Below are 72,089 nucleotides of genomic sequence, written 5' to 3'. Positions count from 1 at the left end.
GTCGGGTAATAGAGCCCCTAGGTTATAATAGACGGCACCCCGACGCCCGTGACGAGTAATTTGTGACAAAGCCGCGTCACCCTTCGTCAAAAATCAGTATTCATCTGGAAAATTAAATATGCATTACTGGTGTTGTGTAATGGTGCATAAATAATCGTTATACCTATACGAGGGAAAAGATAAAATACACGGGAGAAAAACACATATACATGTAGTACATACACGCGTGTATAAAATACTTCCTGTGATTTTTAGATTTTTGAACATTTCATATTTCACCATATAATTTTTTTTTAAAAAAATTGTAGAGATATGTCAATAAAATATGAAGTGCCTAATTTTCAAACAAAAAATGTGTAGATTGCACACCAAAAATCAGCTCAGTATTTGCAAGCTATAGTGTTAAAAAACAGAAAGGCTGTAGAAAAATTTTGAAACTGTCAAATGTTTTAAGTCGGAAAATAGCTCCCATTTTATTAAAAAACATTTTAATTTGCTCTTTATACCGAAAAATAGTCTAGTTTGCTTCTTTTGAATAATCCTTCAACAGCACTTACTCGAAAATCATACAGTTACTTCTGTGAAATTGTTCTTTTAAGTTTTAATTAGCACGGAACAATGATGGACGCCTTTGGGTGTTCATGCAGCAAATGTTTATTCTTTTATTGAAAAAAAAAAATCCCGATACGAGTGTTTAAAAAGTTAGCAACAGCAGTACCACCCCTCCCTCCTCCGCAAAACTATTTACTTCTGTAAAATGAAAAAAAATCAAATCCAGACCTACCGTGCTGCAGTATATTCCGAAACCTATGTAAATCAAACTCTGATTCTGAAAAAATCAAGGGATTTTTTTTAATTGTAATAGTTGTTTTTTAATTTCCTCCAAAGTAAATAGCATAAAAAATTGTGATTTTTCAAACTCTATGAAACCCCTCCTCGAGATACATGTACATAGGATATCAGTATTATTCTCATCGGTAGGTAACAGCCCAATTACAATTGTCTTTAGAGGTAACGTATTCAAATAGTCTAGAATTTCCATGTGAACACATTTTGCACCTTCATTGACGAGCTGTCTTTATGAAAAATTCTAACAAAGTGGAATATCTTTTCAAAACTTGTACATGAAAATTGGCACATTTGATTAAATCGATCGTTCTATTCGGAATTTTTCATTCACATACATGCATGTACTTGAAGTCACCCATATTGCTGTACTTGACGTCACCTACTTGTTTGAGAACGGAAAACACTAAATATCTTAGCAGATCGGTACCACAGGCACCTGACGTTACTTATTTTTCTTTTGATTAAAAAAAAATATATATACACATACCTAATAATGAAAGTTTATTATTAGGTATGTGTATATTTTTTTATTAAAAGAAAAATAAGTAACGTCAGGTGCCTGTGATCGGTACAGAGGTTTCATGAAAGGTGTGACTAGTCGACAGAGGTGTTACTCCTCTTCGTTAGAGGACCATGCACTACTGGTGTCTCCATGCCGCGGTTTTTCATTAATTTTGTCATTCTTTCGACTTGATTGAAAAATTAATATTGGATCACTGTTTGTAATCTTCACCACTCTACCCCCTCCCCCCAAATTTTTGCATGAATTTAAATGATTCTATATAGAAATTCCAACAGGTGTAATCAAATGAAAGGAGGAGGGGACTTTCCCGAGTATCATTTCATGAAACATCTGTACCGATCTGCTAAGATAAAAGTGCTTTCCGTTGTCAAATAGCATGAATAACTGTATCTATTGATCTTACATCCATTACAGCCCTATACAGGGACGTAGCATCCGGGGGGGCCAGGGGGGGCCTGGCCCCCCCACTTTTTTCCCCAACATAACCTTTACTATAGTAAATGTTCATTGACAGGATGTGTGGCCCCTCCACTTGAAAACCATAGTATAGTGATAGCAAAGATTGTAAGAAAAAAATTGGAAGTGAAAGTAAGTTGGCTTTAAAAAAGTTGGCCACATTTCCCCGACTTTTAATTTAGTGCATGCACATTAATAAAATATGGCGAAAGAGTATGCTCATTGAACTCTTTTACTTAGACTTTGTATACTACATGTTTACGTATATGTACAGATGGATCAGGGACGTAGCATCCGGGGGGGGGGGGCAGGGGGGGGGGGCCTGGCCCCCCCACTTTTTTCCCCAACATAACCTTTACTATAGTAAATGTTCATTGACAGGATGGGTGGCCCCTCCACTTGAAAACCATAGTAAAGTGATAGCAAAGATTGTAAGAAAAAAATTGGAAGTGAAAGTAAGTTGGCTTTAAAAAAGTTGGCCACTACCCCCCCCCCCCTCCCCCGCGAAATAGGATTTTCGAGTTTGGGCAACTTAAAATTTTCTTTTTTTTTTTTTTTTTTGCTTGTCAACTTTTTCAGGTAAGTAAAAAAAAATTTTCTCAGGTTGGCCCCCCCACTTTCAAAAACGATGCTACGTGCCTGCTATACTAGCTACGGTCGTAAATGTCACCTAACGTAAAATTACAAAACTATGACTTATTATACCCCCCGCTTGAAAAGTGGGAGGGTATATAGTAATCGGTATTTCCGTCCGTCTGTCCGTCCGTCCGTCCGTCTGTACGTCCGTCCGTCCGTCTGTTACGCTTTGGGGTAACCATCTCTTATCCGCAACTCCTCTCATACCACTGAAGGAAATTTAATGAAACTTTCACAGAATCTTTATTACATATTGCCATTGTGCACCTCCTATTTTACTTTTTGATCTGACATATATTTTTGATTTTCCAGAGCAAAACATGGACACTGCCATTATATTCATATGGGAGGCGGGGGGTATCATTTAGTGAGCTCATTGCTCACAGTACCTCTAGTTTGCATACTCATTTCACTAACAGCTAGCTCCCTGTTTGATAACTCTTGTTAATTTCTGATATTGAATGCTTTCACAAGAATTAATGAAATTATGAGAGTATTTTTAAATATTAATTCATGTTCTTTGTATAGTGTTATCACTTACCTTAATCCGGATTTGTAACATTTTCCGCATCCGTTTTTATATTTAGTTCATGTCTTAATGTTTCCGGTTTTGATTTTTCAGAAGACAAAAAATACTTTGGCACTGACTGACTGATTGAGCACCCCTCCCATGATTCCTCCTTCTTCTTTGTAGCGTAATTAATTTTTGGGTGTAGTTTAGACTTTTTTAAATTCATCTAATGACATGGGACAGGCGGCGTCTAGACAGGAAGCGTTCTGGGAAGCCTGTGGTTTTGGTCACACAGACAGAGTGAGGAAATTCCTGGAGGAGGGAGATATCGACGTCAACTGGGTGTCCTACACTGTAAGTCACAGATCAATAGAGCATTTAATTTTAAAGAAATGTTTTGAATTTTGTTATTTTACACCTCACACTTTTTTTGGTAAGTTAATTAGTATGCAGCACTTTTTGTTTCTCTATTGTGTTCACGTAGAATTCATTTACTCAATACAGCATTGAACAGATTTTAGCATGTGTTATGGAATATTTACTGCATAATAGAATTAATTGAACAGAATCTTTGCTTCATCTCTTTCATCACCTGTTGTAATCCAAGATTCGTCTGCTGTCACTCTTACCACAGCTTTTGTGTTGTGACATATACAGGGGATTATCTCAGCGAGATGTGGTAGGGACTAAAAGTTTTGGTCTGGTGCAGATTAATGTCACACAAAGTGATTAGGGCTTTTTTGCCCCAACTTCGACCGCTTGTTTCAATCAATATGAGGGCTGAAATGAATTAGCTGCCTGCCTCAACTTTTTCCTTTGGACCTCCCTTTAAGTATCACTATAAAACATTCCATTACGTTTAAATCCAACAAAATATAAAGTTGTTCAATGTTGATTTTTTATTTGAAGTATCCCATTTATTTTAACCTCCGATGCTGAAGAGTTCCGCATTAGTCTGCTTTGAATACTTCGTTCTACGACTATTTTCTATAGGGAATGAACTATTGTACGAAGCCCTGATCACTTTGTGTGAGATGTCGAGTTATAGCAGACCAAAAATTTTTTTTTACCTACGACATCTCACTGAGATTGGTACAGGGAGAGTCAAATAGCACAATTATACTATAGCTGTATTGAAAAATGGAAATTCGGCTGATATTACAACTCTGCCACTCTCTGTTGCAACTTTTATTTCTCAGATCTAACTTCAGAATAATTCTTTAATCATCACTTATATGATGCAATTGCAATTAATGCATTTTTTTAATTGTGAAAAGTGGCATTCAAGTTTAAGAGTGAAAGTTCTAGTTGTCTCTAAATTCTGTAGTTTGCAAGTAAAATTTTTCAGTGACATTAATTTCTTGAAAGCTGTTTAAATTATTGTTTTAGCATGATTGCTGTCCAATTCATGTGGCCTCTCAGGGAAAGCCTGATATTGTAAGAATGCTTCTGGAGAAAGGGGCAAAGGTCAATGTCAAGGATGTGGTAAGTTACCATGGTTACCCAGTCAAATTTTGATCAAACCTTTTGATATTAATCTTCTCTATAATGATAATTAACAAAAGCAGAACAAGATCAGGACAATAAGTTTGTACTAAAGAGTGATATATTCAATTCACAGAGGGATAATCTTCCAATTCACCATGCGGCCATGAAAGGTCATACAGAGGTCGTACAGATATTGATAGATGCTGGATCAGAAATCAACACACAAGACAAGGTCAGTGTTTTTTTTTCCACAGACAAATAATTATTTAAACTGAAAGCAAGATATTCTACATAGATGCACTGAAATTGTCAACATTTTAAAAAGGGAGTTCTTTAAAAAAAAAAAAAAACCAACATCCAAAGGGACATTTGAGAGTCTACTTAAACATGACTTTTGGCTCTTTGAAGAATTGTGTCCGATCAAAACTGTAGCATGGTTTTTGTACCTGTAATAAATAGTTACTATTTAACTGGAAATGAGAAGACTGTGATTTCAGAATGGCTGGACGGCTCTACATTGTGCTGCTTTATGATTTCAGAATGGCTGGACTGCTCTACATTGTGCTGCTTACTGGAACAAGCCTGATGTCGTCAAATGTCTACTGAAGAATGGAGCAGATGTCAACATTGAGAATAAGGTCAGCCAAGTGTTTGTACTAATGTAACAGAAAGGTCAGCCAAGTGTTTGTACTAATGTGAACTGTGTAATTTTCTTCTATGTCTCTTGAGAGAGAAATGTCAATAAGTGTCAGACCTGAAGAAGATTAATTATATATATGTTAACCTAGCCATATAATTTGTGAAGGATAAAAGATCAGCCCTCCATGAAACAGCTCGTTCACAGGAGAAGGGCGACTTTGAGCTTGGAGAAATCGCACAGAGACTTATGGAGGCAGGAAGTGACGTCAACGCTAAAAGCAGTGACCTTGGAGAGGTCAGATTCTGAATATTCAAGTGTTCTTTATTAAACATGTACATGTATGAAAATATTTGCTTTATCTTTGTACAAAGCGTTTCACTGTTCTAAAAGACCCAACTTTAATTTTACAGGCAGATTTCACTGGTCTGATGTTTGCCAGTTATCATAACCACCCAGAAGTTGCCAGCGCTCTTATCAGTGCTGGGTGTGAAATCAATGCATTTGGAACAGTGAGTTTAACCAAATTTTAGGAGAAAAAATACAGATTAAATTAATTCTGCATGACTTCTGTATTTTTTCTCAAATTATAAACTAAGTAAACAATTATTTCTAACAGTTCATGTAAAACAGGATGAACCTCGCCTTTGTATACTGTAAAATCAAATGTTTTCGTGGGGTCAAATTTTCCAGGTTCGAGAAAGAAATTTTTTGTTTGTGGAGATTTGATTTCATGGTTTTAGAAGTGTTGAGTAGTAATGCATATAGAATTTTTACATTTTGTGGTGGTCAAGAATTTGAGGGTCTCTCATTACCTCAAAAACAATGAAAATTAAACCCCCACAAAAATTGATTTCACAGTAAATACTTGTAAAATATTGACTCCTTCTCCGCTGTTTGTAGAATCGCTGGACTGCTTTACACTGGGCCTGTGACAGAGGTAATGATGAGATGGTATTCCTTCTATTGGAGGCAGGCATTGACCCTACCATCAGGGGCTGGGTAAGAGTAATTACTGATTCCGTAGAGTCAAGTCTACTAGAGGCAGGCATTGACCCCACCATCAGGGGCTGGGTAAGAGTAATTACTGATTCCGTAGAGTCAAGTCTACCAGAGGCAGGCATTGACCCCACCATCAGGGGCTGGGTAAGAGTAATTACTGATTTTGTAGATTCAAATCTCATACTGGAGGCTGAAATTTGATCCTACCATAATGAGATGGGTGAGATAACTTTAATGAAAAATCATGGGATACTGGTGCCATAAAATATAATTGTGCTGTTGATTTAACTGAATGTGTTTTTTTTTAATAGAAAGAGTCAGTCACACATATAGCTTAACACACACCTTTTGATGTGTAAAAATATTAGGGAAGGTTTTTTTTCCTTAAAACTACGTAATTTATTAATAAAACATAACTTGGTGAACGTTTCTGAAGCACTTTTTTTTTCTAACCACAGAGAAACGAGCTCGCCTCAGACCGTTGTCAAGACAATGGGATAAAGGAAATGGTGATGAATGCTGTAAACATGTTTGACGAGTTGTCTCTCTTAGATCGCAAGGTTTGTATTCAGAAGCTTTTGAGGGACAGTCTTTATGTTGTTTTTTAACAGACTTAAATACGAGGGTCATTCAAAAAGTTCGTAGACTTTTGTCCTAACTTTTTCATTTAACGTCATATTATATCCAAAGGACTATATGCGGTATATTGCATATGTTTGCCCCCACAAAAGTCAAATTTTGAAAACTTCCTGAAATGTGCTGAATTCAATAAATTGTACGAGAAATATAAGTTAACAGAAAATATTATAGTTCCAGAGCAGTGTATTCACAATTTCTGTTTTTATGACGTCACAAACTAGTCCGATTTTATATCCTTTTTCAGAAAGAGGACAAAATGGACAAAATTTCAACAATTTAAGCTTTAGAATTTATAGAGCGCATGTGTGTTCAGGAACAATATTGACATATTTCATTGATATTATCATTCTACACGTTATATCAAAATATTAATCCTGAACACACATGCGCTCGGTGACTTTCATTTAAAATATCGACGAAATATGTACATTTTTCTGCAAAATTCATAAAAAACTGAAATTTACGTCATATTTGTGACGTCATTACGTACATATGACGTCATTACTTATGAAATTATTCAGTGCTTTGAAGTCAGCATATACTCCCCTGTTTAAGGACTTAATTAAATATTACTCCATCAAAGTTTGATTTTGGGGGGCAAATGTTGGTTAATACTGCATATACATGTAGTTCTTTGGTACAAATATTTTAACAACAGATTCAAATAATTTGAGTAAAAAAATTTGTATGTATCTTCATATTTATTAAAATTACCAAGGATTTAGAATAGCAAAAATGGGGTCACGGAGCATCGTCAAAATTGAGTAATTTACTAATTTTCACTTTAGAGTATTTACAGCCATACCTCTAATAAATGGCACTGAAACGAAATAAAATTTACCTTTTTAAATAAAGTATTGCTGTATTAATTAAAATGAAATCAGGTTATGTAATATGTTGCTTCATTTAAAAGATATAAGTTTCTAAATACATACGAACTTGATTAAAAATGGCAAAAAACCATGACGTTTGAGGATGTCACGGAGCAGCAAGTAGCAATAAAACTGTACTTTACATTCGGGAAACCTCTTCTACAACCTCAAAAAATCCGTATAAACCAGGATCTGTATGAAAAATAATCTGTGTATTTGTATTAAATGGAAAATACAATTTTTGAGTGGTAGCGAGTTTGAATCGGACAATGGATTGTCTGCAAAGAAACAGGTTAAAGTTACAATGATTGTCAAATGCTTTAAGAACGTCATTGAACGTGATGTGTGCTTCACTGTTGCAGAATTAATAGAGTTACGTGGTAAATTAAAGAATTTGAAAACAATGACATTCTAATTCAAGCTATATTTGTACAATTGTTGGCAAACTGTGTGTGTTAACTGTGTGTTAAGTGTTATGGATATGTTTTTTTTGAATGGAGAAGAAGCAACATACCGTGTTTGAAATTAAGAAATTGGTATAAAACTTGATAAACTTTCTCAACGTTGTTTTTGAGTTACAATGTTGGTTAGCCGTGCTCCGTGGTAACATAACATGTTGCTTTAAATTTTGGCTAACATGCGTTCTATTTAATCAAATGGAATGAAACTTCACACTAAGACAAAATAAATGATTATGTTTACTAAAATGTGTTGAACTATAATCTTGTAGTAATCATATGATGATGAGAAGCATTGTCTACGTATTTTTTGAATGACCCTCGTATTATGCATTTTTTTATATATCAAAAAAGTTATTAAATTATAGGTAAACTGCTTGACCATTAAAGATTTCGCTTTTTAGCTCTACTGGTCAGAGACCAGAAGAGCTTATGCGATAGTAATGCGTCCGGCGTCCGTCCGTCTGTCTGTCTGTCTGTCTGTCTGTCCGTCTGTCTGTCCGTCTGTCTGTAAACAATTTTTCAAAACGCTACTCCTCCTACAATTTTAGTCTGATTTCAATATAACTTGGAACACAAGTAGACTACACTAAGATACATAGAATAGTGCATCGGTTTTTAATTTCGATGAACGGTGTTGCCATGGTTACTAAAAATAGAATTTTCTGTGAAATTCCTTTAAAACGCTACTCCTTCTACAGTTTTGGTCTGATTTCAATATAACTTGGCACACAAGTAGACTACACTAAGATACATAGAATAGTGCATCGGTTTTTGATTTCGATGAACGGTGTTGCCATGGTTACTAAAAATAGAATTTTCTGTGAAATTCCTTAAAAACGCTACTCCTTCTACAGTTTTGGTCTGATTTCAATATAACTTGGCACACAAGTAGGCTACACTAAGATACATAGAATAGTGCATCAGTTTTTAATTTCGTTGAACGGTGTTGCCATGGTTACTATAAATAGAATTTTCTGTGAAATTCCTTAAAAACGCTACTCCTTCTACAGTTTTGGTCTGATTTCAATATAACTTGGCACACAAGTATACTACACTAAGATACATAGAATAGTGCATCGGTTTTTAATTTCAATGAACGGTGTTACCATGGTTACTAAAAATAGAATTTTCTGTGAAATTCCTTAAAAACGCTACTCCTTCTACAGTTTTGGTCTGATTTCAATATAACTTGGCACACAAGTAGGCTACACTAAGATACATAGAATAGTGCATCAGTTTTTAATTTCGTTGAACGGTGTTGCCATGGTTACTATAAATAGAATTTTCTGTGAAATTCCTTAAAAACGCTACTCCTTCTACAGTTTTGGTCTGATTTCAATATAACTTGGCACACAAGTAGACTACACTAAGATACATAGAATAGTGCATCGGTTTTTAATTTCAATGAACGGTGTTACCATGGTTACTAAAAATAGAATTTTCTGTGAAATTCCTTAAAAACGCTACTCCTTCTACAGTTTTGGTCTGATTTCAATATAAATGGCACACAAGTAGACTACACTAAGATACATAGAAAAGTGCATCGGTTTTTAATTTCGATGAACGATGTTGCCATGGTTACTAAAAATAGAATTTTCTGTGAAATTCTTTAAAAACGCTACTCCTTCTACAGTTTTGGTCTGATTTCAATATAACTTGGCACACAAGTAGACTACACTAAGATACATAGAATAGTGCATCGGTTTCTGATTTCGATGAACGGTGTTACCATGGTTACTAAAAATAGAATTTTCTGTGAAATTCCGTAAAAACGCTACTCCTTCTACAGTTCTAGTTTGATTTCAAAATAAGTTGGCACACAAGTAGACTACACAAAGATACATAAAATAGTGCAATGGTTTTTGATAAGTACATACCAGTAGAGCTACAGTCTCGACAGAGACTTCTGGTTCTTTTATTCCTTAATTTTTGATTACAGGTTTCCCTTGGTGACAAAAGTGAAGATGTTTCCAAAACAAGTATGGAAACCAGCCAAGAGAAACAAAGCACTGGTAATATCTCAACAGAGAGAGCTGTAGGACGGGGTGCCAGTCAAAAAGCTCTTAAAAATGACACAGCTAATAAATCATGCAATATATCTCCTGATTCAGAAAGCAAGGACACAGTTACAGACAATGTCAAGTTAAAAGGCAACCCACAGTCAGAAGATAAAGATACAGTTATCATTAAATCTGAAAGTGAAACGTGTGTGAAGCAGCTGGAGGGAGTTAGCTCCCCTGGAGAGGATGACAGTGAACAGGAAAAGATGGATGAAGTTAAACAGATAGAGACACAGACTACCTGTGACAAAAGTCCAGAAGATACCAGCTGATGGGTAGCTAATACAATGTTATTGTCAGGCTCAATCTGTGTGTGTCAGGCTCAATTATCTCATTTCTACAACCCTGTGTGGTCAACACAACCCCTGTGTGGTCAACACAGCCCTTTGGTGCCATTTGTCGCAGAAAAAAACCCTCTCATTTTAATTACCTGTATATGACTAATTGACGTTGTCCAAGAAAATGTTAACTGTCCTTGTATTAATCTTTTGCTCTTTCTTCAATAAGGCTTCCATCTATTCAGTAAGGCTTTGGTATTTATCAGCCTTATAATTTAAGCTGTATGGTGTGCAAGTGTCAAGTATTATTAGTTACATAGTCTTTTAGTGACAGGGTATGGGATGATACCTAGCTGGTTAGTAAATTTCATACCTGGCGAGGCAGAGCCGAGTCAGGTATGAAATTTACTAACCAGGTATCATCCCATACCCTGTCACTAAAAGACTATGTAACGAATTTACCCCACCAATGAAATATTTATGTTTTATCTGTAGTTTATAAATGGTTTTCTCTGCTAAATGCTTCATCACGCTTATACTGTGCCTATTATGACGTCACGTTTGTGTTTGTGACGTAATGCATCGACCGGGTATTGATTTACAACTGACCGGGTATAAGTAATCCACTGCCTTCACGTGACAGACTTCAACCAATCGTAAGCCAGGATTTCCCGGAAAAATCGACAGAGGTGGGGTAATTTTTTATTCATGGATATTATTGACTAGGTATGTTTATTATTCTTGTACTTACCTTGTGCTTAAAGAAATACTACTTTGCTTATGAACAACAATTCATGAATATTCATAAAGATCTTTTGAGAAAGATCCCGCGGTGAGACAAAATTTGTTCATGTTTACTAAGTAGAGTTTTTACTCCATACCATCAAGAATTTTTTTCATCAAAAAATGATTGAGTCTGTTTGATTGCCTCTCTTCTGGTTTCCTGATTTGGTCAAATTAACCAGTTTTCCATTACATAATAATATGCACTCATAAAATCTCATGAATACTATTGAAGCGTTACTGTACATCGTGTGCATGCATTATCACCATTTAATCAAGTGTGAAATTTTGGAAAGAGAGAACTTTTTACAATGTAAATGAATAATGGGTGGTAAATCATAATTTTCTGAAAAAAAATGGATCAGCTTTAAGCCTTTTTTTTTAATTCATCTGGTTAATATTACTTTCTACATAATTTATATAAAACTTTTTATGTAAAATCTCTTAAATTACTGTATTCTGTGGCTACATATAGTTTTTGAAACATAGAAATACATGCAACTTTTTTCTGTCTGTCAACATTGTGATATCAACCGATTCATACTTTTTGTTATCTCAACACAAAATTATTTTTAGTGTAATTTTTATAAAAAGTTAGTTGATTGAATACTGTTTAAACAAAATACATATTATGTAAGGGAAAATAACTCAAATTTCTTTTCCCACTTGTGAAAACAAAAACATTTGCATGTTGATGATAATTTTGTGAACACATTTGAATATGGAGTTATTTCTCCTTTTCTAAATGATCAATTCTGTAATGTTTGACCTGATGCGATGGTCGGTCCTGAGAAATATGGACTAATTTTTATGGACAAGGAGCATATTTATTGAAGATTCTTTGACATTTAAAAGAGCAATTTATTCTGTTAAGTATTTTATAAGATATGACTTAGTACTTGTATTTTGTGCAATATTAAAAGACTTCCCATTAAGGTATTGCTATTTCTTTTAATTATTAAAAACAATGCAAAGACTCTGTTTCATTAACTATTCAACGTAATATGTCACCCAATGGTGCAGTGGTTAGAGTGCCTGCTCTAGAGTTATGGAGTAAGGACTTCTTCCTTAAATCGCAGGGTCGAATCCCACGGTGGGACGTGGAGACAGGTCTTTCAGGAGAGAGCATATAAACCAAGGTCCCGTGTCTCAGTAGGTGCTGGCACGAAAAAGATCCTTCACTACTCAATGGCCCTGAGTGACGAGTATAGATCTGTATAATGTGCAGCCCCTCATCAAAAAAATCTCGATTGAGACATTAAACTTTAATGAGTGATTAAACATCAAACAATTTAACAGAATAAGATTAGTTACCAACACCTCCTACAGATATTTTATAAATCTGGTCAAAGGTTAAGATGCTTTAAAGTACTTTAATCTTTTTTTTTTTTAATGAAAAATGTCTTTCTCTACATAGATATTAAAAAGATCAAATAATAGAGAAAAGGTCTAAACTATAGACATGGTAGTGTTGAACAGTTCATGATAAATTTTGAATTTGGTACTTTCAAACCTAAACATAAGTCCTCAAGAATTTTGTCATTTATTCAAAATAAAATGGATTATACATTTTTGTACATAAAAAAAATGGTAGTAAAATATTCAAAAAATGTCAAGGATCTAGAAGTAAACAAAATTTAAATTTAATACAAGTTACAGAATTACCGTATAAAAAAAAATGACAAATACACACTTCATTGTTCTAGTTAGGATTTAAAATATATTGCCTAAAATCTAAATATGGAATACATCCATAAAATTAATGTTTTAAATAGAGCAAAAATATTTTAAAAATCCATTTCATCACAATATTTTTCTTTAAGAAATGAGTAAAATTGGCCCTTCTATCTCTGAATCAGCACTTCCATATATTAAAAATATTTTGTATGGCAATATATAATGTATATATACATTTTCTAAAAATGTTAAATTAAAATGACATTAAACATGTTATAAAACAAAATAGTTATCCTAAATAGAAATATTAATTTTATATGTACCGGGTACATTCTTATACATTGTAGTTGATCAATGTTTACAACACTTGTTAAAGTATACAATCATTTTTACACTCCTGTATATGTATCATGTACAATGTACAGAAAATTCATACATGTGTATTAATGTAATTTACATTCGAACAAATGTACAGTATTTAATACATTAACTTTGTACAATATACAGTATTGTAAATTCATTCATTTATAAACTTAACAACATATTAATTTACAGTCAAACAAATGTACAGTATTTAATTTACAATTGCAAAAACATATTTTAAAGCAATGTCTAACAACAAATCTTCAATTTCTGCATCAATTCTGCCAACACCACAACAATATGTACACATATATGTACAAATAAAGGTAAATGTTATTCATCAATCTCTTTGTCATATGATAACACCATTACTTTTTCAAACTTCCCCCCAACCCAGATTCGACTGCTGGAGTCGAGGCCCATACAGAGAGGGTACCTCAGGCCCCCCTCGTACGAAGCAATGACCTTGAAAAGGTCGTAATTGGGCTGGAATATAATTATTTTATTATTCGTGTAATCACAAACCAACAAACGATGTCTGTAATCACACGCCACGTCCCGCGGGTCAAAGTGACGTTCAAAAATATCCCTGTGTCCGTCAAACGTCTTAATAACAACACCATCCTTGTTGAAAAATTGTAAGCGACCTTCGTTTTTTAGGATTTTATCCACCACAATAATGTCCCCATTTCTATTTTCAGTCACTCGACGCGGTACAATAAAAAATCGCTCGGTTTTTTCTTGGTTGTAGAATTCAATTTCCATCAAGTGTTCCCCTGTATCTGACACTCGGGCCACAAATCTTCGTTTGTCAAACGGAACATTGTAATCGTAGTACGCTTCACTTAACGTTACCAGAATGTTTCCTTCACGTGAACAGCAGATCCCAAGTGGCATATACTTCTCAAATTTGTGAGTAGTAGTGATAGTGTCAATGTTTGTTACCTTCATCACTCTTTTATTGAGTGGGTCTGTTGCTAGGAGCTCACGTTCCTTATTCATAGTCAAGCACTCCACACTGGTTTGGAAGTCCAATTCACGAACTACTTTTCCCCCAACAGTGACAAGCATATTGCTTTCTGACCCGATTTTGTGCATCCAGGTCAGAGCTGGTGAAATCGGGCAGATCGAATAAATATCCAGAGGACAATTTTTGGGGCCATAAGGATCTATTTCTTGTCGTTCAATAAACGGATAAATATCTGAACCCAGTTCCACCATCTTCATCAAATCGTCCACCTGTGTAATGATCACTTTGGCTTTTGAAGCCTCTTGCTCTTTTTTCACCTCTTCTATAAATTCACTGTCTGTTTTGATTTTCTCCGTGCCGTCCGGATTTCCCCAGTTCTTGGGGAGGTGTTTTTCTTTCTCCTGCTTCACCAGCAGCCTCTTCAGTAGTTTATGGTTCAGTTGTGTGTTGAGAACCTTTCTTAAGATGCTTGCATTAGGGAGCTCAGCTGAGACGGGGCTGGCCTGGACAAAATTAAGAGCTGCTTCAACTTCTTCATTCAGAAAAAATGGCTCCTCCCCATGAATTTCTGGATTATAATTTGTAATTGAATGGATGATGTCTTCCCCTATTTTCTCTACTTTAGTGTGAATAATATCAACAATAGTTGTCCCTCCACGATGAATGACGATACGCTTATATATTTTCTGAAATCTAGTTTTTAGCTGTGCAATGCCAGATAAAATTTTCTCACATGTCCTTTCCAATTCAGCAGCTTTTTCATCCACTTCAAATTCAGGATTTTCTTTTAAGAATTCAGCATCTGCTTTGTTTTTATTACTGAAATCTGTGTCAATGTCCACCAAGTCTCGTTTTTCTACCAGAAATATTGCCTGATCAATGAATTTTTTGCGCTCGGTAGGAGCAAGCCGATGAAGGATGCTGGTGGCAGACGTTTTGGTCAGCGCCACCCAGGCCTCTTCTATAGAATTCAGGCGGGTCGGTGGTGGAAGCTTTAACCACTCGCGGACGGCCTCCGTGAAGCCTTGATCCGATTCAAACTCATCTGATAACGCTTCGAATTCCTCCTCACTATCATACTCATCTTCCTCAACGTCGTCCACAAACTCGCCGAGTCTGAGATCAGCATACTTACTGATCTCATTGGGCTCGTTGCTATGGATATCAAAATCGTTTTCTTTGAGGTAGAGGATGGCCTCTGGGTCGAGGTCCTCTTTGAATATCTGCCATCTCTTACACTCCCCCTCACAGTGTTCACACTCGGTCTCGATGTCCTCCACCCGGAGCTTCTCGATGCTCTCCATCCTCTGAGTGTGTTCCGCGTAACTCCTCATCCTCTCCAAAATCATCTCCTCCTCCCAGAATAATTTTCTAAAATCACCTTTATTTATTATTTTCATTTTCTCCATAAGTGGATCCTCTCGTGCAATATCCCTCAGTGTTTCCTCGTTAGCAAAAGTAAACGACATTTGTGGCGGACGCGTTAAAATGTCATCTGGATCCTGATCCTGAAAACTCTTTTTCTTTCTCTTTTTCTTTTTTCTGGTTTTTTGTTCTTCCTCAGTATTTGTAGTCTTAGAACTATCACTGTCGTCACTAGACTTGGAATCGTCCACGGCTAACAATGCGTCATTAAACCGACTGGAATCAATCGGAACTAAACGCTTTAAGCTTTTGGGGTCATGTTTATGACTCCCATGACAACAAGTACATGATTCCTTTTTCCGAGTTGTTCCAAGTCTACGCGTACTCACATATCCCCCAGGCAAACGTCTTTTTCCTCGAATATTGACGGGAGTAAGTTCCTCCTCGTGTTCTACGTTTGTACATTCAGAGTCTGAAGGTTCATAAGGCATTAACTCGCACCAGCGATGCTGTTCCCCATGATGATTCATTCGTAAACAGGGTTCGCAACAAATCACACGACATGTTGTACACATAAACTGGTGCTCTTCCTTGTTCGCCATGTGAGGGCAGTTTGCGACCTGTTGTTTTTCTTTTTGAGTTTTGTCCGACACTTGCTGATTTGCCTTGATGAGCTCATCTAAATCAATTTCATCCAGAACATCCTTCTTTTTGCCTTTCTTTCCTTTTTTATTTCGACCTTTTGGTTCCACATTTTCTGAGTTTTCATCCTTCTTTGTCAAGATGTTATTTTTTGGCATATTGATGTTGTTAAATGGAGGTTCTTGTAAACTTAAATGCAGAGAATCTTTCCTGGAAAAGAAAATTAGATTTTAGTTAAAAAAAAATTAATGAAATCTTCAAAAATAATCATCTTAATGTGTACAAGGAAAGAAGAAATGAATTAAGAAAATGTATGGCTGCACTGGGAATCAAACCTGGGACCCCTGAATCAGTAATCAGGTGTTCTTCCACTGAGCTACCCAGGCCGACATACACAGTTCATATACCGGTTGTCCAAACTTTAGAAATCTACATTCCACCTTCTTCAACAGTCTTTTTACTCAAATATGTAAGTTTAGGATCCTTATCCTGAAGGACTTACAAAACAACAAGGACCAAGACCACCCACACTGATCAACAACGAAATAGCAGAATACTGTGAAATGACACTAATTTTCGTGGAGGTTTAATTTTCATGGTTTTCAAGGTATGAAGAAACCCACAAATTTATGTCCACCACAAAATGCAATTTTTCACCTATATAATTACTGAACAATTCTTCAACCACGAAATCCCAATGAACCAATTATTTTCCTCAATCCATGAAAATTTGACCACTTGAAAATATGTGATTTAGAATAGGAATGTTGTAGTAAGAAAATATATGGCTGGACCTCCAACAGAACCCAGGACCCCCTTCAGCACGACTTACTAATCAAGTGTTCTACTGATCTGAGCGATGTAGACCAACCATATCCACAATCCATATTCCCCAACTTTACATTATGAAAACACAATTAAATCACAAGCAGTATCATTATGTTGACTGTCTAAAAATTTTCTGCCTCTTGAAGATCTTAATCTTTTGATAATCTACATGAAATTTTCAATTTTGAATTAGTTCCAAATAAATCACCTTAAATCTGTCATGGCTTACACAGTAAGATACATAAGTATAATAATTATATTGTATGATGTGTGATACTCTCTGTTACAGTCTGCGGCTATATTGTTTTAGATGGTGTCTTTGATAAATCAGTTCCTGTCGTGCTTTTAAACTTCCTGCACATTCGGTGACAAGTCATTATACACAGCTGTGCAATTTCAAAACAAAGTCCCTTTTTGTGGATGATGAGATGCTTTGTATTGTTTGAAAACAGAAGATTTTGCAATAGATAAATTTAGTTATTCAACAAATGCTCTCAAGATAACAACGCTCATAAAAACTTATCTAAGCGATAAGGAGCCGCATTCATGACATTGTTTTCTATTGTGTATGGCCTGGTATCTATTTTTATCTCTGGGCTTTCCATATTTTTTGTTTCATTTTCAACATCCGGAAGAAATATAATAACAAACTGTCAAAATGCAAATACAAGGAGACGTGTGCGCTATAAAAGTCGACACATTATATTTTACTAATCTTCTTTCCACGTGCTTCTCCTAAATTGACTTCAAAACCAATAATGATCTAAATTTATAACATTTCAATTATTTTTAACTGTCTCTCCGATATGTTTTTTCGTCTGTTTGCATCCACCTCCCCACAGTTTAGTGTGTAAACAATGAAAACCAAATATTACCTGTTGTAAAATACTCGTCCCTTCTTTTTATGCAAGGAATTTCCTTTAAAAAACGACCAGGCCATTCAGCATTCCTCAACAACGTTGTCTGACAATCGCAGCCATGTTGTTGATCGGATTCTGCAAAACGTTTCTTATTACGGAAGAACATATGGGTTCAAGAAAAAACTATGGAACACACTTTCTGACATCAATGTTAATTTTTGCTAGCGCTCTCGAGTAACTACGTTAGTCCAAATTACTTGAATACGCATGCTCGGCTTCAAGGTCGTGCATTCTGGGAAAACTGTGAAAACTACTATAGATAGACCGTACGATAACATTGTCGTTGTATCATGTTGTAGCATTAAATATTGTGTAACTAACATTTCAAAGATATCTACATGTACATGTATTTGACTTCAAATTTTCCAAACTTTTTTTTGTGAAAAAAAAGCCAGAGACTTTGTCTAATTGTGTGGACCCTGCGGTCCACGCAGTAAATATATAAGCGAAGTTAAACCGGATCCCCTGGGCAAACGACAGGCTACGCATGCGCGCGAATGCTAGAGAGTTCGTTGTCTCGTTCAACCAGACCCTCGGCTGTCTCCGTAAATCTCCGACCACCCATCTCTGCTGGTCGGAGTTTACGGAGACAGCCGAGCGTCTGGTTGAACGAGACTAGAGAGTTCGCACCTAAGGTAACTTGCCCGTAGAATAATTCGCCCTATTCAAATTAAAATATGCCATTCAGTGGCAAATTGCGCTTTTAAATCTGCACATCGCTTTTATATATTCACTGGCAGATCCGATTTCCTCTCTTTTACATATACTTTTATACTAAACATTGATTCTATGGTACAAACATTTTAAGAAGTTACAGTATATAGATACATGTAACTTAACAACTTGAATGAGAAACGTCACTCCTTGAACAGAGATACATGTAGTTTTTAAAGCTTTTAAAGTAGAGCAAGTTTTCACCGGCATTAGTTTTGTGCATCAAAACTCGCAAAATAATTTAATATTTCAGCAATCTAATTATTGTTTGATAAAGGTCTGTAGCAAGGGCTTTGAATGTGTACGTGTGTTGGGGGGTGGGGGTGGGGGTGGGGGCTCCGACAAAATAAAAAAACAAATCTGCGTTGTACAGAGGTCTGCTACACGTGAACCATCAGATCTCCATTTTTCCCATGATAAATTTCTTCCGTATAAATCCAGAACAGGTGTCAAGTCCCAGCCAATATGTGTTACACGTGTCAAAATAACCCGATTTTTTAAACATGTTAAAACTGACAAAACTATAGATCAGTAATCGGAGATAAAATTTTACATTTGTGCTTTGAGACTACGATCAATAAGTGGCAGATAATTTTAGAATAAGTGAACAAACCTTACATGAATATTCCCTACACCTAGAAATTTTCTTAATTGAATTTCAGTTAGAAAAAATACGCATATGGTCCATGCACGTATTGCAGTCCTTTTTTAAAGGAGAGCAACTTGTTGTTCTCTTTATCTGATTGTTCTAAACAAAGACAAGGGATTTTTTTTTTTTTTTTTTTTTTTTTTTTTTTACATCTATAGACTCTTATTCCTGACTGGTCAATTCAGCCAATCTGACAAATTCCAGAAACAAGAATTGACACTAAAAATAACGAATAAATCCATTATTTATATAAATTATTCTGATGTGTATGGCTTTTAACCTGACATTTCTTGACAAAGATGACCCAAAGGACCAAGCTACTTCACATTCGGAACTCTCTTGATTTCTTTATACAACATATATACTTTGAGTTATTTTCTATATTCCTTTTAACTCCCCTGTATTTTCTTTGTTACATTGCCAAGAAATTCTATTCTTGAACCAGCTCATACAATGCCTCAATCGACATCATCTCCATATTATATAGAGTCTAGCAGTCTCCAGTAAAGGTCATAAATGTTCCGTTGCGCCAAAACTCCAATAGTTCAACACAAAATCCCCCCCCCCTCGTACTTTCTTTACCCATGTGTCCATAAAACACACTTCACAAAACAATTTTAACTTTATCACTCTCCAGCCTCGATAAAAATTAAATAATTCAGTAAACTAAATCACTTGATCACGAATACTCAATTCTGTGTTTAAAAATTGTTACGGCGCTGGCTCACCTATCTTCTTTAAAAGGAAAACTTGTAAAATGATATATTTGCATATCCACGTTTCTTTTTAGTATACAGTGGGATATGTCATTTTTAAAGCGTACATAAAATCGAATTTCCGTGACATTCTAGTGTATATGAAGCAGAAAGGTTTACAAAAAACTAAAAATTAACACTGCATACTGAAAAAAAATGTTAGAGTATAGTTCGAATTTCCTCGACAATACATTATATAGAAAAAATACAGTATCCTTGACCCAAGCCCCTATGTGAATAGCAATAGCTCTGCTGGCATATTTTCCATGATGCGCTAACGCGCATCATGGAATATGCCAGCAGAGCAATTGCTATTCATAACGCCATGTTCACTGAATAACGTTGTTTATTTCTTAAATAATAACCAACAAAACCCACAACAATCGATCAGATTATGTTCAATACATTATATAATCCTCAATAATTTAGTTGCTAAACTAACCATACTATAATATGTTTTACAGTGTGACCTTTGGGGCGATCGCAATTTTGTACTATCAAAAACCTATACACAAACACAGGCACTTGGGGTATGGAACTCCCCCCCACCCCCACTACCCTTTTTTCATTTTTTTTCTTTTCAAATCTTGGTTAGAGTCACCTTTTTCCTATTTTTCTTTTCTAATATGCATTATATGTTATCTGAATAATGTAACTCTTTTGTCTCTACAAGCTGTTTTTAAATATATCGTTTTCGACGGATAAATAATAAGAGAGCTCTCTTATCATTATATGAAAGAAAAATGGAAGGAAACAAAACAATAACAAGATGTGTTTGTGAAACACTGATGCCCGAGTATGGCAACATAGCGAAGGTTAAATTTTCTCAAGTGCAAATCAACCTTGTTGATACCCAAAGTAAGTCTTTCTCACAAGAAATACCTAAATGTGAAATATAAAGCCTTTGCACCACCTGTTCAAAAGTCGTTGCCAAGGGTATCGATTTTTAAAAGTAGGTCGAATCCCGGGCTCAAGATCATTGGGTCAAGGTTGTTGGTTTCTATAGAAAGGCCTTGTCACAAAGATTAAATGTGGGAAGTATGAAAGCCGTAGCCCTTGCCGTTCAAAAGTTATTGCAAAGGTTAAAGTTTTTTTAAGATTAGGTCAAACATCAGAGTCAAGGCCAAAGGGGCAAGGTTGTTGGTATCCAAAGAGAAGTCTTATCACAAGGATTATAATTACATATGTCTAGTATGAAATCCCTAGCCCGTTCCGTTCAAAAGTTATGGCCTAGGTTAAAGTTTTATAAAAGAAAGTTAATATTCAAGGTCAACGTCAGAAGGTCAAAGTTGTTGATATCTAATGGAATGTGTTGTCACAATACTTTAACCTTGGCCATAACTTTTGAACGGTAGGGGCTAGGGCTTTCATATTTACATATTTAATCCTTTCGAGAAGACCCTTCTCACTGGAAATATAATTGTGACAAATGAAAGCCCTAGCACCACCTATTCAAAAGTTATGGTCAAGGATAAGATTTTGAATGGTAGGTCAAACTCCAAGGTCCAAGGGTCAAAGTTGTTGGTTTCTTGAGAAAGGTCTAATGTCACAAGGATTACACGTGTGCAGTATAGGAAGCCCTAGCCCTTGCCGTTCAAAAGTTATGGCTAAGGTTAATTTTTTTTAAAATGGAGGTCAAAATCCAAGGTCAAGAGGTCAAAGTTCTTGATATCAGATGAAATGTCTTATCACAAGGATTATAATTATATGTAAAGTATGAAAGTAGTAGGCCTAACCCTTTTAAAAGTTATTGTCAAGGTTTGCTTTTTAAAAGAAGATCATCCAAGGCGAAAGGGTCAACGTTCTTAATATCCAAGGAAGGATCTTCTCACAAGGATGTCATATGTGAAATATGAAAACCCAAGTCCTAACCGTTTAAAAGTTATAGCCAAGGTTAAAGTTTTCATAAATACGGAAATCTCGAAGATCAAGGTCAAAACGTCAATGTTATTTTTATCCAATGAAAGGTCTTGCCACAAAGAATACACAATTGGAGGATGAAAGCCCTAGCCTCAACCGTTCAAAAGTAATGACCAAGGTTTCAAATTTCAAAAAGTAAGTCAAACTCCAAGGTCAAATTCAAAAGTCAAAGCTCTAATTGATATCAAATAAAAGGTCTTGTCACAAGGATTATATATACAAAGTATAAAAGCACTAGTCTTAATCCTTTAAAACTTATGGTCAAGGTTTAGTTTTAAAAGTAGGTCAAACTCGAAGGTCAAAGGGTCAAAGTTCTTGGTATCCAATGAAGGGTCTTCTCGAAAGGATTAAATATGTAAATATGAAAGCCCTAGCCCCTACCGTTCAAAAGTTATGGCCAAGGTTAAAGTATTTTCGTAAGTACAGAAATCTACAAGGTCAAAAGGTCAAGGTTGTTGTCATGAAAAGTTTTGCCACAAAAATACATATGTGAAGCATAAATCCTTGCACTTGCCGTTCAAAAGTTAGGGACAAAGTACAAGTTTGAAAATTTTGTGTTAAAGTGGGTCAAACTCTTAGGTCAAGGTCAAAAAGTCAAATTTGGTGGTGCAAAAAGAAAGGACATGTCACAAGGAATACACATGTGAAATATGAAAGTCATAGCTTTACTAAATCAAAAGTTATGGGCAAGGTTAAAGTTTTTGCGGAAACAGACAGACAGACAGCTAGACAGACAGATGGACGGACACAACAAAAACTATATACCCCCGAATCTTCAATCACTACCTATGTTTACGACTTTACGTCTTAGGTTTGACACGGCGAGATTCGAACCCGGGCCTCCCGATCACGAAGCGAACACTCTACCACTAGGCTGCCGTGACCGGTTCTTCCTCGTTTGAAAATGATTACTTCGTAAAGAGACATATAGAAACATATAGAGATAACGAAGAGTATTCACGATCAAAGGTCCATAAAACAGTACAAATTAGGAGCAGAGCAAACATGGATCTCCAAAACATCGTCGATATATCTAAACGTCGAGCTGAAGGCCACAACAAGTGTATTCAGCATGATTTCAACTCATATAATTATATAAAACTGGGAAGATTAAAAACTTGTGTACAAGAGATAAAGGTCACATTGCTAAATTAGTAGAGAAGGTTTAGGTCATTACATCTGTCGGCTGCTGTGACGCTGAATGGTTTTTCACCAAAACCTATAGGCTTCTGTACATCTGGATGGACCTTCACAACAGCCTGTAGGCTGGAGTACCTGTTTATCTTGATTGAGTCTGGCTACTGATTGTTCAACACAGTATGTAGGATGATAAATACCTGAATCGATTGTTTTAAACAGCTTGTTAAAGGCTGTAGAGCTGCATGGATGTTAACCATACCCAGTGTGCCACTCTACCTCTGAAAGGTCTTTCACCCCATCATGTAGTCTGCTAAAGCTTTGACAAGATTGTTTTCCGCAGCCTGTTGGCTGCTGTACCTCGGATGGACCTTCACCACAGCTTGTAGACTACACCTTTGGATGATCCATCACCACAGCTTGAAGGCTACTGTACCTTTAAATGGACCTTTGCCACAGCTTGTAGGCTACTGTACCATTGAATGGACCTTCACCACAGCTTGAAGGCTGATGTGCCTTTGGATGAACCTTCACCACAGCTTGTTGGCTGATGTGCCTTTGGATGAACCTTCACCACAGCTTGTTGGTTGTTGTACGTTTAGATGGACCTTCAGTACAGCTTGTATTCTAATGTATCTTTGGATGGGCCTTCACCACAACTTGTAGACAGCAGTGTTTAATCAGTTCTTCAGGATGGGTCTGAATGCTGGCATGTTGGTGAGAGCGACATGTGAAAAATAGAGGCAAACCACAACGTGTCTTCGAAAATTCCACCGTATCATCCGGCTGGAAAAAAAAGATCTCTAACAGAGCCCTGCGAAAGAAAAGCAAAAGCAGTAGCATAGCAACTAAAATCAGCTGTTCCTTTTGATGGACCTTCCTTCGGATGATCTTTCGTCACAGCTTGTAGGCTACTGTATATTTGGATGGACCTTCACCACAGCTACTAGGTTGCTGTACCTTGAATGGACCTTCACCTTAGCTTGTAGACTACTGTTCATTTGGATGAACCTTCACCACAGCTTGTAGGCTATGGTATCTTTAGATGGACCTTCAACACTGCTTGTAGGCTGCTGAACTTTTGAATGGACCCTATCCAAAGCTTCAAGGCAGCTGTACCTTTGGATGGACCTTCACCTTAGCTTGAAGACAACTTTAATTTCGGATGGAAATTTTCCACGGCTTGTAGACTAATGTACCTTTGGATGGAAATGCACTTCGGCTAGTTGGCAGCTGTTTCTCTGCATGGACCTTCATCACAGCTTGTAGGCTTTGTAGCACAGTTAAGGTTAAAGTAAGGAGGCGGGGCCTAATTTTTGGATGAAATGTTTACTATGACGTCTCACATAATAAAAGGTCTTCAAAATACCACCAAATGAAATTATTTGCTATTTCAAACAGCTGGATAGCTGTATACTACATACAAACTTACTATTACATGCAGTTTTGTCGTTTGTTAAATCCCATACAATATTTTATAAACGATGCATCGATCACAATGCACTTGCCAATGTGACGTTATCTCGCAAAATTGACGTAGTTTGTACACAGTGAGAGGCTGATCAGGTCACATTTTGTACAATGAAAAATGTCTTTTGTGCTCAAATAAAATACTATTTGCAATTGGATAAAAGACCGTTAACTTGTATGCGATGTCTATTTTAGTATTTTATTTATAAACTATCCGTACATTCTCCAGACAAGTGATACTGTCGTGTGTTTGTATGCCGATTCTGTATTGTTTTTTGAAAAAGAAATATCCTTCACTTGAACCTGTTGTACCTTTGGACGGACCTTCACCACAACCTGTAGACCACACATTGTTTTTGATTGCAAGGGCATAACCTCAATGTATCTTGTCAAGTTTTTACACATAAACTCTAGAAGCATTAAGATATTTGAAATGTGCTGGGAACCTCATGAAATCTTGCAAATAAATTGATCATAGCTATATTTAATGTAGTTGACCAGCAAAATATTCAACCTATCGTCCAACAAATTAAATTTTGGCAATTAAAAAAGGGAATCTATATAGGTTCACCACATGTTATAGGCACTTTGGAATGACCTTCACACAACTTACATATAGTGTTCAACAAGTAGACAGCAGTAAATTAAACTAATGCTCATATTTTAACATGTGAAAAATGCAATCCACAATTGTCAAAATTCCACATTCCTGCTGAAAAAGATCTCTAACAGAGCCCTGCGCAAGAAAAGTAAAGCAGAAGCGTAACAACTGAAATCAGCTGTACCATTGCATGGACTTTCATCACAGCTTGTAGGCTACTGTACATTTGGATGGACCTTCACCTTAGTTTGAAGGCTGCTATACATTTGGGTGGACTTCACCTTAGCTTGTAGGCTATTGTACCTTTGGATTGACCTTCGCCACAAATTTTAGGCTACTGGACCTTTGAATAAACCTTCGCCACGGTTTGTAGTCTATGGTATCTTTAGATGGACCTTCAACAGTGCTTGTAGGCTGCTGTTTTGAAGCTATTTCAAGGCAGCTGTACCTTTGGATGGACCTTCATCACAGCTTGAAAACAACTTTACTTTTGGATAGAAATTTTCCACAGCATGTACCTTTGGATGGAAATTCACTTCAGCTAGTGGGCAGCTGTACCTCTGGATGGACCTTCATCACAGCTTGTAGGCTATTGAACATTTGGATGGACCTTCGCCACAGGTTATATTTGTATTTTTGGAATGATCTTCATCACAGCTTGAAGATTATATTTTACTTTTGGTAGATCTTCACTACAGCTTGTAGGCTACTGTTAGTACCTTTAGATGGACATTCAAAGCTTGTAGGCTACTGTACTTTTGGATGGACCTTCACCACAGCTTGTGGACAGTAGTGTTTAATCAGTTCTTCAGGATGGGTCTTAATGCTGGCATGTTGGTGACAGCGACAATGTGAAAAACAGAGGCAATTCACAACGTGTCTTCGAAAATTCCACCGTATCATCCGGCTGCAAAGGCAGGAGCATAACAACTGAAATAAGCTGTACCTTTGGATGGACCTTCATCACAGCTTGAAGTCTGCTGTTCATTTGTATGGACCTTCACCTTAGCTTGTAGGCTACTGTACATTTGTATGGACCTTCACCTTAGCTTGTAGGCTACTGTACATTTGGATAAACCTTCACCACATCTTGTAGATTATATACTGTTCTTTTGAATGGACCTTCACAACTTGAAGGCTAATGTAGCTTTGGAATGACCTTAAACACAGCTAATAGGCTACCGTATCTTTGAATTGACCTTCAACAAAGCTTGTAGGCTGATGTGTCTTTGAATTGACCTTCACCACAGCTTGTAGGCTACTGTTCATTTGGATGGACTTCCATCACAAATTTAATGGATATTCAACTCAGCTTGTAGGCTGCTGTACCTGTTGTGGAAGTCATATTTCAGTCACCATGTACATTGTTGCACTAGGTACATAACCTTTTAGAATATGATCTTCATTCCCTTTAGTAATCTTTGTTGTGCAGCAGTTAGTTTTGTTTATTTTATTTAACCCAACTCCCGCTTTGTTATCATGAATACTAAATGCACTTTAACCCCCACTCCCACCCCCCAAAAAAGTAAAGAGAGCATTAAGTATGAAAGTTTATTTTAAAATAATTACTATTGATTTTGTGGAAGCGAGTTGCAATCCACTAGCTAGTATGCCTTCCCTAGAGTTGAGGAATGCATGTTTTTTTTGGGTGTTCTATTCAATTTGGACTCGACTTTTCAAATCTTCTGAACAAGAGCCACTTTGGGCCTTATTTGGCCCTGAGAATTTCTGAAAAATCAAAACCGGTCAGTTTAGGTTGCAAATGCAGTATAAATTTATCACTTGGAGTGTTGGTGACCACGTATCTATTAATCGTGACGTATTTTCCCATCTAGTCAATGCATTATGACGTCATAAAATGCGTCATTTTCCTCACACCCTGTAAATTCCTTTCAAAATGACCCAAAGTTGAAGCATTTTTTCAATACACTGTATTTCATACAGAGCACAACCTCTGATCCAAAATATGCAAATACATAGTGAAAGCTCTGTTTCTGAAGATCAAAAAACATGTTTTATTTTTTGGATCGTGGGCTGTGCTCATACCGGTATTTTAATTCTTTGCTGAAGGTACTCAAATACGCATGTTTTCTGCAAATTTCAAAAACATTGCAATATCTCAAATCTGTTTTCCAATATCTGGAATCTCAAAACGAAATTTTATTATAGAAAATGAAAGCACCAAGTGTCTACTTTATTTTGATACATGAAATGGGAAAGAGGGTGATAGTTAATTAATTGATATAAGTACAGGGCCATCTTATGCATAAGATGGCTCTTGCTCTTACTGAACATAATAAATAATATAAAATTCATCTTTGTACATCAATCACAAAATTGTAAGCAGTTAAAGAACATGACCATTAATATTATAAATTCAGAAAATCGAGTACATCAAAATTTTAAATCAATGACTCTAATTTCTGACATCAATCCAAACTATTCATGAGCTTCCGATGCTACAGGTACATGTAGTAAGAACAAGGTGAATAATCACAGCATCATAACATCTACGTAACAAGAAAACATTGATGTAACCATCAATTGTCGCCCGGGAAATATATAAAGTAAACAATGTAAATGAGTCTTGATCATCAAACCGCTTCGATATGTGTCAAAGGCATACGTATAATTGATTGAGACGATAGTCCCGAATATTTTGAAAACTTCTAGTCGGATAAAAATCAATCAAAAAAACTACCATTTTAAACTTGATCAATTCCTCAAGTAAATGTTGGCTGCATAAGATATAAATTGAAGTTAGACACATGCATCACCTATATTCAAAAATGTATTAAATATAAAAAATGGAACGTGTCGTTTTTTCGATAGTAAATGATAAGCAACTTTATATATTAAATATGAAAAACATATATATTTTTACAGATTCACTTAATGGAAGTAATATATTATGTATCTTGTAATTTATAACGGGAGAGAACATTCTGAATAACAATCTTTTAAATGTTTACAAAAACTTTTATTCTATATAACTACTCCCACCCCAATCCCCATACACCAACACTTAACATGCTTAAAGCGGCAATACGGCTGCAAATCGTGTGCTTTTTCATTCAAATTTTCACAATATATCATTCAGGAATAAGGTAAAAAGTTGAAGTAAGCATTTTGAGAAAAATAAATATTCTCTGCTCATACAAAATTAACGTAATTAGAATCTGCCGGAAAATCAAGGGTCGTACTACTTAGACCTGTTTACTTGTACCACGTGATTTCTAAAATTGCACGTGCATACAATGGAGGGTTTACAATTATAATGGAATATTAGTTAAAAGCAATTTTCAGAATCAAAATATTTTAACTCTCCGGTAAATTAATAATAGTTAACATTTTAGTGTGTATTCAGACGCATTTAACATGATTAAGTACAAATGTTTACGCTTTATGTATTGGGGTGCTGGAAAGGGAATTCCACCAAATCATACTTCATCGCGGCAAAATGTCAAACAAAATCTTTCTGCAGTTCCAATACAATTTGCACTTCTAATGGCAATAATTTTTATATGTCATAAGTGCATTTTAATGTTGACTTTACACTGATTTTTTTTCTTTGAAAGCTATGGAGATACGAGAAATGATAGCATGTATCAACAAACCTGTAGGGTAGAACCTTCGCGAGCCCCATGTGAATGTAGCCGAGGTCCCGTTTCTTCTTAATCCAATAATTATATTAATCTCCCTAATAATTTTTTGTCAGGAAAGTTGTTTTTTTAATTTCAATCCCTATTTTTGGTTTTGTTTTTCGTTTTGGTCGACTTTGTCAATGTAGCAGGCCTACCGGGATTCCCTTACCATGCTGTTTTGTTTATGAAAACTATACGCATGCGTCATGTGCTTGTATAGCATGGAATGTGGAACCTCGAACACGTTGCAATGTATATATTTATGTACCATAAATAATTATTAATTTTAATGAAATAATCAGAATTATTTACTTATAAAATTTGTAATTTTCGGAAAGTGTATACATTTATGAGTATGAAAAAAATTCCAAATCCTATAGGAAAATTTTAACAAGTCTGTTTTTGAAGAGATGCGTGATATTGCCACTTTAAACTTATATGTATAGAGCAGCCCGGTCCTCCGGGCTGCAATGAGGAAAATAAAACACAAACTATAACCGTCTAAATGGAATATTTTATTGTTATATCATTTATTTACAATCCCACAAAGTACCGGTGATACTTGATGAAAGACGACAAATATATATGTATAGGTTATGGTAAATAGAGTTTGTATATACAAGAGTAACGTACACGTAGTTTATCGATGTCTAAAATACATCTACTCGCTACAAAGGATTAAAAATAAAATTGCACGACACTATACCCATCCATCTGATAAAACAATGAGATCGATTCAACTGCTGAAAAACAAGAAGGTTTAAAAGAAAACTGGATATATTTGAAGTAAAATATTTTTTTTTATTATCTAGCGACCCTCACAGATGGCTGTGTAATTCCATCACTTATTTACTTTTTGTATGATTTCCTGTACAAAATACGTGCTACAATTGTATTTTACAATAAATTATCGATAAAAAATTGTCGAATCCGAGACCAATACTTAATTTCATCGGGAACAGGTATTGTCTAAACAAAAAAAAAATATATAAAGCATCATATACCTCATATCTCTTTGAAGAGTTATAGACTTCAACAGGCACACACGATATAGCACACGTCATGTAAGTTAGTATATCTATGATGCAATCATACATGCATAATGTCAAATCATCATTAAAAATTCAAAGCACTGCATCATCAACATAAAATAAAATACAACCTGAGATTTCGTCTGACAAGAATTTACACTGATTTACAGCAGTGAAATGAAAATTATTATGTATTGTTCATGAATACAATAATTAAAATCAGTGATAGTACAATAAATTGAAAAGGGTTATCAGATTATATATCAGAGAGAGAGAGAGAGAGAGAGAGAGAGAGAGAGAGAGAGAGAGAGAGAGAGAGAGAGAGAGAGAGATTACAGTGCATTAAACATAGATTGCGATGGGCTTTCCTACTACAACTTGACACATTTCGGCAAAGAAACGTTGATCATCATTTATCTTCAAAGTGAAAGTACCTTGACTGTACATTTTGCAAAATTTTATTGATGCCTTTACTCATACAATAACTGTCGCATGAATTTGACCTGGAATAGGAAAGACATTTCTTGGAATATGCAGTGGAAATTACTCCTTTGTTGTATTGTATATCCGAGGAACAGCAGTAAATATCACTGAAAAGTACAACTATGACGACAATATGGCGTCATTATGCGCGTGTGATTTAGTCGACAAATCTAGAGCAGGCTTTCTTCCACTTGCACTGAGTACACCATTGGTCCCTGTTCTCCATGCCGTACACCTTCCGACATTTCCGGACTTCGCTGCGCGGCTTCTTGTGAAATCCGCCCGTTTTGGGGGATACAGAATAAAGATGTGATTTCGGAGACTGCGCCTGGTGTTGTTGTAACCGTTCGTGCGGTGTTGGTCTGGTCACTCGGATCGGAGGCGAAAGCTGAAAATGAACAATAAATAGCATCACATTTTTACCATAGTAAGTTACCAATTTACATGTTAACATGTGATGGAATCGAAAAATATTTTGCAATATGTTAGATTATCCACGTATAAATTTATAACTATATTTAAAAACTCACCGAATGCATGGAAATTGATGGCGCATGCGCATTGCTCTGCCAGGACATTGATCTCTTCATCTGGGGAGGGTTCGAAAAAGAGATTGGCGATAACCCCTGATGAAAGAGACCGCTAGATGGCACTGATGAGGCCTGCGATTTAATGCTGTGGTCCTGGAAAACAAAACGTTTTGAGTTATGCATGAATGTCATAATATAAATTTTATCATTTCGATATTCAAGTAAACAGAAATGGACATTTGTTGAATTTACGACATTTTAAAGACCTTTTTCTGATAGTCGTGATCTGGTACAGGAAGGGCGGGAGACAGATGACCGTGGACTTCCGGTGGGGATGATGTGCACATCTGTGAGAATTTCTGGGTGACGTTATCCACATTACCCTCGATTTCCGTGTAATAAAATTCCTCCTCGCCGTCCGACCGACTATCATCGGATTCATTGCAACTGTTTACAAAAAGATGATCTTGTTAAATAAACTAAACAGATTTTTTTTCTTTTCTGTAAATTTGTTTCAAACCAACCAAACTTGCATGGTAATGATTTCCTAAAGAGGTGTGATTTTTAATCTCAGCTGAATTCATATAATACATTTGCGGGTATGTACAGCATGTACAGTGTATATGTAAACTTTCTTAATTAAAGTGCAATCATGTATTATTTCTGAAAAGTTTGTCTTAAACTCTTACCCCAGATGGGCTAGCCGTACGTGCTTCTCAATACTAGGACACGTGTCTGTCACCTGACCACATCCAGGAAACGTGCACTGGTACCTCAACCGTCTGTTTGTCTGTAAGTAGTCAAAATACACCATTGCAAGGTAACTGCAGACATTAATGTTTTGTATATGGAAATAATACCTCAAGATACAAAAGTTTTATGTTTCAATTTATAGGTATACATGCACCATCTCAAGTTGTGTAAATTAATTATATTTATTACGATACATCTTTCTTTTAATTATTCAAGATCCCCGACAACAAATCCTTATATTATATCACCTATGAATGAACAGGAATGCAACGTCACTACAAACGGATTTCAGACTCACGAACCCGGATGAGTGAACCAAAAACGCCGGCCGGGTTATTATACCACGTGTATGCTGTAAGTTACAGTCTTAAGGGGAATACACCACGCAACATATTAGTTTCTGTCAGAAACTATCGATAGCGCAATATGCGAATTATGCCATGAAGTCAACGTGTTCGCGGCGAAGGCTAGGGTACATAATAATTAATACCGTCACGTAAGGTTACACTGTGGGGTTTCCGCTATAGCCAGATTGCTCTGTACATACATAACACACCTGGACGCTTTACAGGGGATCTGTCATCTAAAAACAAGGCCGACCCGCGACCCCGAAATGTCAGCGCATGTACAGGCAACCTTAAAATAATCCCTGATGTTACTCAAATTAGCATTTCGTACTTGGTGATAGGGATAATTAATTTTACCTAACCAGTGTTAAAAATAAACATGACTGTTATCACAGCAATATTAACATTTTTTATATATTTCAAATTTACATATATAAAAGTGCGTACACATGCCTAGAGCAATGCATAAAATACTATGATATATTAATTACCGAATAATTGGCTATATATTAGAATTGGATAAAAGATCCACGAATAATGCGACGTTAAACAATTATTCGCATTCCCTCTTCACATAATATAAATATTGTGGCCAGTAACTGTCAGTTTTCTTTGTAAATATGACAAGTGAAATAAGGTATTTCTTACTGAGCCTCGAAGTTTCCCCCAAACAGTGGGGGCCTCATGACGTACTAGCAGTACAGAACTTATAATGGGAATATTGATCAGCGAACGCAGAGATTTTATGGTTAAATGTTTATATTTACCAAAAATTTGGCTTTTTAAAAATTCATTCTCTTGTAAATGTTGTCAAAAACACTTCACGCATGACTACTGACGAATGAATATACACCAAGCTATACCTGTGTTTTTATTAGGTCAGAATATGCCGGGCTAAAAATAGCCCAGCTCATTGTGAAATCAGCTGATAGCTCCTAGATCTAGGTCAAATCTTACATAGAAGGCCTCCTGGTCTTTGTTCGCAGCCTAAGCACGGAGTTCGACAGTGATCGGGATTATGTACAAGTTTCGTCTTTTTTCGAAATTGAAAACGAAGCATTGATTTATCTAATTTATTTTAAAAATGATGTCAGCAGCTAAAACGGGGTTAAATAAATTCAATCCCGATCACCGAGGTGGGGTGCGGTAGTTTCGTGCAGGATAGGATGTCAAAAAGAAAGCCCCTAAGACTTCATATACAAGCGTTTCAAAATTTCACATTTTTATCTCAGAATTTCTTGTTTTCTTAAGCTCAATTCATATTAAACTCTAGTAAAATCATTATCAAAAGCCCGGTGTAAATTCTTGGGGTATTTCCATGTAACGTTTTAAATTGATAATTTATTTCATCCATGAGTAGAAAACAGCTACCTCACAACACATTCCTACATTTCAACGAGTCAAACACAATCGAGTCAATTGCAAAGGAACTCTAATTCTTTGCATTCGTTTTTCTCATTTCAAATAACATAAATCTCTCTCTCTCCCTCTCTCTGTATAATTATGGCCCCCGGAAGCCCTTTACCATATGTTACAGTATAACCAGAGTATCCCCGTACCTGACGTTTTCGTTTATTCTCCACCGTGTCCACGTCGACATTTTCCTCGTCAAAATCAATCTCAATCTCGTCATCTCTGTTGTAAGAGCCCACTGTGAAGCCCCCAGAGGAGCGAACAGGTGCGCTCTCACTGAGATGCAGCGAGGGTGGGGAGGGGTCGCTCCGCTCGGAATGGAACCCACTGCTATTAGCACTGCTTGAGAGGGCATTGAATTTGAAGTTATTATCTGTAAAAAATATAAAAAGTACATTGCTCTCTCGGATATTCTTTCATTGAGTGATCCGGGGGATTTAGATATAGGGACAACTGGCTCTGTTGGAGTGGGGGGGGGGGGTGTTGTTTACCTGTAAAGGATCCCTGAAACTGTGGAGACGCAGGACTACAGGATAAACTGGTCAGCACCATCGCCGCAATGGTCTCGTCCATCATCTCCACGTCTTCACCTCTGACGTCATCTTCCTCCTGGTCTGATGACGATCGTCGGTATCGTCTGCAATGTAAAGAAGTGTACATGCAGTTGATTGACGGCCTAACATATCGCTTAACCCAAGAGAAAGGCTGATGGTATTAGATGCCACACTCAGTAGGGCACCTCATTCCAGACCTATTAAAGGAGGGAAGAGGGGGTCATAACATAAATGAGACATACAGAGTCCTTCAGCGTGAACACCATCGTGTTTTATTTTTGTTTTTTTATCTTTTGGAGAAACAGATTTGGACACAAATGTGACAAAGATTATATCATTTATACTCACAGAGAGACTAGGAGAAATTTTCTTAAATTGTACCCCACGACGCTGCGTCTTTTGCGTTTTCGTGACCAGTTGTTAATTATACGGTGAATTAATCTTGATTTGTATGACATTTTTTTTTTAAGTAAACTCAGTTTGGCTAAATTAGAATTAAAAAAAATTAAATATAGCTAAAACTTGGTAGGTTTGGTTTCTAAATATATAAAGCACGAATTATTGCACAGTCACTTTGTAATTTTTTTTTAAATCTGTATAGTGCATTATCTATTTTTAGATATAACGCAAGTCTTATGGAACAATTATTTAAAAGCCAGCTATAGAAGCTGTCAATGACCAATATTCAATACATATGAAAAAAAAAGCAGCTAATGAACTTCTGATGTAATTTTCATTTAGATATTTTTTTTCTAAATAATCGGGTATCGATCGACTTTGAACCTTCGCTTTAAAGTGTCCCGTTAAATCGTTTTGTGGTATGCCCAAGTAAAAAGGTTAAGCACTGCTGACCATCCCTATTCCAGATCATGTGGCCTTGTTTACAAAATATCCTCGGACTGTAAACAAACTGTATACCGAGTCGCAATAACCTGGCGGCAGAGAAAGGTGTCAATTTTCTTGTTCGATTTTTGAAATTAAAACAAAAAGGTAGCAATTTAAATCAGATGTACATTTAATATAATTTCAGATTTTTAAAAAAAAGTTAACAATCTGAGAAATTAAATCAGATTTATAAAATTTGACAACAAAGTGATTTTATATATTTAATGATCAAATAAAAAAAAGTCATGGGGGAGCATTATTTTTGCGAGAACGTAATTTTATACTCACTGAGCGCTGACGTTGGGTACGTCTATGACGTGAGACACCGGTCGTTTCCGGGGCTCGTTGACGGAGACGTCCGCCAGCTTGGAATAATCCGTGTCTTGGTCCACAAGTCGTGCCGATTTCCGGCTCGGTAAAAGACGAATGTCATCCGGTCGGACCTCCAGATCCATTCCCTCCCCATTCTGCAGTCTGACGTTCACGACGACGTTGTCGCTGTCGGTGTCGTGTTGGACGACTACCCCGGCGACCTCTCGGCCGTGCATCGTCAAAAAAACTTTCTGGCCATTTTTTAAGCGGAAGGAATTGATCGAATGAAACCCTTGTCCAATAATATGCCGTGAATACACACTTTTTTGAAATCCGTCATCGAATACAACGGTGTATTTTGTCTCTTCGGCAATGCTCGGCTCGCCCGAATGATCTGTAATTACCCCAGGATAAAATCTCCCATCTTTCCACAGGGCACAGATTTTCGTACCAACAATAGACCTCTTTGCAAGCCGACGATTTCCCGACATCTTAGTTTGTTTGGTTGTTCATAGTTGGTAGAATCATATCACAATAAAAAATGTTATCCAGTATGTATGAATAGGTTAAAACGATCGCTGAATAGTCGCTGAGATGGGCAACAATATGCCGGTATTTTGCGCCGGTTTGTTTTGGTAGCTCAGAGGCGGAGCTTTCGCTCTGGTATCAACAAAACCTCGTGACATATTTCTATGCATTGATTGGTAGATTTTCGCACACCTCCCGGGTTTGGTTGGCTGGCTATAATAAAATCCAAGGTGAAGGTTAACGAAAGAATTTCAGCAACATAAATAAACCTTATTATTTGGCTAGGAGTGTAAAAGTTCAAATATTTCATTTGCAAATGACAATAACTATCAAAATAAACCATTTTCTACATAGATTTTGGTAAACTTTGGTCAATAAAGGCTAGGGTCTGTGTTGCATTCTCAACAGAGAGCTGTCAATCAATTTAGCTGCTTCGTGTTGATTTTCATTCCAATAAGTAAATTCACTCCCTCTAAGGAAAATAAAATATTGACTATTCGTTTCATAAAGTAACTTATGCAAGGCTATTTCATGACTGTAATTTGATGTGACTAACTATATAATATCAAAAGAAACAACAAAATAGTGGCCCAAGCCTTTTAATTTGGCTGATATCACGTGCATTGCTTATTATTTTTGAGGGAGGTGGAAAGAACAGCTATGTTTATCTAATTCAAGGAGAAAATCGGTCAACCACGTGACAACTGTCAAAAATCTGTAAGCATATCCCACAATGCAGTGCGAAAAATGTCGACGTATGATGAGGAAACAATCAATTTGCGCGATTGTTAAATTTGTTTTTCTCTTGCTTACTGCATATTATTTAGACAGCCGTGTCATTGCATCTACATTTGATTACGTCGGTACAAGCAAATTCATGTTTAATTAATGCTGTCAGTTACGTTTTGGAATGTTTTGATGAGCTTTATTATAGACATTAGCTAACTGATATTTCGAATTTCCTCTAAATATTTAACTAGATTGTCCGTATTTACATTACAGATTATATCTTATGCAGAAATTGTGGACATGAAATCGTGCACCCATCTCATTTAATCCAGATACCCAGCAAGTTAGCACACAGACAAAGAAACGATACAATAGGGGGACGGAATGGAACACTCATACAATTATTCAAAAACCCAGATGGTATGCAGCTCCCCATAACTCTCAGTATATTTGATCAATTTTGCCTCCTCAAAACAAGTGTGTAGTGCAGACATAATTCTAATAAAGTAGTACTTCACACAATTTCATGACGATTCAATTTTAAGGAGATAAATGCATACCCAATATATTACAGTACATGTTCACTGTAAATTATGAATGAAGCATCTATATATACATGTTCTGTTTTGACATGTTCAGAATAGATCCTCACTAGTTATATTCACATTTTAATTTACAGGTGTATATTTTGAAGTAATCACAACTGTTAAAGCAAACGTTACAGAATCTTCTCAGGTAAGAGACAGGATCACAAAGCTTTTCGCTTTCAGGGGAACAAACCCAAGACCACCACACCTACAGGTTTTGAACATTTCTTTACCAAGAGGCACCTCATTTACAAGGAAATTAATTAAAAATAAAACAAACTTCAATTCATAAGCACAACAGTTGAGAGCACTAAGCTATGTAGCTGCAGAACTGTAGCTCTCCAAAAAAAATATATTGACTGGAGAGCAACAGTGCCGCCCATTTAAAACCGGATATTTATTGCGCACAAAAAAATTGCACTTGGTTCAAGGTTAATTCTTCCAAATTCTTGCTTCAACTGCACTTTTTTGTGTGCAATAAATATGTATACAGTTTTTTCAATGAGTGGCACTGTATCTCTCTGGTCTGTCAATATTTTCGGAGAGCTACAGTTCTGCAGCTATAAGTTACGGGAAAGTAAAAACTATAGTTTCTGCAGAATGGTCTTTGATTTGTTATGAATCATACGATGAGGTTATTGTTTATTTCCAGTCTTCAGACGTGATGACCTGGTTTCCTGGATACTTATGGACAATCTGTGTCTGCCCAATGTGCTTCAAACATTTAGGATGGTAAAGACATAAATAAATTTAAAATACCACCAACTTCATGTTTTCTGCTCTGTGTTTAAAGCCATATATGGCGTATGTACAATGAAAATTATTAGACTGAAATTATAAGAATTTATTATTTGTATCATTACTTTATATAAGGATAGAACTTTTCCCTAAATTACAAAATCTAAGTCAATTGCGTTATAAAGATATCACAATTTAATTTGGGTTCTGAAATTTTTTTTACTATGAAGAAAATACAAAAGATTTAAATAACACAATAGAGAGAAGAAAAAAATCGTATTATTAGATGAAACGAGGTGTTCTCCGTGTTCAGAATTGTATGAAAAGTTTTAATTTAAATGTATTAACTATATTTCTTTACTTAATTTTGTATTTTTCAAATACATATTTTTTTGATCAGTTACGCCATATATGGCTTTAACAAAAAATCTCTCCCCTTCCTCCCTCTTTCTCTATATTCAAAAGACTTGATGTAAACTAAAGCTAAAACTAGAGGTACTGTGAGCGATGAGCTCACTAAATGATACCCCCCGCCTCCCATATGGTTAAAACTGGTGAAAAAGTCCATGTTTTCCTGTGGCTGGAAAACTCAAAATATGTGTCGTATCAAAAAGTAAAATAGGAGGTGCACAATGGCAATATGTAATAAAGATTCTGTGAAAGTTGCATCAAATTTCAATCAGTGGTATGAGAGGAGTTGCGGATAAGAGATGGGTACCCCAAAGCGTAACAGACGGACAGACGGAAGGAAATTTACAATACGGACGGACGGACGTACAGACGGACGGAATTAACGATTACTATATACCTTCCCGCTTTTCAAGCGGGGGGTATAATAAAACCGTATAAACAGAATTTTTAGTGAGGATTTCATTTTGGCATTATTAACAAGGGTGCTCACTGTTGAGATTGCTTAAATTGAAAATCGCTGAAGAATTTTTATTTGTAATAGATTCTTTTTGAGCATCTTAAAATCACTAAAATTACTTCTGGCTAAAAATTAACTACCAAGTTTTAAGGAGAATAAAATCACTAAATGAATCTTGGTAAAATTTCCACTTATACTGTACACAGGTATATTGAATTAATTATTTAAATTGAGGACTACATGTATGTCTCAGTTCCTGGTTATGAATTTTAAGATTAGTAAAAGATTCTGACTTCAATATTTATACCAGCAGCAAATAAGATGTAATAACTAGTACTTGTATTTATTAAAACTTTGCTTGAAAGAACTTGATGTAAAAAATAATTTAAATTGTTAGATTGTTTTGACAGTTTTGATTATTTTGTTTCAGGAAATATGAATCAACCACAGAGAGCAGACCTCGGTCATTTTTTGGAATTATTTTGGCCAACGTTTTACAACAGTCAGGTAACTGTGGCATGTAACTTTTCATCTATTTTTATCAGGAGCTGAGATTTCTATTCAATCAAATTAAATTATTTAATGTTTGGACAAAATTTTACACTGATACAGGTATAAGGGACTTACATCCTATATATATCATGTTTGTTTTCTTAAACATTTTTGTTTGTGTAAGAAAAATTGACTGATTAATTTATGTCAGAGTTTTGTATTTTTATAGAACAAATCTTACCTTTTTTTTTTTGCAGAAGCAGAATCAATCCTACATATACCAAAAGCCTATGCAAGCTGATAGAAAACCAACACAAATTTTGTCTCATTTTGACTTGGACTTTTGTTGGAAGCAATATGGTTTTTAACTGTTAAACTTTGTCATTGTATTGTATGTCAGAATTTTTGGTTTTGGAAATATTAAATACATGTATTTGAAATTTATGCCATGTTTGATCTTATTCGAAGGGAGACAACCATTGATCCAATGCATTTTTCTATAAAATTCTACAGCAACTACATGTTAGGAATTGATAAAATAAACTTCATTTTTAGAATTTTTTATAAAATGTGGAGAAAAATTGACTTTTTTGTTCCCCTTATGGATGTAGCTGTTGTGTGGATAAACTTAAATTGTTGTTAACTTGTATGTGTAGCAATTAGGGACGAAACCATCAGCCTGGGTAGCCATTAGAGCACCTGACTGGTAATTCAGGAATCCAGGGTTCAAATCCGTCAAACCATCAGCCTGGGTAGCCATTAGAGCACCTGACTGGTAATTCAGGAATCCAGGGTTCAAATCCTAGTTATTTAAACATTATTTCTTTTTACATGTTTTGTGAATGTTCATTGTATGTATATTCATTCCTACTATCCATACTAATAGGGAATTTAAAATAGGGTTGGTTTTAAAAAACTCTGAAGTCATACTGCAATCAAACCTAGGCTTTAGGTGACCATTGGTTTTTTTCCACTAACAGTTGATTATACATCAAATCCAGGGTTCAAATCCATCAAACCATCAGGAGATAACCAATTCAGGAATCTTATATTTAAACATTGTTTTCTTTTTATGAATGTTTAATGAATAACAAGTTCAAAACATATAAAGATGATAAAAATAAATTTTTGTGCTACAATTTGAAATCAGTGTGTATAACAAGACATTAGTACCGGGTATACTATAGGACAATTTTTCAAATAATGTTTGTCCTTCACCGACTGGTTGATAAATATATGTAGGAAAATCTTGGAAATTTTTTTTACACAGAAAATCTCTACATCTACGCTTATTTTGAAAATATATAAAATATTGTAATACATTGTATTTGTTGATGGAATGAGTAAATTCCAAAAAAAAAGTGTAAGCAAAAATATTTTCTGCAGGTGAAAAAAAATTGTGAGTTAGGGTCATTTAAGCCAGCTGGTTGGGAAAGGACATCTGTAAACATTTCTTTTAAAGACAGCTGCCAGTCGGTTGGAGGAGGGCAAACAATTATTTAAAGATTGCCTATAAGTATCATATTGATTAAGTAAAAAACACATATTGCACTTTGCCCAGGTCCTTTCAAGAAATGCCCACTTATTTTCAGTTAGTAGTAAATGTCCATCAGAGATTTCACCGTAATTGCCAAGTCTAACGTCTTTAAGTCCACTAACTCCCAGGCGAAGTACTGCAGGTATCTAACTGAGTGCACCATGAGGAAGCCGTTGTCAGAGAAACGACCTTGAACTCCCGGCGTGTCCAGCCAGACAAACGGAGCAATGGCCGACGTGCTGACGGTGATGTTGTAAACTTGGTCCTTCTTCACTGTGACAATGTTTGTTACCTTATAAGGAAAAAAACAATGGTAGTGATGATGTCAAACTAGTATGAGTTATCTCTCCTAGTACAGAATGTTAATATTGCTCATTTGATATTTTTATATTAAAGGGAACCGTATTTAAATACATGTATGTGGTACAATTAAAATAGCCCTATATTGATTGAGACTGATCACAATAACAACAAACCAGTATACATGTACTGAGTTTAAAAGGTATTGATAATCAAAAATTTGTTGAATGTGTAAAATTCTAATTGCATTTAATTATTCTCGCACTCCAGAATTCCCATCTATCCATAGGGGCATTTTATCCACTCTGTTCTCGAATACACATAATTTAGATTATGTGTATTTTTATATGTGTAGTAGAGAACAGAGCAGATAAGATGCCCCTGTGATCTACCCGTAGCGTTCTTCTAGAGAAGATGATCCTTGATTTTGGATGTGTATTGTGTATCAGGTTTGTAACTTGATATACACAAACCTGTATTTTGGCTTTCTGTAACCCTATTGCACTCTGGAAGATTGAGAGAGTTTGCCAGGCCGTGGGGCCATTTTGTGGGTTGCCTAGGTGATAGTACAGGAAGCAGTTCTGTCTTCTGATACAGCTGGCCTGCTGTAACATGGTGTTAATGTTGGCAGAAAACACCAGCTGGGACGTCAAATTCATCTGAAATAAGTTGAGGAGTATGGATTAGAGACAGCTATTTTATACTGCAGTCAAACCTGTGCAATATGACATGCACTGGTAGACAAACTTTGAATCAAAATACATCTAGACAGGTTGTTGAATTATATAGTGTGATTGAAAATAAAGGTAAGAAATTACACATGTCAAATATGAGAGTGTATGATTAAAAAATAAATAATCTTTTTCTTTCTTCCTGTAAGGTTTGTGTACATATCTTACAGGTTACAAGTCACATTACCTAGAATGGTGTGTCTCTATTTTACAGGTTACAAGTTTTAATGAAAGAAAAAGTGAGCAAGCTCACTTACCCCACGCTCTCCCAAAAGTTGAAGTGTTGAAATTCCCGGAAAAAATAAAGGAATCGGAATTTCCTGGTAATATGCACATCTACATACTGTGTCCTAAATATCTGCAAAGTTTGAGGAAATTCTCTGCAGCAGTTTAAGAGAAGTTGGGCTAACAAACTGTTCATCTCTATTTTCAAGCTATGGCCAAAAATCTAAGTTGAAAAGTGCAGAAATTTCCAGAAAAAATAAAGGAATCGGAATTTCCTGGTAATATGCACATCTTCACATTGTGTCCTTAATACATGTATCTGCAAAGTTTGAAGAAATTGTGTGCAGCGGTTCATGAGGAGTTGCACTGAGAAAAAAAAACAGGACTGACAGAATGACTGACACTCTGACGGACCAGTCCAAAACATTATACCTCCCGCAACAAGTTACGTGGGGTTTAATTAGAATGGCCATGTCTACATTTTAAATCCCCTTACCTGGAAGGGCTGAGTCCAGGTGTGTAGCGGGGTCAGGTTGTCCCAGGAGTACAGGGAGACGTACAGCGTACCTGAGACCTGAGCCCCGGGGTGGGGGGAGTGGGCTTGACTCTGAGGAATAAACAGGAATCCGGCCCTGTGGTGTCGTGTAGGTATAAACTGTATCTGATGTGTGTGGGCGTGTCTCTCGGTGTGGATCTTTATCTCGTCCATACAGATGTACACTTTGGCTTCACCATCCTCCTCATAAGGGGAGATAAGCATGGGGGAGAAGAAGTGTTGGGCATAGTAATGGAGCATCTTCCATTTGCCTCCATATTCTGTAAGGATGGAGTAAATAGTTTCACAGAAAAAGATAAAAACTTGCTTATTTTGCACTGCATTAATTTGCACATTAATTGGAAGAAATAAAGATAGAACAGACATATCTTGTATGCTGAGAGTTACCTAGTATTTTATGATATTTTAATTGCTCACATAAAATAAGGAATCTACAGATCTTTGTATTTCCAGTATTTCCTAGAAAAAACCAGTGATATTTATCAAGATGGGAAATGCCAGTATTTACCACTGGTATAAAATTACCACCACTGATCCCTGCCTATAGGAGGCACATGTTGTTATGTATTAGGTCTTGTTATAAGAGACACTTACCTATGGAGGACCAGGTGGGGGCCTGCCAGATATCATTCAGCTGCCTGATATCATTAAGCTGTCAGATGTCATTAAGTTGTCAGATATCATTAAGCTGTCAGATATCATAAACCTGTCAGATATCATTGAGCTGTCAGATATCATTAAGCTGTCAGATATCATTAAGCTGTCAGATATCATTAAGCTGTCAGTACATTTATTATGGACATTCTTACCTATTGATGACCAAGTGGGGGCCTGCCAGATATCATTGAGCTGCCAGTACATGGCCCCCATAGTGTTGCCTCTCCCTGTATTGTCCAGTCTGTTCTGCCAGCGGCGGTAATGTTCGGTCTCTGTTTTAATGGCAACTGCCTGATCGATCTACAACCAGTACAATGTTTATCAAATAAATTTTCAGCACAAATGAAATGAAAAAAATCATTTTACTCCAAAGGAAGTGTTCTTAATTAATTAAAAAATGTGTGGTAAATTTAAAATTCTCTACATAAAGGATACATGTACAGTATATTTTATTCCTTTCTCAATTAATTCACCTTTAAATTCATGTGTAAGAGTGACATCCCTTTATAAATACAACTCCTGAAACAGTGTTCTGAATGCCAGTCTGTCACCTATATCTTACGGGGTAAAGATTAATGGAAGAATCTTAAAACTTAAAAACATTAAATTATTTCTTTTTGCTGTCAGCACTTGTTTTAATCTTTGTCAGCTGATTAGAGAAATGCCAGACAAGGGTTACTTCATAAAATGGAAACCTGAAGTGCATGTTGATATCATTTTATTCAGAATTCAACACATCAATTACCATGAACTTGAGTTACCTGGGTGACATAAATGGTGTCCTTGAACCTCTGTTTCCTGTCGGGGGCGTTAGGCAAGTTCAGGTATAGGATGACCTCTGTCATAAGCTGTACGTTACCTGGCAACAGACAACAAAGAAGGGGTACCAATTCAACATGTTAGGAAACGGTGAACTTAAAAAAGCCCTTTATGTTTGTGTGAACTTTATCAGAAAGGTTGAAAATAAGGTAAAAGGATGACTGCACTTAAGGATATGCAAAATTGCATCATAATAAACATTCAAAACAGGCATTTTGCAGGAATTATTAACATCTAATCTATTACTTTCGAACTTAATTACAATAATTAAGAAGTATGTATTTACGATGTACGAATCTGTTGTCTAAGGCAGGGATCATCGCAATTTCTTCTATCTCCGTAAGATAATGAGGACGGCCACTTTTTTGCTGACTTTATACATAGTCAGCGCATGTTTGTCTATTATTCTCCTTTTAACAGTAGTTGTATATTTGCATTAGTAATGTTGTGTGAAAAGGAGATTAAAAGACAAACATGCGCTCATGTTTTAAAAGACAAAAAAATAACTTCTTACACTCGCTCTATCTGTTGTAACCAAGGACTGTGACACGTTGAATATTATAATTCACCACGTGATATCTTTCCTCAGGTAATTTTGTGAATACAAAATTTCGTCACATGTCTTATAGCTAGAATGTTTTGAGCTAACTAGGACACTTTGCTCGAATGCATTAAATAGCCAGCCATGAATTTAAAATATTCTTTACTTACATGGGTGGGCTCATACGTTTGAAACATTTGTAAATAATGCGCTTATGCTATACAGAATAAATAGAAAGAAGGGAAATAAAGATCTTGTTTATTTTTCACATAAAATGAAATTATTTAATAAAAATTTAGTACGTATTTAGACCCATTAAAACATAAGTAAGCAAATCATATTGCTCAGTAGGGTCGTCGGAATGATGCGATATTGAACGCTTACAGGACAGACGTTAATTTGAATACCGATATTAAAAATATCATTAATTTGCCTTTTTTTAAGTTGAAATAATTATTACAAATTATGTGGAAATGTTTTAGCTATATAATAAAGGTGTTATTGACGAGTGCCAATATTCGCCAATATAAGTTCAATAACTCCTTTATTATATAGCTAAGCTCGTGCATTTGAACAGCCAAGTTGTGCCAATATTCACCAAGAAGTTCAATAACCTTATAATATTCAATGTTAGTTGCCCTTACTCACAGTATTACTGTAATACAACTATTATTTGCATCATCTTTATTTGTGATTCATCAGTTAGAAATCAATCTGCAACCATAAATTTTTGTGACTAAGGAAACATTCTCTACTAAAGCCTAATAAAAATAAATGGTTTGCAGCGATTTATTTTTTCAAGTTAATGTAGATCACAAAACTCACAAATATTTCTCGCACAAGAATAAAAGTTGGTTTACAGTAAATGTTTTAGATACTAAAAAAACTGAAAAATTACTATTACGCTTAAATATTAAAAAGGATAAAAAATTATTTGGTAGTCTTCTATTTTACATGTAGCTTTCCTCACCAAGTGGATGGTGTTGCCGATGTTCACTCATGTCTGACCAGAAATCTAGGTCATCCTCTGCGTAAACTTTTGCCAGCGTCTCGTAAGATGGGAGAGACTGCAGTCCATACTCTGAGGCCAATCTCGGGACTCGGTAAACACTGGAGTCAAAGAACGGGTCCAAGTATCGGTAATCGTGGACTGAAATATAAAAAGAAAGGTTAGATTTACAAGTACAGTAAATCTGGAAAGATGTTTTTTACATAAAATACTGTTAATTATGTTCCCCAAACGAAGTTGGGGAACATATTGTTTTTACTCTGTTTCTTATTATTATTATTATTATTATTAAGGTCTTCCGTCTTCAGCGGAAGACCTTTCTGTTATTCTTAGGTTTCTTTTCCACAGTTTTTATTATTTTTTTTCTTACATATTTTGTGCACGCGAGTTCTCGAAAACGGCTTAATCGATTTTCATGAAACTTTCAGGATTGATAGAAGATCAAAAAATCTAGGTATATATTTTTTGTTTTGATGACGTCACTTCCGGTTTGGAGATTTCTGCGATTTTGTCATTTTTAGAGGGTCACTTTGTCCGGCAATGTTCTCAAAAACCATTGAAGATAGAAGTGTGAAATTTTCAGGGATGCTAGAGCAACCTTTGGAGAAGTGCCTTTTGTATATCACAACTACCGGAAGTACGAGGCGCCGACGCTCGCTATGGCCCGAAAATAGACCTATCAAGAATTTCAAAATTTTTAACAACTTTTCTACGATAACTTTTTACCTAGAAATATTTTGTTAAGACATGTAGAACAAAAGGAGTGTAGAATTACAAGTTCTTTCAACTGGTATATCCAAAAAAGGGCTGGCCCCTAAAATGAGGGGCCTATAGGGGCCGAGCGAGTTTCCTTTATATCTCAAAAAGTATTGAGAATTTGTAATACGTCAAAGAAGCAAAGTTGTTCAAAATGTCAAGATTAATCTTTTGGCGTCGTCAAAATATGTCCGCCGTCGTCACTTCCGGCCAAACCGGAAGTAGTTTTTAAACGCGTATTTTTGCCGTTCTTGACACGATTTTGGATAAAATATGTATCTAGGAGCATAAAAATTAATTTTCCGCCCGTCGACGTCACTTCCGGTCAAACCGGACGTAGCCAAAAATATCTTATTTTGAAGGTTTTGATGCAAAATTGAAATTATAAAGTCACTGTAGACGACTTATCACATTGCTCTCTGGTGTTGAAGTCACTTCCGGTCAAAACCGGAAGGAAGACCTCCTCGTTGCTTTGCAACGAGCTTTGCTCTAGTTAAGGTCTTCCGTCTTCAGCGGAAGACCTTACTGTTATTCTTAGGTTTCTTTTCCACTATTTTTATTATTATTATTATTATTATTGTTTTTTTTCTTACCGATTTTGTGCACGCGAGTTCTCGAAAACGGCTGGCTCGATTTTCATGAAACTTTCAGGACTGATAGAGCATGAAAAAAACTAGAACTATTTTTTTTGGTTTTGATGACGTCACTTCCGGTTTTGAGTTTTCCGCGTTTTAGTGATTTTCAGATGGTCACTTTGTCCGGCAGTTTTCTGAAAAACCACTCAACGCAGAAGCATGAAATTTTCAGTGATGCTAGAGCAACCTTTGGAGAAGTGAATTTCGTATATCACAACCACCGGAAGTACGAAGCGCCGACGCTCGCTATGGTCCAAAAATAGTCCTATCAAGAATTTCAAAAATTTTAACACTTTTTCTACGATAACTTTTTACCTAGAAATATTTTGTTCATACATGTAGAACAAAAAAAGTATAGAATTCGGAGATCTTTCAAATGATACCTCGAAAAAAGGGCTGGCCCCTTAATTCAGGGGCCGAGAGGGGCCGAACGTTTTTCCTTTATATCTACAAAAGTATTTAGAATTTGTAATACGTCAAAGAAGCAAAGTTGTTCAAAATGACAAGCTTAATCTACTGGCGTCGTCAAAATTCGTCTGGCGTCGTCACATCCGGTCAAACCGGAAGTAGTCGAAAAACACATTTTTTTGCCGTTCTTGACAAGTTTTTGGGTTACATATGTCTCTGGAAGCATACAAAGTAATTTTTCCGTGCGTCGTCGTCACTTCCGGTCAAACCGGAAGTTGCAAAAATGGCTTATTTTGAAGGTTTTGATGCAAAATTGAAATTATAAAGTCACTGGAGACTACTTAGCTCATTGCTTTCTTTTGTTCTCTTCCGTCCGGTCAAAACCGGACGGAAGACCTACTCGTTGCTTTGCAACGAGCTTTGCTCTAGTTATTATGTTCCCCAAACGAAGTTGGGGAACATATTGTTTTTACTCTGTTTCTTATTATTATTATTATTATTATTATTATTCCTGGGAAAATTTTGTCCTCGAGTGATCTTGTAAACTATACATCCGACTAAGGTAAAATGTTTTTAGGGTCAGTAGACATGTTATGTAGATTTGCCGAACGAAGGTCATTTTGCGCGCACGTGCTTGCAAGAGCGCGCACGTGCAACACGAGAAATGACCAATATAATGGATATTACTGTAACTTTTCTTTTTTTGGAAGAATTTTTTTGAAACTCATAATATAAGGATACATTAGTAGTATAGACAAGACAGCATGGTCAAAATAGCAAAATCTCACGCGCATGCACGTGCGCTTCGCTCTGATTGGCTGAAACTAAAGTCTCAATATCTTTCTTGTTTCTTGTCATAATCTTTTGAAATTTTGAACATAGTGCTACATTTTAAAAATCTACAGCATGATATATAAAAATTTCCATGAAAGCATGCGCATGCGCGCGTGCTGCAATCTGATTGGCTGAAACTTTAAATGGCTATATCTTCTTTGTTTTTTGACGAAATGCATTGAAATTTGAAACATTGTCATGCATTGGGATATCCTAAAATATGATATAGGAAAAAATCATGAAATCACGCGCATGCACGTTTGCTGCAATCTGATTGGCTGAAACTTTATATGACTATATCTCCTTTGTTTTTTTGACGAAATGTTTGGAATTTTAAAATATAGTCATTCATTTAGATACCCTTCAATACGATAAAGATAAAAATTTATGAAATCACGCGCATGTATGTGTGCTGCAATCTGATTGGCTGAAAATTCAAATGGCTATAACTCCTTTGTTTTTCAACGAAACAGGATGGGCTTTAGAACATAGATAAATATAGGGGACTCCTAAAAGAAAGTGTAGTCATTATGCACGTGCTTGCACGTGCGTGCACGCAAAATGAGTAAAATTAAAATTACATTCGAATGAGTGTATTTTTTAATACTTATGGATTAAATGCTTTGATATTAAGTATATTAAAATTTTAGATGGTATAGACAAGATAATATGGTCGCGTGCAAAGACTTTCATTAAGTCTAAATTCCATAAAGTATTTCTTATTTAATAGAGATTACAGGGAATATGGCACCAAAAGGGAGGTGGGGAGCGTTTGGGGAACATCTGTAACGGTCCCCGTTACAATTAGCACTAGTTATTATTATTCTTTTTTCTTCTTATTTCTTCTCCGGTACTTTTTTGTCCGGAAGTGTTCTCAGAAACTGTTCACCAAACTAAGTTAAAACCTTTTTAGGGTTAGTAGGCATGTTGTGTAGATGTGCCGAACGAAGGTCATTTTGCGCGCATTCGCATGCACGTGCGGGCGCGTGCAATGAGTAAACTGACCGATATATTTAATATGGTTGTAACTTTAATATTTTTAGATAAAATGTTTTGAAACTCATTATATAAAGATATATAAGTTGTGTAGATAAGATGACATGGTCAAATTTGCATGAACTCACGCGCATGCACGTGCGCTTTGCTCTGATTGGCTGAAACAGAAATCTTAATATCTTTTTTGTTTTATGATGAAATGCTTTGAAATTTATAACATAGACATGTATTAGGATGTACTACAATATGATTTATAAAATTTTTCATGAAATCACGCGCATGCACGTGCGCTGCAATCTGATTGGTTGAAACTTTAAATGAGTATATCTCCCTTGGTTTCCAACCAAACAGCATGGGAAATACAACATAGATAGACATAAAGGACTCCTACAAGATGGTATGGTCACCATTCACATGCATGCACGTGCGTGCAGGTGCGCTTTGCTCTGATTGGCTGAAACAAAAATCTCAATATCTTTTCTGTTTTTTTTACAAAATGCTTTGAAATTTAAAACATAGGCATACTTTAAGATGTTCTACAATATGATATATAATAATTGTCATGAAAACACGCGCATCCACGTGCGCTGCAATCTGATTGGCTTAAACTTTAAATGGCTATAACTCCCTTGTTTTTCAACCAAACAGGATGGGATTAAGAACATAGACAGACATAATGAACTCCTACAAGAAGGTATGGTCATCATGCACGTGCGTGCACGTGCATATGAGTAAAATAGTGTAGACAAGATGATATCGTCATTACGCTCATGCAATCACATGTGCACGCCTGCATTGCTTAAATTTGAAATACTTGGTATACTTTTGGGAAAACGTTGTTTATGTCTTAAATGCATAGATTTTGCCCTCTTTAATGAAACTTACAGGGAATATGGCACGAGAAGGGAGTTGGGGAGCGTTTGGGGAACATCTGTAACGGTTTCCGTTACAATTAGCACTAGTTTTTGCTTGCTTTTCATGATGTAGCAAAAATTCAGCTTCATTATCAGGGATTAGGATAATGTTTTCAAAAGCAAATTCAAAAATTTGTGATCCTCCACATTTTGCTTCCTACTGTTTGAAGTGAAGTATTTTATGGCATATTGTAAAGTTACCAAATTTCAAGTTACAGATAAAGAGGACAAATATCATGGTATAATAGGCTTTCAACAAGATCTTGTAACAGGTACTGCACATGTGAAGAAGGTGAAAGCACAGGAAAAAAATCAAAGTACTCAGAAGTACAGAGAGCCGGGCTCATTTACAGAGTAGAATGGATCTGTTACATGAATCACGTTTATATTCTGATGAAAAAATTATTTTAAAACTATCAATATAAATGATAAGACACTGACAGTGAGTTTTTCAATCCTAATACCACGGTCCAATTTTGTCAGAATCAGAATTAATCTGGTACCGCAGCTGAATGTAAACAAACAGGCCAGTCTGGTTCCCTCTCCTGCTTTACCTCGTATGTGTAGAGAACTACGGTAACACTGATTATCAAAAATCCTTACGCTAATGAACTATGTTCTTTGACTTATGAAGTTTTCAAAGTCATTACTACTAATGTTTATTTTATATAGATAAAACTTCGTTTTATTTTGTTGCTTTATTTAGCGTTTTTATGATCTCAAAAGCGGTTGAGAGTAAGAACTATATTTTTGCACGTAACTTTAAAATGGCGACTATGGGGTCAACATCCTGCCTTGAACAGGATCACATAAGCCGGCAATTGCTCTTTGAGCAATAAGCCCGGCTAAAAACCATATGCAATTTTGAAACCAATACCGATTTTTCAAAATACATGTATCATATAACGTACTGTCTCCGTAGAGTTCACTCCATGGTTGCTTAGCAACGAATCCCTCCTGCAGACTCTGTACCCCGTTACTGGGGCTGGACATGATGAAGGGGTGAGTCGTGTCCTCAGTCTGGACGACGGGCTGTATCGTGTCATGGTACAGGGTCACGTAGTCATTGTAATACACCGTAAAGTTGACATCTGTGTTATACCTACAAAATAAAGGACCAAAGTTTACATCTGTGTTACACCTACAAAATACAGCGTAAAGTTTACATCTGTGTTATACCTACAAAATACAGTCTAAAGTTGACATCTGTGTTATACCTACAAAATAAAGGACCAAAGTATACAACGGTGTTATACCTACAAAATAAAGTGTAAAGTTTACATCTGTGTTATATCTACAATATAAAGGACCAAGGTTTACAACGGTGTTGTATTTACAAAATAAAGGACCAAAGTTTACAACGGTGTTGTACCTACAAAATAAAGGACCAAAGTTTACAACGGTGTTTTACCTACAAAATAAAGGACCAAAGTTTACAACGGTGTTGTACCTACGAAATAAAGGACCAAAGTTTACAACGGTGTTGTACCTACGAAATAAAGGACCAAAGTTTACAACGGTGTTGTACCTACAAAATAAAGGACCAAAGTTTACATCTGTGTTATTCCTACAAAATAAAGGTCAAAAGTTTACATCTGTGTTATACCTACAAAATAAAGGACCAAAGTTTACATCTGTGTTACACCTACAAAATACAGCGTAAAGTTTACATCTGTGTTATACCTACAAAATAAAGGACCAAAGTTTACATCTGTGTTATACCTACAAAATACAGCGTAAAGTTTACATCTGTGTTATACCTACAAAATAAAGGACCAAAGTTTACATCTGTGTTATACCTACAAAATACAGCGTAAAGTTTACATCTGTGTTACACCTACAAAATACAGAGTAAAGTTTACATCTGTGTTATACCTACAAAATAAAGTGTAAAGTTTACATCTGTGTTATATCTACAATATAAAGGACCAAGGTTTACAACGGTGTTGTACCTACAAAATAAAGGACCAAAGTTTACAACGGTGTTGTACCTACAAAATAAAGGACCAAAGTTTACAACGGTGTTGTACCTACAAAATAAAGGACCAAAGTTTACATCTGTGTTATTCCTACAAAATAAAGGACCAAAGTTTACATCTGTGTTATACCTACAAAATACAGCGTAAAGTTTACATCTGTGTTATACCTACAAAATAAAGGACCAAAGTTTACATCTGTGTTATTCCTACAAAATAAAGGACCAAAGTTTACATCTGTGTTATACCTACAAAATAAAGGTCCAAAGTTTACAACGGTGTTATACTGTAAATCACTTTTTATTCGCGAGAACTTTATTTTTGCGCAATTACGTGAGACGGTATGCTCGCAAGAATTTCATTCTCACGTATAAAAGAATTCCTTAAGGTTACATAGAGAAATGACGACAATTCGTGAAAATTTTGTCTCGCTAATAAAGAGTCAATGGCTATCTCGCGAAAATAAGGTGTTGCGAAAATTAAGTGATCTACAGTACCTACAAAATACAGAGTAAAGTTTACATCTGTGTTATACCTACAATATAAAGGACCAAAGTTTACATCTGTGCTATACCTAAAAAATAAAGGTCCAAAGTTTACATCTGTGTTATACCTACAAAATAAAGGTCCAAAGTTTACATCTGTGTTATACCTACAATATAAAGGACCAAAGTTTACATCTGTGTTATACCTACAATATAAAGGTCCAAACTTTACATCGGTGTTATACCTACAAAATACAGAGTAATGTTTACATCTGTGTTATACCTACAAAATACAGAGTAATGTTTACATCTGTGTTATACCTACAAAATACAGAGTAAACTTTACATCTGTGTTATACCTACAAAATACAGTGTAAAGTTTACATCTGTGTTATACCTACAAAATACAGAGTAAAGTTTACATCTGTGTTATACCTACAAAATAAAGCGTAAAGTTTACATCTGTGTTGTACTACAAAATAAAGGACCAAAGTTTACATCTGCTTAAAGAACCTGTACAAAACAAGAATTTTACACTGTATAACTTGTTACACTGTAAACTGAAAGGTATGCTGCTGCTTCTTCTTCTGGCTTTTTCTAATGCTTTATTGTTGCCCCTGACATAATTATCTGTTTTACAAATTCTTTGGGAACATGTGTTAGTTATTTAGGTTCAATCGAGGGTGTACAATGATTCACCCAGGATTTTATTCCATACACCCTGGAATACAACCCGGAGTAAATCCCTATAAACTCTTGATTGGACCTGGATAACATATTTATGCATTTCCCAAATAAATTCTTTGTAAAAATAAATCCATCACTGTGTTTCAACTTTGATAAGATTTACTATGTGCTGCAATGCATGGTGATGTCATGCTAATTGCTTTTTATCATGTACAAACAATGCATTGTCACATCATGTTTTTTCACCCATGGCTAAATAAAAACTGATATCTTAACTTTGTTAATTACCAGCTTTGTCGTAGAGCTTTCTCATTTTCGTTATTTCCACTCCACAGCAGAAGTGAAGCATGGGACTTTAGTCTCCTGACCTGAAATAGAATGAGATTACATGTTCAGATAGTGAAACACTGAACAACATAACACAAATAAATATTTTAGAGGGCCTACTTTTTTTATCATCAGCATCCCTTTTCTGAATATCATAAAATCATTTTTTTTATTTGTTATTTCTGAATATGTAAAATTTGTTAATAAAATAACAAAAAATATTTACTTAAAAGTGTAATCGCACTGTTTGTTACTAAACTATAAGGAAAACTGTGCAATGAAAACTCCACAGTTTAATTCAGTTTGGGAATACAGTAAAACTCGGTTATAACGAAGTCCTTGGGACCTGTGAACTTAATTCGCAATATGCGGAATTCGTTATATCCGTATAATGAATTCGTATAACCATATATAGCGAATTCGTTATATGCATGTTATTCTTCAAGTATTACTACCAAATATGTTAGGGAAGCAAATATTACAAAACATACGTTTGATAACTAAAGTGTTATTATGAATTGAATCTTATATACAAATGCTAAAAGAAAATAAATTTAGTTCAATTTATCAAATTTTGAGATCTTTGAAAGTTCGTTATAAAAGATGTAAATTTCATTATATTTAATCTCAACAGAACTCAAAATCAGTTCGCTATATCCGTAAATTAGTTATATCCGAGTTCGTTATAACCATAAAATTTTACTGTAACAAAGATTTGTTAAGAATTTTGCCGGGGAACCAGAAAAACTTCGCTATATCCGTGAATTTGCTATATCCATGTTTGTACTAAACGAGTTTTACTGTAATTGTTTTTTTCCATTTCCCCTTAAGTACACATGTACTTTACTGCAATACATAAATCTTTACTGTTCTTATTTTTTTCCCTATTTATACTTAGTATTTATTGACATGAATGTTAAAAAGTCACAAGTTCACTAATGTGAGTTATTAATCAGGGCATGCTAATTAAACTCAGTTGTTAATATCTCCAATTGAAAAAGGATTACCAATGGTGATTCTTTAATGAAAATGTCACAAAAAAGAATTGTCTTGTAAAATCTTCCTTCAATACACATGTATTACCGGTATTATTTTGACAAGTCGTGTGTGATCATCTCTTAATTTCTCGTTTGACAACTGAATATATTTCTACCTGTCTATCATCCAATAGCATTAAAGGTTACCTTTAAACTGGACAATGATGACCAAGGTCACAAAGTGAGTACTCTTGAGTGATGGTAAAAAACAGTTGACCGACTTAATTGTGACATGATAGCAGTGATTTTCTTTGGAATTTGCTGTTCTATATTAGCAATGGGCAGAGCTATTTTCTGTTCTGTATTAGCCTATTTACTGTATTGTATTATGCAACTATTCTGTATCTTAAAAACAGCCCATTCTACAAATAAATCTGATTTGATCAAATGCATGTACAAATAGTAAATGCTGATTCTTTCCTACTATATATTTGGAGAAAAATTTCACCAGGAATGTAAAATGTCAAATGCTCAATCACTTTTAAAACTTATTCTGACAGAATCTTATTTCAATCCGAACGAGAGGGAAAAATCGAAATTATGGAAAGCATCCAGTGTTGGATAAATTTAAAGCTAGTGGGATAACAGTTGCAGCATCCATTAAGTCCATCAGAGAGCTGTCTGTATCACCTATATTTATTTTGTTTCTAGTTAAACTGAGATTTTAAGACCCTTCAATTATATTAGGTCTCCATCTACAAGAAGATTAAACCATCCACCTGATTTCAAGTCAATTACGTCTACACCACGTTCAAAATTAATTCGACAAAATCTTACCTGCTGCACAGCTTAAAGTGGGAGGTGCTTTTTTTTTAATGATCATGTTAGAAATCATTTAGAGATCTCAACAGGTTCTGTATCATAGATGCTAATTATCTCCCTTTGTTGTGTAATTATCTACCTTTATAATTTCCTGTCTCCCTTTAATTGTTGTGTTATTATCCCCCTTTGCTATGTTATTACCTCCCTTTGCTATACAATTATCTCCCCTTGTTTGTGTTATTATTTCCCTTGGATGTTATTTATTGTCTCCCTTTACCTGTTGTGTGATTTCCTCCTTGACAGAAGACAGAAACTGTGGGTTTGTTGGATACATGGCACAACCAAACATCAAGTCCTGCCAAATCAGAATTCCAAGCTCATCTGCCAGATCATAAAACTCGTCCGACTCATAAACCTGTAACAATAACAGTGTTAGGCACTCCCAAATAAATAAATTCAAAATATGTTTAAGACACTTTTTATTAAATTCATCTGGTATCTCACAGCAGACAAACTGATGGAAACAGACAATAGGTAACCTACTTATTCTTCCTCTGCCCCAATGGATGTAGAAAGTCATCGCAGGCACCTTACCACTACATACATGTGTGTTCTGTGTTCCCCAGCCAACTGTAGGAGACTTATCCCCCCCTCCCAATCTCATGATGTTCATGTGGATGGTGGATGTCCCTCACTGACTGAAGTCTGAAGTAGTCTCCCTCCACCACCCCCCCCCCCCCCCCCAAACAGAATATTCATTGAGTTCATGTGGACGTCCCTTGCTGACTAAAGTAAAACTACCCTTCCTCCCCACACCCTCATTGAGTTCATGTGGACGTCCCTTGCTGACTGAAGAAGACTTACCCCTCTCCCCCACACCTCACAGAGTTCATGTGGACGTCCCTTGCTGACTGAAGAAGACTTATCCCTCTCCCCCACACTCTCATAGAGTTCATGTGGAGGTCACTTGCTGACTTCTTAAGACTCCCCCCCCCCCTCCCCCCCCAAACACACACACTTTCACTCTCATGGAGTTTATATGGACGTCCCTCAAAGACTTCACCAGCTTACCCCTCCTCCCCACACTCTCATGGAGTTCATGTGGACATCCCTTGCTGACTGGAGAAGGTTTTGAAGCCTGTCTTTCGTAATTCTCTCCTGGAAACTGTCAGCAGGAATCCAGTTACTTCCCTTGAGGAAGACTGGTACGCCATTAATTTTGAAGTAAAAGGATCTACCTAAAATAGATGAAAAATCAAGACCCATTATACGAAAAGCAAGCATACCTTGTCTTCCAGACAATATTTATATTCTTTTTCTACAACATATAAATGATAAAAAATAATACATAAAAACATTTCGCTCTGGCTTTTTCACACAATTAAACTTGTATGCTTTTCTTGAAATTCTCTTCTTTTAATATGAGAAATGACTTTTTAACACTTGGATAATTTTAGTGTCATAATTTTGAGAGAGATTTCATTTTAATCTTATTTTAAAACCTTGATTTGGATCCCCAGACACATAATCCTGCACAAGTTCGACCGTTTTAAATCCAATGGTGATCTTTTTGGCCGACATGCTGCGACCATCAACACTGGTGAAGAAAGCGTAGAGTTTGTACAAATTCTGGTCTCCATAACCATTAGGCCACCACTCCCGAATGTCAGCGTTCTACTTACAAATAAATGACATAAAATAGTGAGCAAAGAAGGCTACATAAAGTATATCGAAATGTATAATTGAATACTATTAATAAGTTGTATTTTACATTTTATGATTTTAATATATGAGCCCACCTTATTGATGGTCATCCTCTGCTTTAGTTTGTTGTTCTCGTGTGTCAGGGTTATGTTCTGTTTTATCCCAACACCTGTGACGTCCAGTTGAACCTCAATAGACCCTGGCACTGACTCGCCGTACGGGACGTCAAGGTGAACTTCCGCATCAATGGCCCATGATCCATCAGCTTCTATACATTGATGACAATAAAAATACAACAGCTGGAGTCAATTTTAAAAGGTGACTATTTTATACAAGTGAAAAAAAAATTCCAAGACCAAAAAAAAAATCTAACCAAGTTTAATTTTGATATACAGTATTCAATAAAGATTTAAAATAAAGCTATCTATAGTAAAATTGATGGAAAAGGATCACAACCAAAGTTTGCAAGAGTTCAACAAAGTCTATTTATCATTTCAGTTTTACTGTATTTAAGGATGACAACTTTGCCATATTGCCAAAATGACAATTTTAACCAAACTATACAAAATGGAAATAAAAAACTTTCATATACGAGGGTTGATCCAAAAGTTTGTGGAATTTCTTTATAAAATTTTATCGTGATTTGATGAAAGCAAACAACAGGCATATTCATAATATAGATTCATAATGCAACAATATTGGAAAATTTCATCACTCTTCAATTACCAATAAGTCATCAATTAATAATAGGGATGTCAACGAGTACCCGGTTAAAGACCCAATTTTTTTATCGTACGGTTACCTGAGGAGGGGGAGTGGTCTAGGTAACAGTGATGTTATTTACCTGGAGACCCCCAATACCCAAGATGTCAAAATGTTGATCGAGCATTGTTCGTTATCTTTACCTTTCCACTACGAATAGAGACAGACATCAGAGAAAATTCAAACAATAACTTACAATCTCGAAACTCGCGTATTCTCGCAATAATTGTAACATTTCTTTACAACATGGTGTAGATTGTATCTATATAATTATACAAAGATAAAACATGTGAAAATAGAATATTTTGTCATCCATACCATTTGTGCTAAATATCGTTTCTTTTTTAATTAATTCTATTTTGTTTCAATTTAATCGGCATTAATTTCTCTGGACGGTCTACAGGACAACATATCGCTTACAAGTACCATGCTGCCGTGAAGATTGAAAACAAGTATTTTGTGAAGTCATGTTTTAATCATCTACTCTCAATTATGTATTCATTTTTTTTTAAAAAAATAAAATCACCAACCCCGCGATTTAGATTTGTTAGCCCGCGTGTACATAAGGCTGGTACATGAAAGCGTTTGACGCGTGACCAGGTAATTGTTATCAAAACATGCAAATTCAGATTTTCAGGAAGCACAGGTAGCTGGCCTGTCAATCAAATCAGAAGCTATTGTTTTCCTAATGATTGACAGGCGGTAAATTATTGATCTCGAATCGGGTAGATTTTAGTGGCGTCAACGTAAAATTGGGTGTTTAACCGGGTACTCGATCGAACGTCCGAGTATCGAATACTAAAATCGGTCCTTGGTTACTCAGATATATATCTTTTAATTTTTTAAAGTTTATTTATTGATACATTAAACAATCTGTTTTAAAACATTAAATGCTCATTGTAATTTGTACGTACAGTAATTAGGGTTTCCTACGCCTCTGAATGACCGTTATCGCCTGTGGCAGTGTTTATACAGTAATTACTGTGACCAAGCACCTGCTACCTGGCCTTCACACCTTCGGTTGTCTTCTACCCTTATTCTTGGTTTGCTTTAATTATTTGTTTTCACTGAACATCGTTTAAGGTCAATTATGTTTAAATAAATCAGATAAATTTGTCAATTCTCCGAGAAGCCGTTAACTCTTGGGAAAAGAGACAGATGATATTACACGTGCGATTGTTGATATTGTTGTGTTTAATTACGTAATTACATGCCAATACAAATGGCTGATGCAAAGGCTTTAAAAAACTGATGTCCATCCTTGCACCAAACTACAAAATACCGCCCCATAATTCTATAAAATCTAGGAGCAAAAAAGTGTACGAGAATCGTAAATCAGAACTTGATTAATTTTAAATTGAAACTGTACATACATAGCTCTGAACACTGATACCTGGACGTCAAATGCAACTAAAGGCAATCTAATTAAAAGTAGATGTTAGATCCACTCGCATACTCGCTACACTAACAAATTAAAAGTAGATGTTAGATCAACTCGCATACTCGCTACACTAACATCTAACAACATCCCATAGAGGGTCACGTCAGAGGTCAAATTCGGAACAACTCTAGACTTATTTGCTTGAAGGATGCTTTTGCAGGCGACAATTTGATTGGTTGATAGAGTTTGAACTCTGACGTGACCCTCTATGGGATGTTGTTAGATGTTAGTGTAGCGAGTATGCGAGCAGATCTAACATTTAATTTTAATTAGATTGCAACTAATGGTTACAGTACAATTACGGAGCAGAAATTTTTTTTTTAAACAAAGACACTGTCAAACCACTTATGATTTTATTTCTTGTGTTTTTCTGATAAATAAATTGAACTTACAAAAATGTATCAGATTTCGTCGGGCACGAAGTGCTCATCATTGATACAACAGAAATATCTCCTATCAGAGCATGTGCTTTATTTCTACAATAGTTTACAATGTTTTATAGTTATAAATTAACTTGTTCATATTTATTCACACTTACCGAGTACCCGGGTACTCGATCGGAAAAACGTCCGAGTAACCGAGTATAAAAAATTTACCGATTTGACATCCCTAATTAATAAACTAAATATCCAGTAAAATCAGTACAATTCTCACAAAAAGGTTTATAAAAGATCAAGCAATCATAAAAATGACATAATTTTCGTTTTATATACCACATGTGGCAGTTTTATTATCAATTCATGTCTTAAGAATTAAAATGATAATAAACGAGTTAATGTCTCCCCTGAATTTCCAAACAACCGTTTCTATGGCAACTGCCATTGACTTACTATCATAAATATTTTAAAATGTTTTTTATTTAAAATATTCAACAAGTGTCTATAAAGTATATTCTCATTTGTAATTTTCAACCAATTTCACTTATGAATAAATAAAATATGAAGAAATTCTTTGAACTTTTGGATCAACCCTAGTATGATATATAAATTTCATGATTTTGATGCTAAAGCAATGAATTGTGCAGTTGTGGCATTTTTCACTGATACCTTTACGAGTCTCTGCAGTGAAATAACGAATGGTTGATGTGTTGAAAGACTCAATGTAAATATCTCGCCTAAGAATCAATAACAAAGAAAAAATAAAACAAAAAATTAATAAACTAATTTTTTAACCAAACTTTGAAAAACTACTCATTTTGTTACTAGATGAAATATTCATTGCAATAATAAACCAACTCCTTTTATAATTTTAAATAAGACGGCCCTGCCTACGAATCTTCAGTATAAAGAGTGTCCTGCCTACCAGATTCCCTGGGTGGGAAATGAAGGTCCCCAGTCCCAGCTGAAGGAGCACTGTTCCTTCCGGATCATGTTAACGTGACACTCCCCCTTATACTGGGGGACGGGACAAGCGGGGGGGATCAGGTAGCTGTGGTTGGAGGCCAGACTCTCCGCCTGATTCACCGCTGAGGTAAATAACACTCGGATCGAGTTTTCACCCTCCTGAAAGAAAAAAAAATTATTCCAGATATTAAAATTCTAAAGTTGGAAATCTTATTCTTTATTTCCCTTTTTATTGAAAATGCAACTTTCAGTAAAATATTTTAGCGCTGTTTTTAACCAAACGTAAACCGTGAAACCTGTTTAATCTGACATGAAAGGGGAGACAAATATTTTGTCAGAATAGACAGCATATTATCAGATTCTAGTGTAAAAAAAAAAAAAGGAGAAAAACAGTAAAATGGGCCAGAGTTCACACTGAAACAGACTGCATAAAAGTCAGACTAGACAATTCACATTGTATATGTATATAAATATAATTTTACTGTTGAATTTGAAGCTGCCTACTTTGATGTATGGTTTGATGTCCATCACGTACTGGAGGAACATGTTGTCTGTCTCCCCCACCAGATGACCATTGATCATGACCGTGGCAAACGTGTCCAGCCCCTTACTGACCAACTTAACATTGGTCATCTTCATCATTTCTGAGCTCACTGTAACAGAAATTTCTTCCTCTGGTTAAATACATTTCACACACACAAATATTACAGAGAATCTGCTGTCATGTTTAGAATTATTATCTGTCTTTTATGACATGCCATATAACATGAACATGCTTTCATTTTTGACCTATTTTTGGCAACCAGTTTTCTTATCATGTTTATATTTACATGTTTGTCAAGGTCAAGGTTTGCATTGCATTAATATCACAATGTGGATGCATGTATATAAAATACCATTACCTACTCATTTTGATACATTTTTCTATGGATTCCAATAGAAATTCTGTCTGAATTAAGATATTGCCAGTTTTACACATGACATGATTGCATACTGTCCTACCATTAAACACCCTGCTGTACGTCCAATCATCTCGCCCGATCCAGCGATACTTCAGGTCGTTGTCACGGTAATATGGATCCTGGATTACATTGTTATTTATCAGTGCGGTATACATGCTGCCGGGGACCTGCCCAGTAATGTTGATGTTCTCTGATAAAATTTACAGTACACAATATACATCTATATCATCATCAACTTAATCTAAAGAGCCCTATTATGTTGAGTTGACGGGTACAAATCAAATTATACTAGACACAAAGCATCAAGTTTGTTCTAGGCCTAAGATTTTGTGCCTGTCAACAAGATGTGATAGGAATCTTTGGATTAAGTTCCTGACATCCCTTGTTATTATCATAATATGGGTTGAAACATAATTACAGAAAAATTAGTACATACTATATGCAAATAGGTAGCAATTCAAAAAAGAATAGAATGTCAGATGGCCTTATGGTTAGTCATCACACACTATTTTGACTGAATAAGTCTACAGCATCTGTTCAGGCGATTTATATTATTAAAGTAGTTCCCCTTATCTTATTAATGCACTTTACTCTTTAGCATGCTGAGTGCACGCATGTTTACCATGTCTGTACAGTAATTTGCAACAACTCCTTTTTGAAATTTAAGATGATGTCAGCTAGATATGCAAAAATTTATTAAACTTAAAAACGGTACAGCACATGGATAGCTGTTATCTAGAGCTGATCAAATTGTTCAAAATATAAACAATACCAGACTGGGACCACAACAGTGTATTTATCTTTATAAAATAATGCACTTGCACTGCAAATGCAATAGCAGCAATATTTACTTTGTTCATTTGACACAATCCAAACTCCATTTAAACTTGTCGTAATTACACATGCACCTATTGAAATCAACCCTCCAAACCATGCAACCCTGAGAGCCGACATCTCCATATCATGTGACTTCCAACAATATTTTTGAGCCCGATGTTATCATCAATCAAAGTACTGTAAGTACTCACAGGAGAATAAGTTCAACTACCAAGTATATAGTAAAAGTTGGTAAACTTTTCCCGAGTACCATGAGAACTGGTGCCGAGCGAAGCGAGGGATCAAATCGAATGACGAGGGAAAAGTTTAACAACATACTTATTACATGCTTCACACGAGAAATTAAGCCCTTTGTGTCTCTGTCTATTTAATTAAAAATCTTTATATGTTTCTTATTATTCAATCAAGATAACGATAGCTTGACCCTAACTGTTGCCATTTTGTATAGGCCCAGATGTGATAATTATTCCCTCGGGGTAATATCTACCTGTCAGGTGACGGTCTACAGTGAGTAGTTTTCAAACACAATACAGGTTCATTGCTATAGATTCAAAAATCTCTGTATGAAGATACTAAGTAGTCATGTCATTTTGATAAATTTAAGTCAGGAGCATTTTAGTTAAAGTTTGTGGACATTACTAAACATTTGATTTTGGTGGTAAAATTCATAAATTTCTCCTGAAAGTAAAGAATTCCACAGGAAACGAAAAGCAGGAAAAGAAAGGTTTACGGTTTGATATACAGGTAAATATCAGTATCTCGAACATGGGGTATCTAGAATACCCCGCTTATGTCGAAGTCTATAGCCGGTCCCGGCCGTTTTCTCTATATTTATGATTTAAAAAACACCTGATATCTCGAACACGGTAATCTCGAATACCCCGCTTATGTCGAAGTATATTCAAAGTCCCAAGCCCTTTTTTACCTGGCTTATCTCGAAGTGCAGCGAATTTTTCGGTCTACTGAACACACCTGGCGTCATGACTTCACACATTCTCGCCAGTGGCTATTAATTAGCAACTTCAAATTGGGGGAATCTTAATTATTAGCTCATGTTGGGTATCTGTGGCAGGGTAATTGGTATCACAACTTGGGTGTTTGGTGTACATAGTCTACGACCCATAAAACTAACCTGACTTCGCTGCAGTTCAGAAATTAAATACAGACAGTATTACCGATATTGCAATTAATTATATGCTCTGTATGATTAAAAATCCTAAATTCATAAAACGCAAATATTTTTCACGATAAACTTTAATAAAACAGTCAAGTTGCATTGCATAATGCACAGTGTAGTGATTGATTACATTCATGTTTATCTGCATACAGATAACCTTGACCGCCATTTGCATTGTTAGTTTCGTAAACTATATGTTCCTTAGTAGTACTTCGTAATGTAATACATGTAAGCTATTAATGATATTCAAGTAAACAGTTTAAATTCTGATTAATTTTTTAGTGCTCTAAATAATATTTTGCACTAAATTTCATCAATAGTGTATTTTTAAAATTGATATTCATCTTTTTCTTTTCTTATGGAGAAGGTTCTTAAACTACAACGCTAATGATACATCCTGTTTGACCACGTACGCATAGCCTGCAAAATGTAAAATCGCTGTACATATGCAATAAGGCATGTATATTAAATTGTTTTACAATATACACGATAAAGAAAACAACAACATTGTTTTTCTCAATATTCATCATGTTCATTGTGAATATGCTTGAGTCTTTTAGATAAAGACTACATGTTTAGTTAGTGTTATGCATGAAGATATATATTTAAAAAAACCCTGGAAAATTATAGATTCGACTTTTGAAGATAACTTCGGATATCTCGAACCCCCGGATATCTCGAAGTCATGTCCAGGTCCCCTCAACTTCGAGATACTGATATTTCACTGTATACATGTTCACTACTTGAGCAATATAGGACGGTTCCAACGTATTTTAATTAACTTCTTAAAAAAGATCATATTTAGACTTTTTGCTGTTTCCCAATCAGTCCATATCTGTTTAATTGGAATCAAAAAATAAATTAAATAGTAAGTAAAATTTTGTTCTCACTTCTCATTGCGATAATTCTGATTAAAGTACCAATGTAAATGGTGAATCCTAAATATTCAATCAATTACTAGACATTTCTTAAATTTCTCTTTTACTTTTGATTTTAATTAAATTTTTTCATGTTTTAATTTTGGCTTAAGTTGAATAATTCAGGAAAATAGACAGGGGAAGAGAAAGAGATCTTTCTTCCTGTACTAATTTATGTAACTATGTAGATTTTTTTTGACTATGTAGCACATCAGGTCCATTATTCATTGTCTGTTTACCTTGCCCTGTGTCCCTGATTGTATAATTACCTATCACTGGTAATGATTTGATCAATAATTATGCACACAATGGCATAGTCGCCCAACCATGAAGCTTGGGCTTGGGGTGTACCAAGTGATTTGGTAGCAGCAAAAATCCTTTGTTCGAGGTGTGAAACATGTACTAAAGGTGATGGGAATGGGGTCAAATGATCATTACTGAAATTGTGATATCTGCTATCCAGTTCATGTCATGAATAGATCATTACAATCCACATATACATGCAACTGAAACCTACCTTGATAAGTCTATAAAAACATCAGAATTCTTAGATCCAGACTTTTACGAAGTGCAAAGCAAAGACAGACTCTTTACTGAAGGACATGCAGGTGGGGGAGTACTTAATGCAGTGCGTAAAGATATCATAGCCTGTGGAGAAACAACATTAGAGACCAATTGTGAAATAGCATGGACAAAACTACAAGTGCAGGGCAGTAAACCCCTGTATACAGGGTGTTTTTATAGGCCACCAGATAACGACACAGAAGCATTAGAAGCTTTAAAACATCTTCCTGAATAGACTCAATCATGGAAAGACACTACCAAATCTACTACTGACAGGATATTTTAACTTACCCGATATTAACTGGGCTGACAATGCAACAACTATAAAACCAAGGTCACAATATAACTATGAAATCAATAATACGTTTCTACAAGTGTTAGGGGACCACAATCTAGATCAGATAATCAAAAGCATATCTGTTGAAGACGGTATGAGTGACCATCAGGCAGTAGTACTCGATATAGACATCCAGACAAGACCAAATAAGAAACGACCGAGGAAAGTGTATGTATATAAGAGAGGAGACATGGAAGGGATTAGGAAAGAACTGGATAGCAGATATCGCAATTTCAGTAATGATAATATCAATACACCAGTAGATGAATGTTGGAGTTCTTTTAAAAGCATCCTGACATCATTACTGGATAAGTACATCCCATCCAAACTGCTAACTACCAGATGGAACATTCCCTGGATTAATAGAACCATCAAGCAACTAATCAGGCGGAAACAAAGATGCTATAATAAAGCTAGAAAAACCAAAAAGGAAGAGGACTGGGAACACTTTAGAGAACTACGCAGGCAAGTGAAAGCAGAACTAGAGAAAGGACATCAAGAATACATCGGAAACCTGTTGAATACATCATCAGACACGACCAAAAGTGACAATAACCCCAGTGTGAAAGCCGGAGTCAGCAAAAGATTCTGTTCATACATCAAAAATGCAAAGAGGGATAATAGTGGGGTGTCCACACGTAAGGTAAACAACATAAGCATAAAAGGCAGCAAACAGAAAGCTGAGGCCCTGAACAACCAATTTGAATCAATTTTCACAATGGAAGATATCCAATCAACACCAGACCTTGGAACACCAGTAGCACCAGTCATTGGAGATTTACACATCAGCGTAGAAAGAATATCAAATTTACTGCATAGTGTCAATGTAGCAAAGGCTAGTGGACCGGACCAAATATCCTGTCGGATCCTAAAGGAAGCTGCAAAAGAGATCGCACCTTACCTGACTTTTATATTTAAGAAAACACTCCAAACAAAGAATGTACCTGATGACTGGAAGACAGCGAATATCATAGCTTTATTTAAAAAGGGAGACAAAAGTAAACCGGAAAACTATCGGCCAGTTTCATTGACATCAGTCCCCTGTAAAATAATGGAACACATCATGTTTAAGCACATTATGGAACACCTTGAAAAACATCAAATACTAGTGGAATTTCAGCATGGATTCAGACAAAGAATCTCAGCTTATCATAACAGTAGAAGAGATATCACACAAACTAGATCAAAAACAACAGGTAGACCTCTTGACACTAGACTTTAGCAAGGTTTTTGATACGGTGCCGCACAAAAGACTTCTTCTAAAGTTGGACCATGACGGCATCAGTGGAAACATCAACAGTTGGATAGAGTCATGGCTGGTAACAAGGCAACAGAGGGTACTTGTAGATGGTGAGGAATCTTCATCAGTCCATGTGAAGTCTGGAGTCCCCCAAGGAACAGTCCTTGGCCCCCTGATGTTTTTGTTATACATTAATGACATTGGTAATAACATCATCTCATCTATCCGATTGTTTGCTGATGAGAGCTTATTATATCTTGCTGTTTCTTCCAAGAGTGACTATGAAAAATTGCAGAAAGACCTAACATCTCTTATTCGCTGGGCAAAAAAAAAATGGCAAATGGTTTTTAATGCCACCAAATGTTACGTTCTTCGTATCTGCAAAAAACGAAACATCATAGATTTCCCTTACCACATGAATGGACATGTTCTGGATAAAGTAGACCATAATCCATACCTTGGAGTAGAGTTGACATCAACACTCTCATGGGACCATCACATAAACAACATAACCACCAAAGCAACAAGATCACTCGGACTTGTCAGGAGAAATCTAGGGAAATTTCCCCAAGAAATAAAGCATCAAGCATACTTGGCATTAGTGAGACCACATCTGGAATATGCAAGTAGTGTATGGGATCCTTATCTACAAAAACATATACAACAACTGGAAATGGTTCAAAGAAGATCTGCCAGATTCATTGCAAGGGAATATTCAAAAGACCCAGGAACAATTACCTCACTTTTAGATAAATTGAACTTACCAATTCTTGAGTTAAGGCGAAAAACATCACGTCTTCTCATGTTTCATAAAATACTACATCAAGAAACTGAAATACCAGTACCTGACTACATCCAAACATCAGAAAGATCAACTAGAAGAACACATCAGAAACGTTTTATTAGGCTAAGATCCACTGGAGAACAATATAAGAACAGCTTCTTTTCCAGAACTATCAGGGATTGGAACGATCTACCACCCGATTTACTGAACTACGAGTCATTTAAGACCAGACTTGTAGTTCATCTCAAATAAACACCAGAGCCAAAATTGCTTTTATCCTGCACTACTACTGTAAATAGATGATTTTAAAATGCACCTCTTCGCTGACGTCAAACTTGTGTGATGGGTCGGTGACCTCTTACAGGTAAAGAAATAGAAGTAGAAGAAGTAAAAATGCTGTGGAAGAGTAAGTATATCATACCTTATGTAATAGATATATCGACGACGCATTTTCAATTAACAATGGTAAGTTCCATTTCTTTGTCGATAGCATATATCCTGGTGAGCTTGAGATAAAAGATACCACAGAGTCTGACACATCTGTTTCATACTTGGATATTTTACTTGAAAAAGACGTTAATGGTAATCTAACAACCAAGTTTTATGATAAATATGATGACTTTAACTTTTTCCTTGTCAACTTCCCTTACCTATGCAGCAGTATACATTTATTGACTGAGTTCGAGGCCAAGTCATGCGTTTTGTCGGACCCAAGAACGTTAACCAAACTGTCTGGTTGACCTTGGTTTGGTTCGAGGGTCCAACAAAATGCATTTTGCCCGAGAACTCTGTCAATATATGTTTTGTTATACGTTTCAATTTATTTTATTTTTTTGATATACATGTTTTTGTACTGTAGTCCATGATGTAACATAAGGTCTGTCATTGATTAACACCAACGAATGAAAATGAGATTAAGCTCCGTCCTATTCTGTGACGTAAGTGGTCCAACATCTCACTCAGCGGTCCAACATCGATTTTTTTATGCCCGCTCAGCAAAACATTAAAAATGTTAGACTTTTTTATGCGCCGGAATCGAAAGATTCGAGGTGTATATTGTTTTTGTCCTGTCTGTCTGTCTGTCTGTCTGTCTGTTTGTCTGCAAACTATAACCTTCGCCATTACTTTTGAACCATGAATGAAAGAGACATCGAATTTGGTAAACATACTCCACTAATTAAGCTCTTTCAAATGATACAAAGGTCAATGACCTTGTGACCTTGACTGTGACCTACAGGTATATGCTAAAAATAGTTTTTGTCGGCAGACTTTAACCTTCGCCATAACTTTTGAACCATAAGAGATAGAGACTTCATATTTTGTATGCATTCACCACTGATTAATCCCTTTCACGTTATACCAAGGTCAATGACCTTGTGACCTTGACTGTGACATATATGCTAAAAATAGTTTTTGTCGGCAAACTTTAACCTTCGCCATAATTTTTGAACCATAAAAGATACAGACTTCATATTTTGTATGCATACACCACTGATTAAGCCCTTTCACGTGATACCAAGGTCAATGACCTTGTGACCTTGACTGTGACCTATATGCTAAATATAGCTTTTTGTCGGCAAACTTTAACCTTCGCCATAACTTTTGAACCATAAAAGATACAGACTTCATATTTTGTATGCATACACCACTGATTAAGCCCTTTCACGTGATACCAAGGTCAATGACCTTGTGACCTTGACTGTGTCCTATATGCTAAATATAGCTTTTTGTCGGCAAACTTTAACCTTCGCCATAACTTTTGAACGAAGAAAGATAAGAGACTGAATACTGTCACCCCTACTAATGTGTTTGAAACCTTTTATTTTTCGGTGTTCTGCAAATTATAAAACCCGATGAGTTCAGAGTAGCTCTGCCAGTGGCTCTGGCGAGAGTTAGCGAGACTTCAGCGAGATAGGGTAAAATATTCACGGAAATGTGGCTAGGAAGTGACTAGCACGTGGAGACATGGTAAACAGAAAAGATATGTTGCGTTTTAGTTTTCACCACCCTATAATATCATTTTGTAAAAATGTACTTCAATCGATCTCTCTTAAATTCATTCAAGTTTAAATTATAAGTATTCTCTATGATAAAATTTTCTGCTGTCATGAAATAAAATTCCTGTTTGGACAAATATTTTGCATGGGAACAGGGACTATATTTTTTGGCGTCAGATTAGCAAATGAGGCACCAGCATGATTTTAACTGACCAATCAGCTGAATGAGAATTGCATTATGGGTTACTACGAATACTACAGGAATTTTACGCTTGATAAAGGTCAGCTGCTCGTGGTAAGATCCTCAGTGCGCATTAATAGCAATAGCCATATAAGGCAAACAAAGCAGGTTTGTCAGTGTAGATGATATTACACATTTTTTACCTGCGTATCGGTTGCTAGTGAGCTGTAATTTTTGCATTAAACTATGATAAGATGTATTTTTATTCACCCATCCCCCTTTAGCCACCCATTTCTGTTGAAAATCGTGAAAGTCTTTCACACCCCTACTAATGTGTTCGGAACCTTTTATTTTTCGGTGTTCTGCAAATTATTAAGCCCGATGAGTTCTGAGTAGCTCTGGCAGTGGCTCTGGCGAGAGTTAGCGAGACTACAGCGAGATAGGGTAAATTATTCACGGAAATGTGGCTGGGAAGTGACTAGCACGTGGAGATATTAATAGTAAACAGAAAAGTTATGTTGCATTTCAGTTTTCACCACCTTATAATATCTGTAGAAATGTACTTAATCGATCTCTCTTACATTCATTCAAACTCAAATAAGTATTCTCTATAATACACTTATCTGCAGTAATGAATTAAAATTCTCTCTGGACAAAATTTTGCATGGGAACCGGGAATATATTTTTGGCGTCAGATTAGCAAATGCGGCACCAACATGACTTTGAATGACCAATCAGCTGAATGAGAATTGCATTATGGGTTACTACGAATACTAAAGGGAATTTTACACTTGAAAGAAAAGAAAACCATGGAAGTAAATGAAAATCATTTCTTAAAATTCTATTCCTTTCATGCTCACAATGACAAAAAAGTCATTTGAATAAATGGTGGAAGGCTAGGTTTCTCAAAGTCATACTGCAAAAAAGCGATTTTGTGCTGTCTTAATTCCTTTGTTGTACTATCGGTGAATACAATTGTCAGGTGGATTACCCGGCCACGTGATCACGAGTATAATTATGTAAACAAAGTTCTGTCCATTTAAATGCTTACTTGAAGCGCTGGTGTTCTAAAGTAGACACAAACTACATTTTATTAAATATATTTTTTTCTAGCTAACAACAAATCTTTCATAGTTTCTGATCTTTGTATTTTGTTCATAAGAATATTTTTTTTTTGATTTTGCACTCCATTGACACAATCATAGATTGACCTGAACCACGTGTTCGAAGTAAACATGTATTTGGCGTAAACGTTGCTATTCATTGGTCAGTTGCTCGTGGTAAGATCCTCTGTGCGCATTTATAACAATAGCCATATAAGGCAAACACAGGTTTGTCAGTGTGGATGAAATTACACATATTTTTTACCAGCGCATCGGTCGCTAGTGAGCTCTAATTTTCGCCATAATGTATGATACATTTATATTTTAACCCCCCTCCCCCCCTTTAGCCACCCTATTTCTGTTCAAAAAGGTCTGGAATCACATTTTTACAGGACATGTTTTCAAAAGAAAAAGACTATAGCAATTTCCTGTTTACTGCCAATTCTATTTATAAAACCTGTTCTACCCTATAATCCTTGAATAGGTCAACCTAAACCACGTGTCTTGAATTTAAATCACAATAACATTAGTAGGGGTGTTTCAGAAAGGTCTGGAAACACACTTTTCACAGGACATGTTTTCAGAAGAAAGAGACTATAGCAATTTCCTGTTTACTGCCAATTTTATTTATAAAACCGGTTCTACCCTATAACCTTTGAATATATAAACCTTAACCACGTGTCTTGAATTTAAATCACTATAACATCAGTAGGGGTGACTGTATAGGGGATTAATTTCACGGGTTGTAATTTTCACGTTTTTCTCTTATCTGACACGATCGCGGTTTCTTGAGTTCGCGGAATTTGTATATAATAAAAGTTACCTCCCTTGTCTATATCCGTTTAAGCAGCGTTATGTCTTTATCTCACGAACAACAGGGTAGATTTATATAAAATAGTTAGATTTAATATAAATAATTGACAATCAATTAAAACAACTGCAGTTATCAAAAGTCCTTGACTAATAACGTCAAATTACTTTCCTATATGCTATTACGATGAGTGCATGTACACCCCAAGATCTTCAATACAACGCGGAGAAAAACCACTGGACGGTAATAAATGTGTTAATGAAGGACGACGAAAAAATATCTTTCCACATCTTATTAAGTTCGATAATTATTTGAATGGTATTTTAAAACCAAAATGTCAATAAAAACTAATATGCGCGATAATGCAGGTAACAAATACACGTGGTAACGCACGGGTAATCAAAACCCATGGCCCACGTGTTTTGATTGAAGAAACATGTAGCGTTGGCCATTAGAACAGCTTTTTAACAAATACAGGTTATTATTTTACGATTAGATTTGAATCAAATAAATTTCAAAGCGTTATAATTAAAATGATTAATATATGATACTACTCGTAATTACTGAAATGACCATGTACTGCACGTTCATGTATATAAACCTATCGCAGTCTATTCTCAAATTTCAAAATAAAACA

General features: G+C 35.7%; 6 protein-coding genes across 8 annotated transcripts in view; 2 read left to right on the top strand and 4 right to left on the bottom strand.

Annotated features, from left to right (window-relative positions):
• The window catches only part of LOC134229517 (patched domain-containing protein 3-like), a 5,732-nt gene extending 5,622 nt beyond the window's left edge, over positions 1-110 (bottom strand). The window contains exon 1 of the mRNA XM_062711263.1: positions 1-110. This exon is cut by the window's left edge and continues 175 nt beyond it. The gene's annotated coding sequence lies outside the window, so the exon portion shown is untranslated.
• A 2,974-nt stretch (positions 111-3,084) lies between these two features.
• LOC134229516 (ankyrin repeat domain-containing protein 50-like) lies at positions 3,085-12,130 on the top strand. The gene is made up of 10 exons (XM_062711262.1): positions 3,085-3,329; positions 4,365-4,460; positions 4,597-4,695; positions 5,003-5,101; positions 5,269-5,397; positions 5,514-5,612; positions 6,004-6,102; positions 6,561-6,662; positions 10,014-10,709; positions 11,102-12,130. The coding sequence occupies exons 1-9, from the start codon at positions 3,210-3,212 to the stop codon at positions 10,404-10,406; spliced, it is 1,236 nt and encodes a 411-aa protein (XP_062567246.1). The 5' UTR covers positions 3,085-3,209; the 3' UTR covers positions 10,407-10,709; positions 11,102-12,130.
• Positions 12,131-12,846: 716 nt separating this feature from the next.
• Positions 12,847-18,028, bottom strand: LOC134229514 (uncharacterized). Its single transcript, XM_062711261.1, has 2 exons — positions 17,916-18,028; positions 12,847-16,422 (listed from the first exon to the last, which is right to left on the bottom strand). Exons 1-2 carry the CDS (start codon positions 17,978-17,980, stop codon positions 13,569-13,571), a joined length of 2,919 nt encoding a protein of 972 aa, XP_062567245.1. The 5' UTR covers positions 17,981-18,028; the 3' UTR covers positions 12,847-13,568.
• Positions 18,029-29,344: 11,316 nt separating this feature from the next.
• On the bottom strand, positions 29,345-35,842 carry LOC134229512 (zinc finger protein 704-like). Its single transcript, XM_062711258.1, has 7 exons — positions 35,135-35,842; positions 33,899-34,044; positions 33,554-33,780; positions 31,584-31,684; positions 31,161-31,341; positions 30,895-31,047; positions 29,345-30,752 (listed from the first exon to the last, which is right to left on the bottom strand). The coding sequence occupies exons 1-7, from the start codon at positions 35,647-35,649 to the stop codon at positions 30,522-30,524; spliced, it is 1,554 nt and encodes a 517-aa protein (XP_062567242.1). The 5' UTR covers positions 35,650-35,842; the 3' UTR covers positions 29,345-30,521.
• Positions 35,843-36,397: 555 nt separating this feature from the next.
• Positions 36,398-39,544, top strand: LOC134229513 (protein cereblon-like). Of its 2 annotated transcripts, none has more exons than XM_062711259.1 (6): positions 36,398-36,549; positions 36,689-36,835; positions 37,095-37,150; positions 37,655-37,734; positions 39,039-39,115; positions 39,358-39,544. In XM_062711259.1, exons 1-6 carry the CDS (start codon positions 36,420-36,422, stop codon positions 39,399-39,401), a joined length of 534 nt encoding a protein of 177 aa, XP_062567243.1. In that variant the 5' UTR covers positions 36,398-36,419; the 3' UTR covers positions 39,402-39,544. The 2 variants fall into 2 exon arrangements, with proteins under 2 accessions (XP_062567243.1, XP_062567244.1); XM_062711260.1 differs by lacking the exon at positions 36,398-36,549 and adding an exon at positions 36,559-36,579 and having other exon boundaries at positions 36,705-36,835.
• Positions 39,545-40,184: 640 nt separating this feature from the next.
• On the bottom strand, positions 40,185-62,455 carry LOC134229511 (beta-mannosidase-like). 2 transcript variants are annotated; one of them, XM_062711257.1, is made up of 18 exons: positions 62,356-62,455; positions 61,545-61,694; positions 61,047-61,195; positions 60,502-60,701; positions 60,246-60,313; positions 57,092-57,264; positions 56,795-56,966; positions 56,364-56,530; positions 55,570-55,707; positions 53,455-53,534; positions 50,930-51,120; positions 45,437-45,616; positions 43,868-43,965; positions 43,281-43,406; positions 43,044-43,065; positions 42,390-42,709; positions 41,411-41,596; positions 40,185-40,929 (listed from the first exon to the last, which is right to left on the bottom strand). In XM_062711257.1, the coding sequence occupies exons 2-18, from the start codon at positions 61,657-61,659 to the stop codon at positions 40,693-40,695; spliced, it is 2,622 nt and encodes an 873-aa protein (XP_062567241.1). In that variant the 5' UTR covers positions 61,660-61,694; positions 62,356-62,455; the 3' UTR covers positions 40,185-40,692. The 2 variants fall into 2 exon arrangements, with proteins under 2 accessions (XP_062567241.1, XP_062567240.1); XM_062711256.1 differs by lacking the exon at positions 43,044-43,065 and having other exon boundaries at positions 43,259-43,406.
• Between the last annotated feature and the right edge of the window lie 9,634 nt (positions 62,456-72,089).

This window comes from Saccostrea cucullata, unplaced genomic scaffold (genome assembly GCF_032062105.1).
Source record: "Saccostrea cucullata isolate Sc308-1 unplaced genomic scaffold, CSIRO_AGI_Scuc_v1 ctg311, whole genome shotgun sequence".
NCBI lineage: Eukaryota > Metazoa > Mollusca > Bivalvia > Ostreida > Ostreidae > Saccostrea > Saccostrea cuccullata.
The sequence above is the reverse complement of the archived record's forward strand: the minus strand, read 5'-3'. Positions and strand labels throughout refer to the sequence as shown.

What these genes read in the sequence shown, in the direction of transcription:
- LOC134229516 (XM_062711262.1), top strand. Translation starts at nt 3,210, where the DNA reads ATGGGACAGGCGGCGTCTAGACAGGAAGCGTTCTGGGAAGCCTGTGGT. An exon ending in AGGTCAATGTCAAGGATGTG is followed by an intron (nt 4,461 to 4,596) that starts GTAAGTTACCAT and finishes TTCAATTCACAG; the next exon opens with AGGGATAATCTTCCAATTCA. An exon ending in TGTCTCTCTTAGATCGCAAG is followed by an intron (nt 6,663 to 10,013) that starts GTTTGTATTCAG and finishes TTTTGATTACAG; the next exon opens with GTTTCCCTTGGTGACAAAAG.
- LOC134229513 (XM_062711259.1), top strand. Translation starts at nt 36,420, where the DNA reads ATGCAGTGCGAAAAATGTCGACGTATGATGAGGAAACAATCAATTTGC. An exon ending in TGCTTCAAACATTTAGGATG is followed by an intron (nt 37,735 to 39,038) that starts GTAAAGACATAA and finishes ATTTTGTTTCAG; the next exon opens with GAAATATGAATCAACCACAG. An exon ending in CAACGTTTTACAACAGTCAG is followed by an intron (nt 39,116 to 39,357) that starts GTAACTGTGGCA and finishes TTTTTTTTGCAG; the next exon opens with AAGCAGAATCAATCCTACAT.
- LOC134229511 (XM_062711256.1), bottom strand. Translation starts at nt 61,659, where the DNA reads ATGTATACCGCACTGATAAATAACAATGTAATCCAGGATCCATATTAC. An exon ending in ACATCAAACCATACATCAAA is followed by an intron (nt 60,702 to 61,046) that starts GTAGGCAGCTTC and finishes TTTTTCTTTCAG; the next exon opens with GAGGGTGAAAACTCGATCCG. An exon ending in TTTCCCACCCAGGGAATCTG is followed by an intron (nt 60,314 to 60,501) that starts GTAGGCAGGACA and finishes ATTGATTCTTAG; the next exon opens with GCGAGATATTTACATTGAGT.
- LOC134229512 (XM_062711258.1), bottom strand. Translation starts at nt 35,649, where the DNA reads ATGTCGGGAAATCGTCGGCTTGCAAAGAGGTCTATTGTTGGTACGAAA. An exon ending in GTACCCAACGTCAGCGCTCA is followed by an intron (nt 34,045 to 35,134) that starts GTGAGTATAAAA and finishes TTTACATTGCAG; the next exon opens with ACGATACCGACGATCGTCAT. An exon ending in AGAATAAACGAAAACGTCAG is followed by an intron (nt 31,685 to 33,553) that starts GTACGGGGATAC and finishes GACTACTTACAG; the next exon opens with ACAAACAGACGGTTGAGGTA.
- LOC134229514 (XM_062711261.1), bottom strand. Translation starts at nt 17,980, where the DNA reads ATGGCCTGGTCGTTTTTTAAAGGAAATTCCTTGCATAAAAAGAAGGGA. An exon ending in GGACGAGTATTTTACAACAG is followed by an intron (nt 16,423 to 17,915) that starts GTAATATTTGGT and finishes TTTCTTTTCCAG; the next exon opens with GAAAGATTCTCTGCATTTAA.